Genomic DNA, 66,314 nt, shown 5'->3' on the forward strand with positions numbered 1-66,314 from the left:
AGATGTGAGAGGAAACCCATGAAGCCCTGCTGTGGGTCAGCAGAGACAGGGATGTTCAGACTTGTCCAGACTGATCAAGCATGGGAGAGGAGATCTTGACACCAACAGCCAGGCTCCTTCAGCCACCACCCTGTCCTGAAAGTCCCCAGGTCTGAAGAACCATCTGAGCAGAAAAGCACTCTTTCTTTCCAGGCATTCCTCTAGTCAGCTCTGAGTGAAAGCTAAAATGCTAACATTGCTTAAGGAAACAAGGCTCTTGGTGTCTGCATCCAGGCCTGTTTGCCTTTTGTTTGTGTCTCTTCCCTAAACTTTTTTGAGCTCACCGGACAATTTAGATCTAAAAAAGACAAGCCAGAAGTCTTACAGTCATTAAGTTCCTACACATTTCCTGAAAATAGGGTGTGGGTGGAAGAGAAAGACCTCATTAATGCTGCCTGTGAGGGAAAGGCTGGTGAACAAACTCCCACCTCTTTAGAAATCAGATTGTACTCAAAGGAGAGAAAGCAAGTGGTTATGAAAATCCCAAGTGTGGGGAAAGCTTGAGGTCTGCAGAGGACCCAAACAGAAAGATCAACACCACAGAAACACAAACATTCCTTCTTCTTATCTTTTGACATTCAGTCTTACCATTGGGGGTAATCCGATCTATTTAGTTTCAGGACCTGAAAAGAGAAGGGACCAGATGTGTTTGTGCTTGGAGTCTAAGTGTACACATCTGTGAGCCCACATAAGCTTCATGCAGGAAGGAAACACTCCTCAGATAACACATGAAGCTGTCATGTATTTTTAACTGCCCTGAGACTGGGGAATTGCCATCTGTAATTGCTGATAGTAGATGACCATTGATAAAATTGATGGAGCCCTGGTTGTCAAGTGGACTGCATTGCACAGGCAGGGCAACAGCTGACAAGGAAGGAAAAGAAGAGTTTGGTTACCACAAAACAACTTAAAACTAGGGTGAAAGCTTTATAATCAAAGTTGTGGTTGTGGTTCACATATTAGATGAATATCCTGCTTCCGAGTGGAGATGCATCCAGCTGACTCTTTGATAAAATTATCTATTTAATCAAATTCAGAATCAAATAGCAGCCATCTTCTTCACTGTTAATATGGGGGGGAGGGGTTTTTATATATATGTTAGCATGTTGTATTCTATGTGGTCTCTGACTGGATCTCCACCAAGTGCAAGGACTCAGTCCTTCACTTTTCTTGGCAGAAAATATCCTACAGTTTTCCTGAAGTTCAAGCCTCAGTTCTCATCCCTACAGCACTCTGACTATATAATAATCTTCAAGTTGTCACTAAGGAGCTACGGCAATTGCTTGAAGACAGTAAGCCAAAGCAGCTTTTCAAACATCTACTTTTTTTTCCTATATTCTTTTAATCTTAATAATCACAGAGACAACATATAAAAAGATTGAAATATTTTAAATAAGGCAGAGGATATTTTAATTTATTTAATCACAAGATTTTCCAAATGTGACCATTTAAAAAAACATTTCCACTGCAAATACATGAAAAATAAAATGCATTACATAGAATGATTTCAGCTTCTGACATTTTATTTCCATATCTGATTTATTTTATGGGAGTGTTCTGTCCATTTTGCTTTATCCCATGATGTTGTTAGATGAATTAACTTTATGCTCAGATGAAACCACCTCCCTAATAAGTTTGTTTAGCCTTTTGGATGCAGCACTGAAATAGGCACATCCAAGCTAGTCACAAATGAAGATTGCTCTGAGTGGAACTCACTTATGGCCAAAGGCCAATTTCTCACAGTTTTCAGGGGTGGCAAGTTGATAAATCTGGAATGACAGCCAGTTGCCAGGAGGTCAGTTTTCTGAAAGTTGCATGGGACTTCAGTTTTGCAAAAGGACAAAAAGCTAAGGAACTCAAGGAGCCCAGTTTGATTCATAAGAGAGAAACCCTTTTCAGAACCTTCTTCCCCTACAGGGGACCTGGGTTCTGTTCTCTGCACCAGTTCCCATGAGAAGGTCCTAGCGACTGATTAAAAATGTATTCTGGATTCACAAAGTCATAGATTGGTTGAGTTTGGAAGGCAGATCATCCTGCAGCACAGGCCTGACCTGTGCTCAGAGCTGAGTCAACAAAGGACAGTTGCCCACGGCTGTGTCCAGTCAGGTTTTGAATGTCTCCAAGGAGTTTTGCCTAGGGGCACTTTTTCCTTGACGTTCAACAGCAGAAGAATAGGTGCACTATACAAACTATATCAAAAAATTTGGTAAAAGCAACCATCTCTCCCTAAAACATCACCTCTCTTATTAGACCAGAATGGTCTTTACTAGTACTACTGCTATTGCTACTATAAAATTTCGATTTCCTATTTTGGACTTTAAGAGTAGGTTTTACAGATACTTTACCAGTATTTAAAACCTCCTGCCTCTTACCTCTGCATACTTGAACAGATTGCCTCATATATTCTGTAAAACTATTATTAATCACATTTATTACCTGAAGATTTAAGCCTTCACTTGAGAGATCCATATAGAGAGTGAGAAGGTGCTTTTGGAGAGGCACGTTTCTGAGCTGTGTACTTCTTCCATTAATCAAGGCACCAAAGGAAAGATCTCCACCGACACAGCTACACCAGTTCTCAGCAGGCAACAATCTCTCCTTAATGTCTGTAAAGCATTTCTTATTTAACAATATCAGCTAATTAAATAATCAGAGAAGCATATGTCTATGGAGAATTAGAGAAGTATATGCCTATGAAGACTGTTCAGTCCCAGGCACAAGTGTGAGAATGTGGTTTTTTTCTTCTAATTAGCATTGAAGCTAAATTCCTCCTTAACTCTTTATCTTACTGCTCATTTGAATTTCTCAGAAGCATTCATTTTGACTCTAAGAAAAGCTGTGATTCAAATCCTTGCAGCTTTGCTGATGTGCAGATTACATCTCCTTGTGGAGCAAAGCGTTCCCCAGGACGGCTCTGCTTAGCAGGATGCAGGGTTTGGTATTTGTGTGAATCAATCCAGACCACTTCAGGGTCACTTTTAGCAAAGGAAAGCCTGCCTGTTAAGACCAGATAAGAGTGAGGTCATTGATTTATTTTTTCCTCATTATCTGGCAAGGTTTCAGTTGAAGCCTAAACTCATTATCTCTGTGGAAATACAAACACAACTTGGTCCCTTCAAGCAAGTTAATTTAGTTTGAAAACAGTTAGGGAGTTACCTTCTGAATTCAATTAGCTAATAACTCCTGATGGGTAAAGGTCACAGAAGAGCAAGGCACTGTGCTGTTTTAAGTTAAATGCAGTTCTAAGTAATATCAGAGCAGCACTTCTCCCCTTCTTACTGAGTCATGGCTGCAGCTTCTGGCCACCATCCCCAAATTCTCTGTCAATAAGAGAGAAAAATTTATGCAAGAAGGGATCACCTTCAGGGATGAGAACAGCAGCAGAACCTTTGAGCCACAGCTCCTTCAGTGTCTTCCCTTTATATTGGAAGTAGATCAGCAGCAAAAAGACCTCGTCCCTTTCAACCACACTCAATAAAGCCCCCTTACTCACCAACGTGAATCAAAATAACGTGTACATTAAAATCCAAATCCCTCTCTGCAACAAGACGCAGTCAAATGCAGTATTCACTTTCTATTCCCAGCTGCAGAGATGGTTCTTACAAGGACTGATGCTGTAGGAGAGCCTGTGTTTCTGCAAAAGATACGACACTTGTGGATCACTCATGGGCCACCAGCTGCAAGAGGCTGTTTCAGGCTAGGCTGGGAAAACACTTCGAGCTTAACATCCAAGTTAGAAAATAATACTGTGATAGAAACACTGACAGGCTTGATCACAGTATAATAACTGTTGGTATTAACTACCATAATAGAGGGGAAGTAAATGGTGGAAGGGCGGCACATTTTAATTGTTCTCTCAAGGAAACACCAGGCTCTGAACTACCCTGGAAATCACAAGCTACAAGCAGTTCCCTCTTAGAGCAACAATTTTTCATTTTATAATGTGAAAGCAAATTTCTTGCCAGTATTACCTCAGGTCATTAGCTATATTGTAATTCTTGTGTTTTTCCAAACTGATTTCCCCCTTAATTTGATTTTGAGCAGCTGATTAAATTTGTCCTCCTTGAAGAAACAGACATTCAATTTAACTCTAGTTCAACATTCTCCTGGTATCAAAATACAGTTCTCATGGTCACACTTCTAGCTACAGAGTAATTTTGTCACCGCTTTAAAGGGACATTCTCTAACCAATGACAGTATGTTGGCTTGCTCCTGTACATCCATCAGATGTGCTCAGAAAGCAGAACAATAAACTGTACAATGCAAAAAAACCTACAAATCATTGAACTACAGGATGAAGGAAAACCCAGTGCAGCACAGGTATTAATTTTACTTACTTATCCTACAAGGAACCAAATTTGATACCCAGAAGCCTGGGTGTCTCTGGTTCATTACTGAAGTCACCAAGGCTCTCACCTTCTCAGGCAGCTGGATCACTGAGACCTTCCAAATACGTTCTCTTTCAAGACTTCGAGTGGACATCCGGGCTGGGTCTAAATTTTTTTAATGGGGATCAAGCCTTGGGACCCTGTGAATCTCTGAGCTATTTCATGTGCAAAAACATAAAAAACATTAAACAGAAACATTATGCAGAAGAATTCTGTTGGATCAGATCAAAGGTCCACTTAGTCCAGTATTCCACTGCTGACAGGAGCCAGCAGAAGATACCAAGAGAAACAACTTTTAAAAGGGGTAACCATGCAGTCATTTCTCCACTCTCTCCTCCCCACATCCAGAGCCTGCCACGCAGACAGCTCCTCGGGCACAAATGTCATCTTGTTGCCTAATAGTCCCTGATAGATTTCTTTTTCCATTAATTCACCTGATTGGTTTTGAGCCCATCTAACCTCCTGGCACCCAGCAGAATACTGTAAGACTGGTTCCAGTTTAATCACACACCACAAGGACCAAGTCTGCTGTTGTTTGCTTAAGCCACTACCCAGTAATTCCACCTGATGTCCCTTGTTCTTGTTCTGGGAGAAAGGCAAACAACCATTTGCTACTTATTTTCTCTGTGCCACTCATGATTTTAAACACCGCTATCGCATGCCTTTCCACCTTCCCTTTTCCCATCTAAGGAGTCTATTTAATCAATCTCAATTCAGAAGCTGTTCTTTGTTTGTGAAAACACTTGTCAGGTTTCTCTGTCCCCTTCGAACACTGCCATAGCTTTTCTTAGACGTGGAGATCAGAACAGCGCACAGTAATCAAGAGGTGAAGGCACAGCAAAATAATTATTTTGTTTGCTGTGTCTTCCCTAGCAATTTCAGACAATCCATTTGCTTTTGAGCATTGCTCTGCCCTCAGCCAACATTTTTAGAATTACTGACAGCTAATTTGAACTCTCTTCCCTGAGTCACAATAGGTAGTTTAAAGTCCATTTCAGCATCGTACAGTCAGGTTTATTTTTTCCCATGTGCGTTATCTCGTGGTTATTGGCACCAAATGTAGGCTGCCATTTTACTGCAGCACCACTCACCACATTTTTAAAAGTAGATTTTTATTCTTCCTACCCTGAATAACTCAGTCAAAGAAGCATCCAGCACTATTTAGGACATTTTCCAGACCACTTATGCATACACCACACATCACAGAACTCAGTGCAGATCCCTCTGGGATTCCACTTGTTATCTCCCACTGAAATACCTGACTGTTTATTCCTACTCCTCACGTCATTTCCAGCAGGGAACTTTCCTTTCATCCTGCTACTGTTTTGCTTCTTTAGGATCTTCTGACTGAGGAGCTTATCAAAAGCTTTAGAAAAATCTGAGCACACTGTACTGACCAAATCACCCTAATCTACACTCATGTCAGTGCTTCAGACAAAGAGCAGTGGATTTCTCTCAGACACGATTTCTCTTGACAAAAGCCACATTGACATGTTTCCAAAGTCCTTTTTAAATACAGGTGTCAAACTGCTATTTTCCTTTTCTGTGGTACAGTGGAGGTGTACTGTGCGGTGGAGGTGCAGGAGTTTCTGTTCCGCTACTGAAAGCTGGATGAATCTGAGTGTGCAGTGGTTGCAATGACCAAAAGTCCCTCCAGCCCTAATCATGCAAACAAGACCCTGCTTGCTCTTCTGAACAATGCCAAGCACTGCCTCTTCTCCAGGGATTCCCTGTTTAGTGCCGTCAACTCACAGTCACTCATGTTGCTTTACAGCAGCAGAATCCCTCCCCATCATGACTCTTTCTCCACTAACACTCCTATTTTATTCTGCAGCTGCTCAGTTCTGTGAATTACTCCCACACCTTTAGTGCCCTACACACCCCCACAGAATAACCTTTCCCTCAGCAGCCAGACCTCTCCTGCAGCCAGGCTGCACCTTCCTTGTGAACTCAGGCCTTTCTGGAGCTCACAGAGGGGGGCAGGATCTGCTCTCACAGGGGAGAGGCCCCTGCCTTTCACCCCACGTTCAGCCATCACTGAAGAACATTACATGATAGAACGAACTTTTAAGAAGGTTTAACAAAACTCCAAATTAAAATTCTCATGGGTTGCCCAGTGAGGAAAATTTTGAACCCACAGAACTATACCGGTGCTGCCTTTTACAATCACGGATTAATCACCTTAGTGTTATGGCTACTCATGTAAAGCCTGAGGCATTAATGAAATTAATGCAAGTGACAGAGTTTCTCTAATAACACTCAGCTATTTGACAACAGATCTGGTAGTTATTTCAAACCGTTGTGGTTATTCCAAATAAAATTTAACTATGCAAACACACTTGGTTTCTAATTTTACCTGGTTTTATGTTAATAGGCTTATTCTTATTTTATTCTTATCCCTTTTCAGATTTTTCATTTAATGCCTTGGAAAACATAAATGTGCACATTTCAGTGGCAATTTAGCTTTTCAGAATATATCACAAGTTCTTAGAGCTGTATACATAAAATAAGTAAAAAATCCACCAGGATCTTAGGGACTGCTTTGCATGTATGAGGTGCTACCTGTAAAAGAATTCAATCAGAAAATTCATTACAAAACGTGAGAAATGGCCCAGAACCTCCAGTCTAGTGTATGCTGAAACTTATGAAGCGGTGTTAAGGGAAAATTGTTTCCAGAAGGCATCAGATAAGATAGCAAAGATAAAGACTTCCAAACAAGGAATTGGAAATCAGACACACAGTGATGCCCAAAATACGCCTTTTTAATTCCAGGTACAAATGCTCTAGTTAACAGGTAGATCTGTATTCACTCATGTGAAGCGAGACCAGGGATTAAAAATGTTCCTGTCTCTGAAAACAGGTATTATGAAGTATTTTAATAGTAATGGAGTATTCTCAACTGTGGAGGGGCAACCTTTCAGTGGAAGAAAAAGAATTAATTTGAGTTTTTTCATTGACACACTTAGGTGTCTGTGTGCGTACATCTAGAGGCCATGTGAGCTCACAGAGCATTGTAAAAACACAGGCCCTGAGCTTCTCAGTCTTTTTGATATTGAAAGGTGAAACAGGTAAGATGGCACTACTTTCCTGTTGTGAAACACCCTCAAATGTCTCCTTTCACATTAAATGTCTTTTGAGTAGGACCACTTATGTCCCTGGGGCCACAGTAAGTACCACTAGGCAGCAACCGGTATCATTTACTGCAAAATTTGTGTACAAAAAATCAGCACTCCAGAAGCCAGAAGGACACATGTATAACAAAGATTTCAGTACTTAGCACTCATAAAGAAAGGAAAATTCAGAAACGTTAGATCCCAAACCTAACCACATTAGGACAATCACTGCACAGAAACAGAGCTTGAATGAACAGTTTCCAACTAATTAAAACCTAATAACCATGGCAATGTTTCCAGCTCTGCATGCTTCACTAAATGTTTCATTTTTTCCACTAACTTTCATTTCATATATTTTAGTAATATTCATGTCTCTTGATGCATTACTGATGCTCAGACTCAGTTCAGTTCTCCCAAGTCTTTATTCCACACTAATTTCCTCAGGTGCCTGAGTCAACCTTTCAGAGATGATGTTCCTCCAAACCAAGCCTGGTCTAGCTGTTTTGAGGTATTTAACCAGGACAGCAGGGTCTGCTGGGCAGAGTGGGAGCAGAGTAATGCCAGACTCCTCCTGGTGATGCCTGTAACCTCATTTTCTCCAACCAGGCTCTGAAAACAGCCCTGACCCTGCTGCATCTCTCAGAAGCAGTTTTCTGCTGGGGAAGGGAGGGCAGAAGGAGCTGCTGGCCTCTCCCTCAGCCAGCCCACAGCAGGACAAGCCTGCAGGCACAGCAGAGCAGCTGTACAGACCCCACACACCGCCCTTACACAAACCTCATGTAAGAACCACAAAAAAATCTGACCCATGGCAAAAGTGTCCTCCACACTTCTGCTTTCAGCCACCCAAAGGCTGGGCACAGTTGTTCAGGAACATCACAGTATTTGCTTGTTTCCCCAAAGTCTTTCCTTCAAACATCTCACAATTACATGGAAGTTCATCTTTCATTTAAAACAACAGCAGTCTGGAGCCTCCATGGAAACCCAGACATGTGAATCCTACATACATACCAGGAACCAGACAGATCTAAAGATCTCCAGGTCTCTTACTGCTACTGCTTTCCATCTTCCAACCTCTTAGCATCTGAGTTTAACAACACTGCACAAAAGCTCAAGGCATAGGGCTCACCATTTCTTCCTTCCAGGCTTGGGGCTGTTATCTAGCTCACTCTGGAGAGTGAGGAAAGAGGGAGCACTTGGCTGGTCTGCCCAGCAAAGCTCACGCTCTTCCATTGTGGAGCACTGCTGTCACCAACAGCAGGCTTCACACCACAAATGTTCAGGCTAAAAGCAAAATCTTTATAGCTTCTGAAAAACAGACAGCCCCTGTAGCTACAGACAGGACAGACTTGTTTTCTCTGAATGGCTGCAGAAGGATTTAGTGCATTTATTGACCAGGCTATACCTTCTGTCACCTGGAGCCTTCTGCTTCCTCTTTATTTACAATTTTTCAAAGAAACCCCTCTGTGAGGCAGGACATACTGGTGACAGTCTATCCCTCCCTCCACAATAACAATCCCACAGCAGCTCTCCTGCCATTATCAGAAGCACCCAGGAGCACCGAGATGCGAATGGGAATGAACTGAAGCATGAAGTGGCTTGGGATTATAATGAACTACTGACCCTTAACAAACAATTTGGTAAATATAAACAGTGGTTTGCTGTGGTGACCTACTCAAGCATGTCCAGGCAGCAGGTACAGCAAGCAGGGGACTCTCAAGGTGCACTGTTGCTGCCTGGGGAGGAGCAGAGCACAAAGCCCATGGCACAGCCAAGCCTTTCAGTATCAATGCCAACTTGCCGCAACAGTTTCTGGATGGCTTTCTAGTAAGAAAACTGACCAAATGGGTAATAAAAATGAAATTATCAAGATTATGCCAGGTATTTTTAATGAGGCATTTTTAAAATCAACTATTTCTTGCTAAACACTAAGAGGCTCCAGTCTGTTTGTTACGTGGCTGCAGACTCATCAGGACAAAAAGCATCATGGCAGGCCTTTGAGAAATGGCAGCAAATGTTGCAGACAACCTCGAAGTCTGCTTTCCTACAGGATGATCAGGAGATACAGAATCTGACTTCTTGGGTTGTTTGGTTTTTTTTAATGCTGCTTGTTTCATTTCCATTAAAAAAACCATCTGGCAGAAACTTTATCTCAGAAATCAACACCCAGGTCTAAGAGAGGAGCTCTGCTCCATGAGCTATTCTGTGTTATCAGCTTTCTTAACTGGCAACTTCAGCTCAGTCAATAGTTACTCATAGCAACTACTTCAAAGTGTAGGCCTGAGGAATAATCCCTTGCAACAGCTACTTGTGCAAAAGATCAACACATCATTCTATATATCTCAGCAATACTTACCATCCTCAAAATCTTAGAAAGTTTTTAAATCTTTTTTAAAATAGGGGGCATTATTCAGCAGCAACTCCCACACAGTGAATGACAGAGATGACACAAATTTTGACAAGACAGCTGCAGTTCTGGAGTGGTTCAGACATATTCATCCCTGTGTCCAGGGACAGACTTTGGGTCATGCCTGGAACGGCACAGGGAGCATTAACTGTGCTCATGCAGAAGTACTATTTTATTTTCAGATTACATGATGGTGTGAACCAACCCAGTCCCATTTTCATCACTTCAGACTGCATACTGAAGAAAACAGTAGTAGTAGTCTGGTTCTCACTCTTGTATTATGATTTAAGTGTGCAAGTTGCACACTGTGCTTTATTTTAGGCTTCAAGTGCAGCAGAAAAAAGAAAAGCAGCTGCACCCGACTGTAGCAAGTACCAGTATTTTCTAAATATTTTCGTCCATATTTTGATTCTGTAATGGTGAATGAGATTGTAAGGCATAAATTCATAAATGCTTTGCACATAGGTAGTATACTTCAAGTGTACTACCTATAATACCTACAGTATCTTAAAATCCCTATGCTTTCACTTAAGAATTAGTAAACTTGCAAACTTTTCCAAACTTCTAAGAATGATGCCTTTCCTAAAAAAGAGTAAGCAGGCAATAATAAATAAAACTCATAGCTATGTACCATGGGCTTTTTTTCCTTTAATCATGGGAAAACAACAACACTAGATTTCAAGATTAGTTGTGGTAGATCAAATATTGACTCTTGCACAAAGGCCACCTGGAAAACTGACAAATCAAAGCAGAAAAAGAGCTTTGACTCTAACGGGAGTTTACTATTAACCCAAAGTAATTTACAGTTTACTACACAACTTATATACTAAATTAGACTATTGGAGTGACCTATAGGAGACTTAAGACATACACCTATGGTCTGGGGAACACAATACTGGGTCCATTTCCCCTCCAATTACTAAGAAATTTTGCTTTGCAAGGAAACCTCTAGGTCTTTGCATTAGACCAAGTGGGCAAGCTGAAATAGTTGAACCTCTGAAATATGTGCAAAATTGAGTTGGGATGGGTGAGGATGTTACCATAAAAAAGGTAAAGTCTTCATTTATTTACAGCAGTTCTACATGGAGCACAGAGATTTCTGAAAGAGGAGAGAAGAAGCAGGGCCTGTGCACTCCACTCAGATTAGTTAGAGATGATAGCTTTCCGGAGTGCTACCTAAACTCCCAGAAAACTGTGCGTAGCTAGCAAAACTGGAAGCAGAAACAAAAATCCACTAGTGATTTCAGCATTCTATAGTGACCAGGTTAAAACTCATTTTCTGTTACAAATTTTCACCTCTTTCACCAGGATTTTTATGGTTGGGGTTTTTTTTTCCATCCTTTTTAAGAGACTACTGTGGTATCACCAGCATCTTCACTCTCAGAGTTTACCCAATAGTGTAAACTTTTTACTGAAAAAATTATATAAGCCTGATTGTTGTAAAAAGTTCACAGGAACTGGGGTTGTTTATGAGGATTGAATACAGATTTCAACTTGCATTTCCTACACCTGTGAATCTTGTCTTTTTAAGAAGCAAATACCAGATCCCCAGATTTCAGGAAATTTCAGACACTTTGAGAACAGAGGACTCCAATTCTTTCAATCCGTATAACAAGCATCGTACTGCCATCTAGTGAGCAACGTAAAAGCTACTGACACATCAACGTGCATGAATATTTCTCATTACAAGCCATTTTTCTCTTTCATAAGTACAAAAAGAAGAGAAAAGCAAATTTAGGTATAAAACAGTGCTAGAAAACAGATAATATAAAAAGCTTTTCAAGATAAAAGTGAAGAGGCACAGACAGGCCAGCATAAGGAGAAGAGCTGGAAGGTTTTTAAGACCATGTTATCCCACTATCCTGGGAATGCAGCCTTCTCTCCTACACAGATCATGGGATCACCCATGCTTCAGACAGTAGGATCTATTTTTTGACAACAGCTAAACATTCCATTTGCCTTCAGTGCCCAAATGCAAGGCACATAGCACACCCATAAGCCTGAGCAAGGCTTTAGTGGTTACCCACAGAAGAGGCATCCCCCAGCTGTCACCAATAAACACTGGCAACACCTGTCTCTGTTCTGGTTTGAGAGAATATGGAATTCGGTTGCCAGAGGGTTTCTTTCCATCCATGAGGCTGTGATTCAGACACCTGCAAGGGCAGGACACAGCTTTGTTTTTTGTCTGAGCAGAGAGGTGACAAATCTTCCGCTTTTCCCAAAGGCTGACTGAGCCCAAGGCTTGGACCAGAGTGCTCTAGGCTCAGTTCAGATCTGAGAAGGCAGATCCAAGGGTGGGATCCCGAGGGCAGGAGCCTGTGAACCCCCGTGAATGTCCCTGATGGAGATCGCTACACTTGACACAGTGGGGTTACTGCTCTGTGGGTAGAGGTCTCTCTTGGTCAGCACCACCAGACAAAGCTGGCTAGGTGATTTTGGGTAGCAAGCTCCGGGCTGTGATGGTCTCAGGACACAGCAGCAGCGTGCTGCCAAGGGCACATCCAAGACAGCCAGCATTGGTTTTCCAGTGCTGTCCTTCACAGTTCACTGACTTGCAGAGAACAGCATATGTCTAACAGGTGCTGTTCAGCACTGACTTTCTCAGTCCTCACTTGTCAGTACAACTGTCCAAAAATTGTGCTAGTGCACAAAGATGTTTTAGGCACTTTCTTTGAATACATGCTTGTTAAAGGAAAAAAAAAAAAAAAAAAGGAGAGCATAAACACACTTGTAACCCACCCCCAGGTGATAGCCAAAGGAAAACTGATGAGGCCCTGCAAGGACTACATGACTTATCAACTCAAGAAGGTGGTTTCACAATGTTTGTTTATATTCACAAACTTGTAGATTCTGTCAGCACCTACAGAGACAGAAGAAAGCTTGGAACAGGAGCTTTAGAAACCATACTCCCCCCTCACCCGGTGACTAGCAGTACCAACCACCCTTTTTTGCCATGCTCAGTCAAACACATCAGTAACGTGCTCTGTCCTTTTCCTATCACACAGGCCCTGCAGGGTTTCTGACACCAATGACATAAGAAGCAGAGTCAGAGGAGAAAGGGAAAGAAATGAAGCAGAACTTTTCTATGGCAGGTGGGTTTGCAGAGGAAAAACATGAATTCCTCTCCAAACACTAATGCATTCCCCAGAGGTAGGCTGCAGGAATGAACATATCTATGATGCTTCTATAGTACAACGTGGCAGATTTTACAAGGTCTATGTTTATATTTATTCAGCCATACTGCTTCCACAAGCTGACAACACAAGCAGCAGTCAGGAGTCAGGATGCAGCTCCTATTAAAGCAAATGGCACCATGCAGCACTCCTCAGTCAGATACACTTTTTCTTCAAGCCCCCTTTGCAGTAAGCACACACAGAGCTGACCCCACCAGTCTGGCCTTAGTAAGAGTGAAAGAGAAGAAGTCTTCTCTAATTGGTAATTTTAATTATGGTCATTCTGTTCCAGTCCAATCCCTCTCACAAAACAGATGCTTTCTACCCTCCTTTCTCCGGCAAAGTTTCCTACGCTATAGATTTTTTGTCATGCATGACGAGCAATATATTTGTTAAAATGTCCCTGTAAACCATGAGGAGGATAAAACCAATTGCTAGTTTCACCAGCACAATATTGAACATCTGCTCCATCTGTTCCAGGAAATGGTGACAGGTATCTTGCTACAATATATTACACTAATTTTTCCAAGATATTTTTATGTTCGGTCATTTAAATTGCAGTGAGGTATTTTATTACCACACAGAACCTCCATAACCACTTCTAAACTGCTTAGTAGCCTAAATCACTCCCTGCTTACAGAACTTTAGTGCCACCATCAAGCCCTTTGCCAAAACTGACCCATCTTTGTGGGCCTGGATATGGCAGGACATGAGGAATGCTGCCTGCAGCACAGTGGGGGAAAGGAAGGATTTAAGAAATTTCCCTTTACATAATGGTAAGCCCTACCAGCTTCAGAAGAGCTGTATCACAAGATGAATGTAGCAGTGTTTCTCTTATCACACTTTAACAGCATTGCTTAATATCACCAATTTAAACACAAAAATCAGCATTCAGTTCAAGTATTTCATCACTGGGGAAAAAAAAAGAAGACTGCCCATCTCCATTTAGACACTGAAGAGTGATATACATTTGGACTTCATCCTGGATTCCATTTATGAAATTTTTCTTTCTGTAATCACTTGCAGAAGTCTTGAGAGTACAGCATCACCCAGGAAGTCTTTCTTGGTGCTCTTTTCAACTCTGTTCCATGCCTATATAGACTTAATCACATGTGAAGCTCAAATTAGCCCTATTAAACTAACATTCTATTCTGCAGATAAAACTCGTTTTTGTCCTTCAGCATTTTCTCCACTCACAAGAGGCCTGCTTTTTTTCTATTTTTACTGCATTGATTTTACTGGTTTTCTCTCTCATTTAGAGGTATGCCAGAATATCTTTCAACTGAGGGATGTTAACATTATGCAAAGCGCATACCTTGCAACTGCTCTTTTTTTTTCAACTTCTCTGTATGTCTACCTCTCAAATCACTGCCATTTCCTACAGCTCAAAACACCACCACAAAGAGAAGAGCAGGGCCAACCAAAATAACTTTCTCTGTGAACTCACAGAGGCCATCACTGTCACTTTTCTTATGAGCAGTGAGATTGAGGAAAGCTTGGTATTAAATTCGGTGCTACTAGAGTTGGATCATGTAAGACAGTAATCTCTCAACACATTTTAGCAAGCTTAAATGTAAAACTTGTCTGATTCCAAGATCAGTGGGAGTACAAAGATTGTTTAAGTGGTTTTTTCCACCACAGCCACAGTGCTTAACATGAGCAAACAGGTTTTCTTCATCCTCCTTTTAATGACACGACCTTGATAGGGGTGGGGTGTCAAACTCTAACAGCAGCAAAGAAAGGAACAGGTTTTATCCTGCTTTCAACACTTTGGGAGGTATAATCAGAGAATGGCCACCACCAACTCCCTGTGAAAAAAAACAGGACAAGGGGATCTCATGTGTCATCAAGTCCATTTCCCCTGTAGGCAAACATTTAATACAACTTTTTTATAACTCCACGCATGCTGATCAAGCCCAGTAAATATGCAGGTGTTTTGCTCCCGTACTCATCAGAGGGCCTTACCCTTCTGATCCTCAGTAATCATCAATCCCTGCCTTCAGGTGGGCAAACATATCCAAATAAGATTATTACTGTGGCAGTAAGGATATGAACAGCATGACCCTAACTTGTAGAACCTAGACTGGAACTTGAATGCCAATACCAGAAGAGATGGGAAAGGAGACCCTTCTGGAGAGAAGTCAGAGCTTTGGGAGAAAGGAACACTAAAATCATAGGCTAAGAAGTACAAGCATGACTGCAAGATCTTGTTTCTCCCACTCCTGTGAATTTAATTAATTTTGTGAAATATCTTTTTAAAGATTGAAATCTGCTGCAGGAAACCACAAAAATAGTAAGATTTTTTCAAGACGCAACATATAATCACAAGTGCCTTGCTAATCCTTTTCTTCTTTTACAGAGCCTTTCTTCTTCGAAAATGACCCTCAACTCAGCATTTTCTTTTGCCTCTGCTCTTTACATGCCTGTTCTGTATCATTTAAAAAAAAAAAAGGAGAGAAATTGTACTGTCCATTCTGACACAGGTACCACACTGTCCTGAAGGTACATTTATCACAAATCATCTGCAGAGACAGGGTGCACTGCAGACATTCCTGACACTGTCAGTCTGGAGTAAAACTTTTACTGGACCACCAGTTTTCCCAGAGAATGGCATCCACAGTGCTCAAAACACAAAAAGTCAACACTTTTGATAAGGGACAGCTCCAGCTCTCTCACACCTTAATTTTTAAGGGCCCTGGGTACAATTTAATTGATACACTTGACAGATGACCTAACCTGTCCCAGTCCAATAGGTATGCCTAGTTCAACCAGAAATTGTGCTGCAAAGCCTTACCAACTGCTTGTCACAGCCTAGTTACTGTCTCCAAAATCTTGTTATTAAATGCACTATGGAATTACATTCTATCTATCCTTATCTGTGATAAATATGTAATTGTTTTGTGATATGAACCACAATCTACTCAGCACTGGGAAAAATGATCTCTCACAAGGCAAACTTGAACCAAGGCATCTGGGTCACAGAGATGATCACAGCGTTGGAGCATCTCTTCTGTAAGCGTTGAAGTTGTTCAGCCTGGAGAAGGCTCTGGGGAGACCTTAGAGCAGCCTTCCAGTACCTAATGGGGGCTTATAAGAAGGATGGGGACAGACTTTTTAGTAGGGCCTGTTGTGATAAGACAAGGAGTAATGGTTTTAAACTACAAAACAGTACATTAAGACTAAATGTAAAGATGACATGTTTTACAGTAAGGGCAGCAAAACACTGGCACAGGTTGACCAGAGAGCTGGTGGATGCCCCAACCCTGGAAACATTCAAGGTCAGGCTGGATAAGGCCCTGAGCAACCTGATCCAGTTGAAAATGACCCTGCCATTGCAGGGGTATTAGAATAGACTATCTTTAAAGGTCCCTTCCAACCAAACCATTTTGTGATTTAATGAATTAAAGCACTTAGTATTTCATTTCTGTCAAACCACACTCTTACACATCCACCACGTGCACCACATGGAGCCCATTCAGCCTACCTGGCAACAATTCAAGATTTTGAGCCTGAGGCAGTGCCCTTTTTCGCATTTCCTGCATTCATGAGGCCAGAACGCACAAGCTGCACTTGGCATAGCTGGGTATGACCGCGAGTGATGCCCTGCCCACAGAACCCACGCTGCCACAGATAAGAGAGATGATAGCAGATGGGAAGCCTCTCACGCTGATAGTTTCCTTCTGCAATCACACGCTCCGGATACGTGCGCGCTCTCTCTCCACACACACGTGTATTCTTCCCCTCTTTGTCTACACACATACACAATTCCCGTCTCCCCCGAGGCCGAGCCCCGCCGGCACTGCCCGGGCTCAGCGCCCGGTCCCACGGAGGGAACAGGGCCCGGGGCGACTGTGCCGGGCTGGGGTTCCCGTGACGGGCGGGGGTCGCTGTGCCGGGCTGGGGCTCCTGTGCCGGACCCGGGGTGGCCGTGCCGTGCCCCGGGGTGGCCGTGCCGGGCCCGGGGGAAGCACACAGCTCCCCGCGCCCGCCTCCCCGAGCCCCGGCCAGGCCAGGCCATGCGGCGGGAGCGTGTGCGGACCAAGCTCCTCCCCGCCGCCGCCGCCGCCCCTCGCCGCGCCGCGGGGACGTGCAGTCTCTCGGCGGGACATGGAGGCGGCCGGCGGGGCCGGGGTCCGACGCCGGGCGCTGCTGCTGCTCCTGGTGGCGGCGGCGCTGGGAGGCGAAGCGGAGGCGGAGGAGCCGCGCCCGGCGCGGCAGCGCGGGGACGAGCAGTGCCATTACTACGCGGGCGGGCAGGTGTACCCCGGGGAGGCGGCTCGGCTGCCCGTCTCCGACCACTCGCTGCACCTCAGCCAGGCCAAGAGTAAGTGCCGGGCGGGGATGGGGCCGAGGCGGGGATGTGCCCGCAGTGCGCCTCCGGGCTGCGGGGCCGAGGGGGCGGCGGCAGCGCCACGTCAGGCGGAGCGCGCGGGGGCTCCCGATCCCCTCGCTTCCCTTCCCTTCCCTTCCCTTCCCTTCCCTTCCCTTCCCTTCCCTTCCCTTCCCTTCCCTTCCCTTCCCTTCCCTTCCCTTCCCCACGCCGGCTCTGCGTGCGGCCTCTGGGGAGGCCTCGGCAGGCAGGGGAGGCGCGGGCGGACCGGCCCCGCCAGCCCCTTCCAGACCTGCGTTTCCATCGTGGTCCCCGCCGCCGTCTCACGGGCGTCCAGCAAGGTCTCTGGTTGCAGAAATGGCGAACGAGTTCAGGGAAGCGCTTTAAGGCATACACAGGAATGTTTTGTGCTCACGCCGCGGTCAGAAACGATGAACGGGCACGTCTGTAACCCGCTGTCACCGCGCTGGGTTTGGCACTGGCTTTCGTGCCTCTGCTCTGTTGTGATTTAAAGGCTTTATATGACAGACCTGGGGGCAAACACCGTAAATCGCGCCGCAGTGAGATGTTCAGGGATACCTGCTCCCAAGTCCCATTCTGCAGGACAGAGAGTACAGAAAGATCACACAAAAATTATCTTCCCTGTGAGAATGTACAGCTTTAACATCTTTTTCCTTTACTGAGCCAGGGTGTACGTTCTGTTTTAAACGTTTGCAAGCAGATGTTAAAAAAAAAAAAAAAAAAAGCAGCCAAGGTATTTGTAACCAACATGGTTTGGGTTTTTTCTCCCTTTGCTATGTCAGTTATTACAGACGGGTGTTTATAACTGCAAAAACAATTACCTTAATTTAGAAGGGGGTCCAAACATGCAGTATTTTGTTTAATATCTTTTCCTTCTCCCTCCTAATCTGAAGGTCCTTGTTATACATCCTCACTGACTATATTCGGCTGCTGTGGGCTCTCCTAAGAACAGGAGAGCCAAACAATTCAGGCGCCATCCAGATAATATTTAAGATTCCACATATTTTTCTCAGAAGCTTTTCCCTAATTTCCTGGAGATGCATGTCAGTGTCCTTGACATGTATAGAGATCACCTGGTAACTCCAGCATACGCTATCTTTTGTCTCAGAATTCACATTGCTATGAAAATAGTACCTGGCAGATTAATTTTTAATATTTTAAATTCAAGGTTAATCTCTTCTGATAGGAATAGTAAATTTATTTCATGCATTTCAACTGGATATTTTTTTAAAGCACAGCTGTCTTCAATTTGCTTAGGAGCTGTAATTTAATAAACATATGTTGCATTTTTAGGCATTTGTCTCTAAACATGTTGTGGCGTGTATTTTTTGTGGACCAGAACTCCCATGGCTAAAAAGGAGCAATGTGAATTTGAACTATCTTATGCCTCTGGTTCACAACAGCTATTCCTAACAAAACAGTGTGGGTACCTGAAGTATTGAACAGCTTCCCCTTCGGTCTAGCAGGTGCCTTGAGCTGGCAGTGCACACATGGTTTGTTCAGGAGGCCCAGATAAGGTTTGTGTGGCCTTGATTATCAGTTGTTAGCAGGGCTCACGTACAAGCACAAGTTGGTCAAATTATTTACTTTCCATGTGTACTAAAACCTTAATTTCTTCATCATTGTGCACCCCCTGTTTAGAGCTGTAAAGCAGTTTCATTGTGGAACTGTGCTGCAGGTTGTTTTTCAAGCAAAAGGAAGAACAGCTGTCCTTGGACAGCTTGGTTTGAACACGGGCATCATATTCTGACTTTTAATTGAACATTCTTTGCATTTCAGTCTCCAAGCCAGCACCTTACTGGGAGGGAACAGCAGTCATTAATGGAGAGTTTAAAGAGCTGAAATTAACAGATTATGAAGGAAAATATCTTGTCTTCTTCTTCTATCCTCTGGACTTGTAAGTAAGAGCACTGTAGACATACCAAGACTGAGTGCAGCTACACTAGATTCGTAATTCATTAATTCTTCTCTTTTTTTGAGGTCTTGTATTTTTGTTTGGTAAGAATTTGGGAGAGAAGAAAGGAGTGACAGAAGAAAATGTATTATTTGCATTTGTTTTCTCGTCATGCATTGGTAAAATTGCAACACAGTCTTTGTCCTAATAACTGTGTCCACTAATTTGTGTCTCCACAAAAAAAAACCAACTTCGTAGTTCCCCAGTTAGGCAGCTTCTGTGTTCTGTTTCATGCTGTAAATCAGTGCTGCAAATAGAAGACAGCATCCTAACTATATTTTCTAGAGTGTGTCTATCCAAGACGTGGCATTTTCCCTTTAAGCTCATCCTGTAACATCCTAAGAGCATTTAACGTTAACCTCCTTTATTTAGAATGCAGTAACTTCACTGATTGAGTGGAAACATCTCTGCTTTCTAAGGCACAGTCACATTCTTTTCCACAAAATGAAGATGCATAACTGCTTTAATATTTTGACATGATTAGCTTTATCACTTCAGTTCTTCTGTAGTACAAAAAGTTGAAGACAAATTAGTTAAAACTTGCAGACATGCTCAGTAGCAACAAATTATACTATGATTCTCTGAAAAATTTGGCTTATCGTGCTTAAATTCAGACAGTTAATATTCATAAAACCTAAAAGAAAGTCACTGTAAAAACTCTGAATCCAGATTGTAAGATAATTGTAGATTTATAGTCTTCAGAAATAATCCATTTGTACCTAAGCTGGAGTCTGAGGGTGGAGGATTTGTCAGGCAGCATTTTGGTTAAATACTTGAAGAAGCAATAAAAATAAGCAAAAGCTGAAATAATTTATGATAAATCCACCATTTTAAGTTAAGCAGAGAATTTACTGGCTTTCTCATGAAATTTTGACTTCTATCTTGTCTTAAATTTTCTAGTACGTTTGTCTGTCCAACTGAGATAATCGCCTTCAGTGACCGAATTGAAGAATTCAGAGCAATAAATACCGAAGTAGTAGCATGTTCTGTGGACTCCAAATTCACTCACTTAGCATGGTATGTATCTTCCTGTTGTCTTTCACTAAACATTGTTCATGGTTCAATCTTAGCTGAAGAACGGTACTCCCCAGATTTTTAGCCTGTGTAGGTATATCATAACATGTGAAAGTGTGATGCTATTGACACAAATGTTTAAAATAAATTTTAACCCCAGTGTGTGAAAGTACCTTTATTTTTGAAGCTTGTTTGATGTGTATTGCTTGCAATATGTCATGTCTCAGTCCAAAAAAATAGTACAAATACAAAAAGAAAATACAAAACAATGAAACTATCAGTAAATGCTTCACATTGTCCCAGTTCATGAGCATGTTGGCATAAAGCAAATGTGACTGATAAGAAAGAGGTCATCATTAACAGATATGGACAAAACCTACGAAAGATCTACTGAACATTCTGTTCAAGCCACAAATACTGTTCATCTCCTTTGTGTGCAGAACAGAAAAAATGTCACTTGCAGTAAATCCTTCTGTCCATACTGATCCGGTTTGTGATTTCTGACTTGTGTAGGGACTATAAATCTGTATGAGAAATACATCTATATTTCCTTTCCTTCAAAGGATTAATACTCCCCGTAAGCAAGGAGGACTTGGACCAATGAAGATTCCCCTTCTTTCTGATCTGACACACCAGATTTCAAAGGATTATGGAGTGTATCTGGAAGATCAAGGACATACACTTAGGTATTTCACTGGATCGCAGTTCACTTGGGTTTTGGCTGGGGTAATTCTTAATGCTTTATATTTAAAGAAGCATTTGAAAATTTTCTTTGAGAGCAGATTTTACTTGGGGATTCATAGCAAGCAACAAATACTGAAGAACACCAAAAAATATAGTCCTAATGAGTCAGAAGAGGGGTCAAGGCAGGGCAAATATGCAGGATTCACCAGAACTACAGTTGCTCAGGGACCTCCCAAGTCCAAGTGGAGTCAAGACTAAGGTTACCTAAAGAGATATGTTTGCCAAAAACTGAATAGTGTCTTTTGGGATCCCTGTAATGCCATAGCATCTGCACATACCCTGGCAGGACCTGTCAAAGCTTAGTTTTATGTTCTGCAAAGAAGTACCCCTTTTTGGTTTCAGCTTTAGCTCAGCTCATGTCATGTGATACCCAGGTAAAGAATAGTAGGTTACTGGTGGTGGGTGCTGTATGGTGTTTGCAAAGATCAAATTCCTCCCATCCAGCAGACATAAAATAGTGCATAAAAACAATGCTATCATTAATTCTGTTTCCTAACACACACACACACTTTTTTTTCCCCACAGAGGCCTTTTCATTATTGACAATAAGAGAATCCTTCGACAGATCACAATGAATGACCTTCCTGTTGGGAGATCAGTGGATGAAACACTTCGTTTAGTCCAAGCATTCCAGTACACAGACAAACATGGAGAAGGTGCTCTTTTAGATATTGCCATATTGAAGATTGTTTTACTTAGCCTGGAAGCTGTATTTGTAGCTTTTTGGAGGAAAGATGCTCTGTAGCATTAAGGACTGGCCTCATGCAGTGACTGAAGTGGTTTGATTGCCCTGCTTAATTCTGTGGTCCCAGGTCCTTAGGCTGTTTCTAGAATAGTAATTTACATTTTGCTTCACATCCACGAGAATGAGAGCATAAAGCATTCCTTAGTGTGAATTTGGCATTGGGTACCATGTGTCACAAGCATAAATCTGTGCAAAATAAGAGGCTGTGAAGAATGAGGCCAAATATTTCAGTACAGTTTTACATACTAAAGTAATGGAGATGCAGGCCATCCTTGTCCTGTGCCATTCATTGAGGAGCTGTGACAAGTAATTGATTGTGTTTCATGTCAAGATACGTGGTGATACTGTGGAAATTATAGCACCATTTATACTTGTGCCTTCTTTGTAAGTGCTATGTGATCATCTTTCCCCAACAAAGAAGTTTTACTCTCTTCAGATCATTACTTTGTATCAAAAATTGTTATTCCTCCAGTTCAAGCATAGGGTGAACTTTTCACATTTCTTTAAATAATTTATTTGAAGATTTGTTCAAATATGAATACATGTTCAGCAGCTTAACTGCCAGTTCAACTCAATGTCACCAGGCATTCGAAAGTACCTTTATATGAAGATAGAACTCATTATTCTGCTGTGCTGTACAGACTTGAAAAGATAGATGCTGATACTTAGGCTATGCACATCTAAGGAAATTTATCCACATTTAGTTACAAAGCCATCTTACAGAATGTTGATTTGCAGTGTTTCCAGAATACCACATTTTTTCCTAGCTTTTATGTGAATGTTGAGGAGAGCCTCTGTAGATGCCTCATTGGTTTCTTTGCGCAGAGTAACAGTTCTCCACAATTCCTACTAGCATTTGAGTCATTTTGTCTGTCAGCATATCTTAAAGCAGTGTAATGTGGCATAACTACTTGGAACGAAACCTCAGAGGGAGAGCTCTGAACGGATGAGAGCTTTACTCCAGAATATGCAGCTGTACACGTGGTCCCAGGGCCCCCAGCCACACTGCGTGGTAAGCGCATGCTGTGATCCCTTTGCTCCTAAGCAAGGCTAAAAATAAAATCAGTCTCTTGTGGAATCTTTGAACTGATTTCTTTAGTAAAAAATTCCCCTAGTTTTGGTTTTAAAGAAAGAAAGGTAGGTCTCTGGGTAGTCACCTGAATTTTAGTAGAAAACTTCTGGTTTTACTAGAAGAGGTGTTCATTCTCAGACACTGCCTTGCCAATACTTCTTGTAGAAGGGCACAAGAATTAAACTAAGGTATAGGCATCCATCCAGAGATCTGCAGTTTTCAGGTAATATAAGTGGTAGGTTGTGTCAGGTATAAACTGTTAGGTCACCATTCCACGTGTAAAGAAAACTGCACATTTAATAGTTTCAGATATTGACATGTGACACTTACTTCATGGTGTTTTACTTCTTGGTCAGAAAGAGAATTTTAAGCACACAAAAAGTCAGTGTGTGTAAATATACTTCAGCTTTGTCCCCTTTTTTTTTTTTTCAGTTTGCCCTGCTGGTTGGAAACCTGGCAGTGAAACAGTAAGTCACTGTTTATATTAACATGCATGTACTACCAACAAGCACTCAGTCATCATTTCTACTAAAACCAAATCCAAAATCTTAGCAACTTTCAATGAGAACATATGATTAATCTCACATTATTAAAGTTACATCTTTTGGATTACTATTGATTTCATTAGGGGCTTGTTTCCATCACAGTAGACATGTTCCAATTGTTTCAAACTCCTGGTGTGTGAACAAAATTCACTTGATCACCAGTGAGTTTGTGATCAAGAACTTTCTTCCTGTTAACACCTGATGAGGGAAAGTAGGAAACTCCTGAGGTAGTTATATCTTCTTGGTTACTTGTCCATATAAATTCTTGGTGGAGTTCTTAGTGCAGATCCTGAGCACTACCCAAAAAAAGAAAGATAGAAATTGCCAGGCTGCTGTCGTATGTGCCAGAGCCAGTGCCATTATCAGCACTCCAGCAGGGAGCACTGTTTTGCTGTGCAATTGCCCTCCCTTCTTTGTTACTCCTGGGCTCCATGTGACTGCAGGCAGAGGAGCCAGAGTTCAGATAAACACCCATTGAACTTGTTTGTGTTCCCTGGCCCAGGGTGAAGCCTCAGCAGAATAATGAAACTTTCACCAGAGGTCTGAGCTGCCTCGCTCAGATGAGATCACTGTCATTTATTTGAGCATGTGGCTTCCTTCTGAACCATCTGGTGATGACAGAGCACTGTTGTTAATGAGCTGGCTCAACAAAAACCAGGTCCCAGAAGCCTCTAAGCAGAGTTAGTGAGCATTATACTTGATGGTAAAAAACAGTGGAATGTTAAACCATGTTTCCTTGCTGGATGAGAAAATGTCCCAGGATGACTGGAGGCTGGGAATCAATTTTTTCAAGCTGGCAGAGGAGTGTCATAGTGGGGAAAGCTGGATATTAAGATTGTAAAATGAAAGAGGGCTGGCTGGCCTAACATTTGTATTTTGGTACTGAAAACTTCTGCCCTCCATAACTAGGATTACCTAGATAACAATGGCATTAACATACTTTCTAAAAAACAGTCTTAAAATGCTGATAGTAACAGCTCCAATACTGCCAATTTAATAATCTAAAGCAATATATAAGCATTCTCCATCTCCTCTGTGCAAAAGATGCAGATAATAGCAGAGTAGATGAAAAAGCCTTTCTCAAAGATGTAGTCATGCCTTCTAAATGTGTTTGATTTAATTAGATCAAACCAGAGGAAGCCATGAGAGTGTGGTGGCCAAGGGAAGAACTGTAAGTAAATTCTAAACCTCTAGATTAAAGACATTAATTTATCAAAATACCTTGCTTTTGGGGCAAGCTGTCAAAATTCTTCCTTTGGTAGGCTGCACTCTCTCATGCCTCAATCAGTTGAATCTCTCTGCTACTGCTGTTACATACCTTTAGAGATGAACAGTAATCTAGTACCAAATCAACTGATAAATTACTCTTCAGTGTTGCTAGTGAGTTGGCAGTAGCATCCTACTATGAAATGCTGTGCTGTTCTGGCTTTATAGTTTGTTGTGTTTTCGTGGCTTTGGTTTTTGACTAACATTTCCATTTTCTTTCTTGCACAGATAATTCCAGATCCAGCTGGAAAACTGAAGTATTTTGATAAACTAAACTGAGGCTTGCATCTGTTGAACTAAATAGGTCACATTCAACTTGATTTTTGCCAATAAAATTTCATTAATTTTGGTACTTTCTTGAGTTTGATTAATATCTAACAGCAGTAAAACATTAAAGGGCTCATTTAAACAGAAGTCTAACCTGTGTGAAGCACAGGTACCTCATTAGTTATTAGAGCATATTCTTATGAAATACATGTTTTCTCTTTAGGGTTTGTTTAGATGCTCAGTCTTCCCCAAATTCACTTCTCTTAACATCTTGGGCTTAGATTCATGACTTTTGCTATTAATATATTTCTTAATTTCTGCAAAAATCTTGTGTGTTTTCCTTGAATGTAGAAACTACAGCTAGAAAAGGGCCACTTGGTTATGGTACATTTGTCTGTAGTCCAGAGGCAATAGCAGTAACCTCAAAGCCAGGAATAAGTTACAGTTGCTGAATTAAATTTCCAGTCTGTGTAAAGCTTGAAAACATCTTTCCAACTACTAAGAACATACCCTATACTATATAAATCAGTACATCTGCACTGAAAAAAACACAGCTCTGCTGGTTCATGTTGATTCAAGGGCTGAACCAGTAAATTTTTCTATGCTCGAATTTGTAGTGTATGTGCTGATAAGATTGATTCTCCTTCACACTTCCTGAGTTAGATCCCTGTCCCTACACTGTTAACAGATGGATGTGGTGGACAGTGTCCTGTGCCAATCCACTCATTAACTGTGGCTCCCACTTTTAAGGGAGTAGTTGTAGTCTTTCCCAAGTACTGGCATGTGATCATCGGAAACTTTGTGGCTGATGGACGTGGATTTCTTCTTCCAAGGGAAAAGAACGTTCCCATGTAAGACATACTTGTGTGCACTGGAGAACCCTTTCCTAAGGATGTCATCTTGCTTCTTCCTACCTCTTCCTCTTTTTGACATGGTATTGTAGAGTCTGTGCAACTGGAAAAACAGCAACTGAAACATATGTCAGCTTTTCACCAGTCTTGAAAAGGTGACCAGCACCTTCGTGCTCCAGTCTGTACCACTACATTATTACTCTCAGTTGGATCCCACATGCCTGAGAACTCAGTTCCCCTTCCCTCACCAGACCATACAATTCTCTGCCCTATATACAGACACTTCACTACAGTTCTGTAGAACCAGACCAGGAGTTGGATTTGCACTGTGAAGTTACATGATTTTGTGGACTTGGTTGAGTATTGAGCAGCTCTCTGTGTTAGTCACTGCAGACACAGAGCACTAGAGGCTGCTTCACTTCAGCTCTGATACAAGTAAGACCTACGCCCATGCCACAGGCAGAGGGAACCACAGCCAGAGCAAGCAGAGCTCTACTGAGCTTCCACCTCCCTGTCCCTGTGAGGTCTGGGGAAAGAAGGAGTCCCTCATCCCATCTAGATGGTAAGAGGCAGAACGGGCTCAATGCCAAACCCCAAAGGCTGCTAACGTGCTGATCCAGCCTGTGATGGCAAAGACCAGAGGACAGCATATAGAGAGGTGCTTTCTCACATGACTAGGATGTTAATCACCTTGAGTTTTACTCACCCTGAAGCACCAAGAGCAACACACAGAATGTTCAGATAACTCCAAGCCACTGCAGCGTGACAAATGTGGGCCCAGCTATTACACAGATACTCATCAGCAGCCCAAGGCACAAAACAAATACAACATTTGTGCCCCCTTTAGAAATGGTGCCTGTGCCCTGCTCCTCAGAGGCCTTGCCCACCTCTCCAGCCAGGTAGCTCTCAGTCACACCTGATGCTCTCCCAGCTGCAGGAACCTCAGTGGCACTGAGCCAGACAGTGACACCTGATACAGACACGGGTGAGGTACCAGCCACGTGTTGAACACACTCCACCCAGCCCAGGGCTCCTTGCAGAGCCCAGTGAGCAGTGAGTTACAGCAACAAAGGCACAGGGTGTAGCACTGGAGCACAGTCAGCACCACTACAGCAGCTGTCAAAAGCTGTAGAGACTGAGCCAAGAACAGAAAACAGCCTGAGAACACTTAGTGACTGAAGAAAACCGGGGCCATCTGCATGCTTTGTCCATTGCAAATTTAGGTCCCAGAGCATAGCTGCGCCAGCTTTCAAGGTTTTTATAAATGCACATTTATATTTTAAACATCCAGGAAGGGATGGGAGAAGGATTTTTTTTTAAATGCAGTTCAATGGGGATAAAAAGTATCAAGAGAAATAGGGAAGTAGTCCTTAAGCAGACTTGAGTTGTCATGAGATTGTACATGCTTGAGATGAACAAATGACAAAGCAGTCTGTTCTTCCAGTACTCTTTACCTGAGGTTTGAAATAGTGGAAAAATTAAATTTCATGGATCTCTGCTTTCCCAAACCCTGGGATATATTATGGGGCCTCTCTTGGAAGTGCATAAAATGTAGATGCTATTGTGAGCCTGTCTTCTCAACAGAAAGAGCAAAAATGCTCCTGCAAGGCAAGTAATGACTAATAACAAGACACAGTCTTCAACTTCCTCTGCTATTTTGGGCAAGCCTCCCACACCCTAATACTGCACCCTCAGCTGTTAAACTACATGTGGTGGTGAGGTCTGCAGCTGAAAGCCATCTCTCCAAGCAGGATGGATCTAGCTGAGACCTGGATGTCACTTCTAGAAGTATTGAAGAAGCATCAATTCAGATAATAACAATGGCATGGATTTTTGATGTTATTAGCTGACATAGCCCACTGCAGCCTTCCTGAGTTACACCCAGGAAGGTTCCTTGCCCACAGAAACCTCTTCCTCTGCAAACTCAAGTGTATCCAAAAAATAACCACCACATTGCTGGGAGCCTGTACTGGTATTACATTTACAGTTAGACTCAATGATCTGACAGGTATTTTCCAATCTATTACCTATATGTAGGGAAATGGGCAGTGATGGCAGGCTAGCACAGCTCTTTTGAGAGTGCTATGGAGGTCATACATAGTTCTGGAGACCAAGTTGCTCTGCAAATCTCTCTCAGTAATCTGGTCTCAGCTGAGCTGAAATGAGCTGATGCCAGTCAGAGCAAGCTCCGTGGTGTGATTTATCTCTAATGCAGATGGCACCTGTCTTCTCAACAGAAAAAGCAAAGAGCTGAGCAGTTACCACATAGTGATGCTGTAAGGACCAGAACCTCTACCAATCTTCTTTCTGAGTGCCCCAAGCACCAATCCCCAGAGTCCCATTCCCCTTCTCCAGAAATCTCCCATTTCTGCTATGTAACAGAAGGGAAGCAAGGACCAGCCAATGTCCAGCAGTGCCTCCAGCCTCATGGACTGGAGCCCCACAGGGCTGAGGATCTCTGCTGGCAGAGAAGTGCTCCAGTATATTTTCTGTGCAGGTCTGGTCATCCAACTACACCTTCCACAAAAGGAGTCCCCAAATTCTCTTTCATGAAAGCTGAACATTTACCCTTTTATTTTCCTATCAGCTTGCTCCTAACCCAAGAAGAAATGATCTCTCCCATGCCTAGTTAAGAACGCAGTCAGAGGAGAATCAGCAATCAAACCAGTGACACCAGACAAAGGTTGGACTGGACGTGCAGTAAAACCCATTGACCATGCCGTGAGCTTAGAGCAGGTTTCTGAACTAGAACTGTTGCTCAGTGGCCCACGTTGCACCAGCTCCTGCAAACTTCTTCCCAGAGTGCTGAACCCCAGAATATAGCTGCAAAGGAACAGTCTGTATTGGAAAAACGGCTACTAGAAGCTGTTACATGAAGTTTAAGTAAGTAATTTTACTATTTTTTTAACCACTGAAAAATGAGAACATTTGAAACAAAGCACTCTTTTGAGCACTTAATTCAGCCAGTCCCACAGAAATCTCCTTTTATATCACTATTAAGTGAGAGGGCAAGGGGAGGCAATCCTGCTCCTCCTCACTGTATTCCAAGACATGATGGGCACAGACATTTGCTTCCTGCTACAGAGCCACAGTAAATTAATTCTACAGATAAGTTTACTATAAATAAAAATATTTTCTAGCAATTCCTTTAGGCTTCTGTGGTAAGGGTTAGTCACCTACAGCAGTGACAGGTTGTATGTAAGTTGCAACATAAACCAAACATAAATTACTATCTTGAAATATTTTAATTCTAAATGTGAGATCTGAGAACATTTTTCTCACACATACAAAGGCACAAAGCAGCATGCATACCTCTGAACAAAGACACATGTAGCCTGTCACCAGAGAGGGTGACAGCTTGGAGTTACCTTCTCGGAGTAGAAAATGCATGAGTACATATACATAGCAATAAACAGAAAAGCATATATCTTTTACATATGTGTATATACACACACAAACACATTCTGCATGTCCGTACATACATTCTGTAACTACTGTCATTGTGCTATATGATTAAGTTATCACAAACTTTGAGAACACATCAATTTTTCTAGGCATCTTCATTTGTAGCATTCATTTTCTTCACTGTGTCCAGAGGTTCTGATGTCACACCTCCTTCCATAGTCTATTACCTCTTCTTCTCCTCTACAACCATTTCCCAAAGGCTGAATTTAGAAATTATGATAAATTCATCTTTAAATGCAGCTGAAAAGTCAGTAGAGGACAAACTTGATATCCCCTTAACTTACAAGTGTTAAAAAAAGAGCGATCCAGGTAGGACCACTGGGTCAGTGATAAAAACCTGCAGGAGTAATACATAGTTCTGAAATAGATCCTTTCATTTCCCGCCTTCCTATTTATTTTTTAACAGTCACTATTGATCCCTGCAGGGAGGGGGAAGAAGCTCAGACAGAATTTCAGTTCTTTATTTGTGTGGTCAGTCTAATAGAGTCAGTTTTAAAAAGGAAAAACCCAGGAAAAACAATGTTATCTCCACAGCATCACAACAATTAAAGAAAAATATTTTAACATCATAGATGTTAACATCAAGATTTTAACATAGAGCTGAGTCAGCACTGGAGTGTGGCTGAAGACAGAAACTCTATGGAAGGAACCAAGAGTTTACTATCAGGGCAATGCATGAATCTGTTCTGGATCAGGCCACACCCCTGTGCCTCCTCTGGAAAGCCATCCAACTCATCCATTAACAGCAGCTGAATCTTAGGAAGGAAAGGCTGATGTGTAACATGCCGATTATTACAGTGGTCAATTACAATTCCTCACAGGAACAGCAAAGAGCTTTTAGGAGTCATGAACCTCATGCCATCCTAGCACCAAAGGAAACTGGTCCTAATTGTGACTGTCTCAGGCTTTCTTACTCACAAATAAAAGCTCAACATGCTGCTTTATTTTATCAACCTGCTTCATGCATCTGTCCTGATTCACACAATTCCTATTTGCTGCATTCTCTTTTCAAAAGACTTTAAACCTCACATGGAAGCCAGAATCTGTTCTTGTGTATTTTAAGACATGACATTTCATCAATTTAACCACTGAGCCCAACTCCTCTTTGGCTGTCCTGATCAGTTAGGACATCAATCTTGACATGAAGGTACCAGAGATCCAGGTTTGTGCTTGTGACATACTCACTACTAAAAGCTGATGCCTCCCATCCACTCAGCTTCCTGGTTTCAAGAAATTGGAGATTATTAAAACTTTCTCCATTACATCAGAAGTGTTTCAGTATCAAGTACTCTGTTCCTGTTATTTATTTGCCGTATTATGTCCACCGTGGTGTCCCCTCTATGGTGGGGAAGTACTCTGACCTTCACAGGTAAACTTGACAACCTTCAGAGCTGTGCAGTACTCATACTGCACTACAGTCCACTAAGAGAACAGATAAATAATCCAGCTGAGGAGGAGACTGTCCTCTAGCTGTACCACCCCTCAGTGGGATAAAGATCCTTCCATCATTCAGCAGCTGACTTGGGAGTTGCTCAACACAGATTCTCAGGACCCCTAATTGCAGCACCAAACATCACCATAACCATTTGGGCAGCATTTTACCTTTTTTGTTCCCAATCCTTAGTAAACCAAAATGTTCTGTTCTACAATGCTATTTCCCAGTCCCACCCAGTCTCAACAATCAGACCTCTAGTGCCCAGGCCATGAGAAGTAATTCACTAAGGAACTCAGAGTTATATATTAAAACAAAAAACCAAACAACTTAGAAGAGGCTGGCAAGGACACAAACAGAACACCAGAAAATACCATCTGGCCGCCTCCTTTCATTGCAAAAATCAGTTTCCTTCCAAGGGAACATGAAACCATCCAAACAGAAGCTGCAATAACCTTGTAAAATCCACACTGATGGGAAACACCTGCTTTCCACTGTGCACACACTAGTAACTTCTGAGCCTCTGCTGCTGCTTAGATGCATGTGTCCTTGCAAAAAAAGAATTATGACCCTTAACCTAATTTACACAAGAATGTAGGTCAAATTGTTTCACTTCTGCTTATCTACTTATTGCACACCTTTTTCTGACAGAACTTCTATCCCTTATCAGGGAAACACAAAGGAGAGCTACTAAGGGAAAGGCAGCAGATGGTGACAAGACAGCAAAGGTTGTAATGAGATCTCTCAAAGCGGACAAAGAGAGTCTACCCAAAGCCTAACACTGTATTTTTTCAGCCTCTTTTCCTAGCACTGGCATGTAAAAGATTTCAACAAATTCTAATAGTAAAGAATAAAAAAAATCCAAATATATGCAAATACATAAAGAATACTAAAACAGCAGGGTTTGGTGTGGAGCTTGGGTTTGGTTGGTTTGGGGGTTGTTTGGTTTGGGGTGGTTGAGGGGCTTTTCTTTGAGTATTACAAGCACCTCTCCATTAGCCGCCTCTGGTGACAGCTTTTGCCAAGACAGCATGCTGCTACACTGCTGAGGCAGCACCCAGTGCCTGTCAGATTTCTTTCATGACTGCAGTAAAGTGTCGCTTCCCATCTAAATACAACATGGACTCTGAAATAAAGCGGACAAAAGAGAGAACCACATTAGGAACTTAGTATCAATAGTGGGCAACTACAACTACACAGATTGGCAAAAATAAGAAGCAATCCACACTGTCATCAAAGCATAAAATGTATGTGGTTTGCCATGAAATCCTGTTAAATTACTCAAATGCCAACAGTTCATCTATTAAAATGACCAGTGTTCCAAGAGAAAGAAATCCATCTTTTTTACAGAATTATGATGACAACATACTAATGGGATACTTGCCTCCATATGTCTTAGGTACAACTTGTGGGACCTCATTTTCTGATATAAATGTAAAATGGAAAATATTGGTAGTATGGTGCTCCCTGGTATTTGCATTGTAAACTTCACTGTGTACTCGAACCTGGATGTAGTTGTTTTCTGTGTAACAGACCTACACAGTTAAAACGAGAGTTACAGCTTGTAATTTACCACCAGTGCTGAAAACTGTAACAGACTTCATTATAGCGTTTAACAAGGAAAGTCACACACTCTCATAACACAGTTCATTATCAGTGACTAACACTGGTGACAGCAAAGGCAAGGTTTGCTCCTTTTCAAAAGGAAATCAATTCCTACCTGTCCAGAAAGCAGTAATAAGGATCCAACTTCAACTGGCTTCTGAAACATGATATCATCAACAGATACGATAAAGGGTCTGGAACCCCTGAGGAAGCAAACAAGAAATTTATTTTTAAGAATAAAAAGCATGTTTGAAGACATTTAAAATATCTACTTGTCAGCATTTTAATGAAGGGTTACTAGAGAATAAATCTCTTCCTTAAACAGAGGCTACAGGAAGTGTTAAGGAGTTACGTCATCACTGGAGGAAATCTCTCACACCAATGAAGTACACACTAAGGACACATTATTGCACCATTATGGTATTTTATGACTTACACTTGCTAGACAATCTTCATGCCATCATTGCTCAGGCCTCAGTTTTTCAAGGACTGACACAAACCACTGAACTTTACTATGCGTATTAACTTACATATAGACCTTTGCTGGGTGATGACTTCAGTCACACTTCCTAAGCTCAAGCAGTTAATAGAAGTTGAGAACCCATTCCTCTTGTGTACTGAATGCAAAGATGTAATATTTATTTGATAGAGTGAATATGTTATATGGTTAAAAAGTCCATCTCAATAGCTTGGTAAGAGAAAAGACAACAGAAAAATCAATGTATTTTCTATCTTGACAAGTAATGCTTAAAACTCAAACTTCAAGGAGCAAGGTGCAAATCTCTTTGTAAACATGACAGATGTTCCAAGTAGAGCAGCACTGTGCACTAATAGTGCATGATTCTACCAGACACCTAAGTTTTTTCAGCTCAGATTGTCATTAGGTTGGTTAGCTTGGGTTCCCAACCTCTGTGTATGTGCACAATGCTCTGGATTATATAAACATTGCAGATCTACAACTCACCCATAGCTGCAAGCAGTTGCCCATCCCAGTTCAAATGCCTTTCTCATGAGAAAGCCCCCAAAGATCCTATTGAAGATGTTCCGTTCCTGTACATAGAAACAAATACCAAATTCTTTTCAAAGCCTTATGTTGAAGTCTGCACTCCACAGTATTTAACAGAAGTCCCAACACCTGAATATATAAAAAGCACTACTGAAATATGTATGTAAAATTGAAAATGCCCAAGGCAACTTTACTTAATAGGAGCTCCATTATCCGACTAATCTGACAGCAAAGGTAACAACTCAAAACTGTATCAGCAACGAAAGGCCAAATGTTTTGCAAACACTTTGCAAAGGAATTTCTTTACACAGAATGGACAGTCTGGTAAAAAAACAAGATCATTAAAAATCATCCATTTTGCAGTGGTAATCCATACAAACAAAAAACTGGTGAAAGAAACTAGGCTCTAAATACATTGCAAGGATTGCAGAAGCCAAGTAAAATAATGGTTTCATCTTACATGAAAATTCATAGAGTCACAGAATGGATTGGGTTGGAAGGGATCTTAAAGATACCTTATTCCAACCTCCCTGCCATGAGCAGGGACACCTTGCACTAGACCAGGTTGCTAAGAGCCCCACTCAGTCTGAATGTTTCCAGGGATGGGGCACCCACAAATTCTCTGGGCAACCTGTTCCAGAGCCTTACCACAATCACAGTAAAAAACTTCTTCCTAATACCTATTCTAAACCTCTTCCCTTTCAGTTTAAAGCCATTACCCCTTGTCCTGTCACTATCCTTGTAAAAATTCCCTCTTAAAGTTACTTCTCAAGTAACTTTCTGTAATTCATTAATATTTCTCAAAATACCTCAGGATGGCAAATCTGCAGGGCTTTTAGCTTTGCATCTTCCATCCACACTGAATTGGGTGGTAATTTACGACTCTTGAAACTCACTGTCCTTTGGAAGAGACAATAAACTTTACAGTCCACAGAATTAGCAGAATTCAGCAAGCCAAAAAAGCATAAATAGGAAATGCAGACACACACTAAAAAAAAAACAACCACAAAATCATAGAACACCATAATAAAACCCAAAACAGAAATGGTATCACTAAACACTGTTCCAGCTGACCTTGAAGCCTTATCTAAAGCTGTCCTTTGATTTGTTACTGCAATAAACCTATGCTCCTGATATTTCAAAAACTTCTGCTAATGTTCAAGTTTATGTGAATGAAGAGGCTTGAGAAAGGTACATGAAAGAAAAGATGAATCACAATCACAAAGTGATCACTTTGTCAGAAAAGCTTTGCTCTGTTTTTTGTCATAACAGGAAATAAAAGCACACAGTGAGCTAATAGAATAATTCAACATCAAACATGCAGACAGTTTTTGAAGTTTTCAAACCCAGATGGAATGCATACAAAGTACAACTGCTAATTTTAAGGGAAAGCATGTCTGCCTCTGGTAAACAGACTTAAATTAACAACTGTATAGGCTAATAAGTTAAAATGATAAATTATCACAAATACAACATTGCACTAATGTAATTAGACATTGTTCTATCACTGTTGGCATCAGATGACTTCACACCAATCTCAAGTGTAAGAAAAATATGCTAACAACTCCCTCAAATAATGTTGTCAGGTATTGTATTTAAAACACACTGCAAGGTTATTTGGTCAAAAGGCAGCCAGTTCCTGCCCTCACAGGTTTTTTAATTAGATATCATGGCAGAAAACTGATTGTGCAAGTCATGACCATTCCATTCTCTTATTTGGTCAAACATCATTAACCTTTTTCCTCAAAATTATTCCTAACAGCTTGTTTAGAACAACAGAAGATTCTTCTAAGAACTGCGTATGTCACAATAAAGTTTGTACCTGCATTTCAAATAAACTGCCACAGAATTTAAGTGTGCATTTATTCCAGACTACCCTCTTATGAGCACCCACTCAAAAGGCACTTTTCTCTTTGATAACATGACAGTTCTCCTTCACCCCTCCCCTTCTTGCCTTGTGTCCAATGTATTAAGGAATATATCATGGACAATGTTTCTTTCTTCTGCAGTGGGAGCCATTTTCAGTAAGGAAGCAGTGCTGAAATCAATCCTCCTCATCTTGTTCACTGAATATTAAAAAAAACCCATAGTATTAGAGTTCAAAGAAAACACAAATAATGGCTCTCAAGATTTTAACCTCGAATCAGCTGTCTTTCCATTTTTCCTTTTCCCCCTGAAACTTAAATCCTATAACTTCATGGTCCTATAGATCCAAACAGAAATTTGGCTTTTAGAATTGACTGCATTGAAATAAAAATAAAGCAGAAATTCAGTAGTACCTCAGGAATGTGATGAAAAACTTCTATATGTATTTTATGACACCCACACACTGTTCCTACAGAAAACTTGAGTACTCCCCTCAAATACAGAACATATCTAACAAGAAACCCTACAGAACAATCAGCTTCAGGTTTTGCCAATGGTACAAGAACTTTACTTCCTCCCAGCTAATAAGTTGCAACTGAGGCAGATGTGCATACTACCAGGAAATACAACATACATTCCCCTTGCTTGAAGATTTCTTCCTCCTCAGGGCTCTCAGGAATGAGTGGATTAACAAACGCTGGCCTATGGACAGGAAGTTTTTTTTAAGTAACCAACTTCACAAGAATTTCTCCTGTAAATACATTATAACAGTCTTCCATTTTTACTCACATACACAGAACAAGATGAATGACATACTTCAGGTTATATGATAGAAATAAACATGGCCTCCAACAGAGTATCACATTAGCTTTAATTCTGAACAGGCAGCTATGTGATCCAACCACTACCTAGTGCAATCAGGAAAGAGAAAGTGACACATCCATGGTTCTTAAGAAGCTAAAATTGTACCCATAAATTATAATGAAGACTGTTCAAGAAGAAAGCTGTTCTGAAACTCAGCAAATGAAAACATGATGATTTACGATAGTCTACACCAAAACTTGATTGGTACCACTCCTCCTGGTAATAGAAGGAGCACGGTGCCGTAGCTAGCAAGTGTTTTTATAATCTATGTGTTCCCTTGACAGCCTTATCTACAGCCAAAAGCTGTTTACCACGTGCACCACTTATCAAAGAAGATTATGACGTGCCTTGAGCACAAATTTCTGTTTGTTTTACTGCACGAGTAAGTTTACTTTAACCTAATTATATAACATTATCTTCACAAGTAAAGACAAATGCTTATTTTCAAGAGTCGCTCCTCCCCTTAATTTCTAATTATTATTTTTCTACTTTCGATATTTATACAAATGCTGAGAACAACATACATATATGTACATATACACACATGCACACACATACAGACCTGCTGAACAACTCATTTCTACTCCAGGCCTTTACTTGGGCTGCCAACAACAGGCAGAGAGGATCTTTTCTCTTCGAACAAGCTGCTCTTTCCTGGTTTGCTAAACCTCTGGGTTTTGGAGACCCACCAGCTCCTTCTCCATCACAGAGCTCATGTCCCCTCTCCTCAGCTCAGCACACATCTACATCAGATCTCCTGACCAAGCTCCAAGCTGCTGAGATGCAAGTTTGCTGTGATCCCAAAGCCACACAACCATGTTTCTGTGGGGCAACAGCCAACCTAACATATTCTGTACCTCTCTGAAGAGTTTTGACCCCACATAAATACCCTTCTTATATGGACAGAATGCTTCCAAAACACAGCCAGTCAGTGGCCACCTAGTTTGTACAACAGCCACTGGAGTTGGCACCTAGCTGCACAAGTCCATGTAGGCTTGTCCTCAGTCAATCAGCTACTGAAGAATTAATCAAATTTGATGCAATTATTTCAAAAAATTAGTCTTTAAAATGGGAACCATAATATAATTGGATTTCTTAATGTACACTATGTTCACTGGTTCTAGAAAAAAATCTGAAGAAAACCAACCTAGAAACTACTTCTAATTTATCAGGACTGCATAATTCTATCATGTAAAACCCCTTCATTAAACACAACCTTCTTTGGTAAGTACAAGCAATTATTTAAACCAATTAGAAACAGAGAATTGTTTATTACTTTGGCAGACTATACAGGAAAGAGATAAGAATTACAGCCAATTTTTCTGATGCTGGAGTCATAAATCTAAACTGCAACTGAGCAGCCTTTTATTCTAATGACCAAGGAATTATAGAGAAAGTAAAACCAGAAAAATAACAAAATAAGTGTCTGGGGGTTTTTTAAGTTCTGCGTAATACTTACCAGTTCCATTGTAGTTACACAAGCAAGTTTTAACCTGAGTTATACTGATGACACCTATTGTCTATTAGGGAATTAATGGTATTGTTCACTCAAAGTCTACTTAACCACTGAAACTCAATCATTAACTACTAGAATGCAGGTGGGTTTCTGGCAGACTCGTTCACTTCTTCTCATTCACTTCTGTGTTCATTCGGACCAGTCACTCAAACACAGAGAAAAATCTGTTAAAATAAAGGGTCAGATCCCAAGACTACCAGCAATTCCTGGTATGATGACTGCTAAAATCAAGTCTGAAGCTTGTCACAGGAAAGTTAACACTTGCCAGCAGAAAGCATCAACTATGTGGTTTATTGATGACCTACATTATATGACTCCTACCCATACAGAGCAAGCTGCCATGTTTGCCACTTTCAGTACAGCAGAAGTTAGGAAACTTTTCCTGTCCTACAAATTACCGTGTATTCTCTGGGTCCCGGGCCACCATGACAAAGGTTGCATCTAACACAGGGCTGTAATCACCATCATGTAGCTAAAAGAGACAGGAAAAATATATTACTGAACTCTAAAATTGTAAATGTGCTTAGCAAACTGTTTAGTTGACATGAACTATTCAATCACACTGTTAATTCTGCTTACTTTCACATTCTGTCATTCCTTCCAACACCTCTTGCAATAGGTCAAAGAAAAGGAAATAGTTAAAACTTTCCTTTCAGAAATTCTACAATGTAAACATTTTCCAGGTTGTTAAAAACGTTGAGCTGGGAGGGGAGGAAATCAACATAGGCATTGTAAAAGGACCTGCTTAACCTTTACTGTGAGAAATGCCATAGCATTTTTTTTAATACCAAATTGCCACTAAGGCCAGCACTGTAAGGAGTTCAGACAAAAAAGGTGTAACATTATCTTCTACATCAGAGACTTTACTTCAGGAGAGCAACTGAATAAAAAAAATTTACCCATTTACCTGAATTATCACAGAATCATAGAATCACAGCATGATTTGTGTTAGAAGGAAGCTTAAAGACATCCAGTTCAAACACCCCTGCCATGGGCAGGGACACCTTCCAAGATCAGGTGGTTCAAAGCCTCTTCCAACCCAGCCTTGAACACTTCCAGGGATGGGGCATCTCTGCTTCTCTGGGCAACCTGTTCCCGTACCTCACCGTCCTCACAGCAAATAATTTCTTCCCACAATCTCATCTAAACCCATTCTCTCAGTCTGAAGCCATTCCCCCCTTGTCCCATCACTATATGCTCTTGTAAATTCCCCCTGAAGCACCTCATGCCTGTCGTAAGATGGAGAGAGGTCACAAGAACCAACCTGCAGCATGTGCATCTTCACTTCCATAGAGGTCTTCCCAACCCAAGAAACGTTGCCTGTGAATTTGATGTCACAATCCGGATGTATAATCTTCTGGCACAAATCTACAAGACAAACACTAGGGGTTACTGGAGACATCACTCACAACTGTCCTAGAATGGCCAGATTCTCTAGGGCCTTTATGTGATCTGAAAGTGGCAACACACACAAAGACAACCCAAAAAAGACAGTTGTTGCAAGGGACCACACTGCTTGTCTGCAGTTTCTGCCCCTGCAGACTTCTGACGCCAGAACGGGAGTAGGAAGCAGGGACACAGGTGGACAGCAGACTCAAGGAAGTGCTCAGCAGAACAGGCAACACAGGCAAGATCCACCAGGATAAACACGGTGCAATAATGAAGCTAGGAACCTGCATGCCAAAATAAAACTAAGCACAAAAGTGCAGGAACCATGGAAGTCGTATTTTGAAGGGAAGTGACATATGAATGCTGAAAAGCATCTACAAAACCCCCTTCCCATCTCCTGTCAACAAAAGCCACAAAACTTCAAAGCTAAAATAAGATGAAGTGAACAAAACAGGAGTGAAGAAGGTATCCTCAATAACAACCATGGGAAGGCAGTAGCTGGTGAAAGAGTAAGACAAGCAGATTCAACTATTTTTATTTACTAAATTGCCACTTACTGATTTTATCCACCAGAGCTGTGACTATGGATAAAGGAGACCTTGGCTGCATTTCCTGCTTGGTGTGAGTGTAGCAAATAAGAACTGTGAAGAGACCAGAAATGGAGTCAGCTCTTTAATAAAAACATAAGTGGAACAGATCAAAGTCATCTTTGCAAAGCGTTAAGAAGTACCTGGAAAACACAAACTAAAGTATCCTACTACAGGAGAGCACACCTTCCACATTTTCATGTATGTAACACATGGGATTGCTATAAAGAAAATAGCAGCAGATGTCTCAGTTTTATGCATATTTACTTACTACAAAGATAAATTTAACTAAGCATTTGAAACCAGCTCATCACTTGACTTTCAATCCCACAATCTCTTCGCTCTACCTCTGCAGCTCCCTGTCTCAGACTCTTCCTACATTCTATTTTGATTTCATGAAGGCTGTCCAAAGATATATGCTACCTGAGGACTTTTTAAATACTGATTCCTTTCAAGAGGTGGAGATTAAATAAACTGTGCCTTACAGGCATGAAAACATAGTCAGAGGTATTTATCACATTGCAATTACTACTAGCTAAACCATACTTAAACTAATTAGGTTTGCTCATAAGAGCACATCCAAGTAAACAGACTCCTTGGAGTAATTCAAGGCTGCAAAGATATATTTTTTTCTAGTGCTCATGTAATTTTCACTCAACACAGATTTTCATTTTCAAAAGTATCTGTCTTCTACTTAGTGAGATAAGAGAGAAAGAATCCCCGTATGGGCCATTCACTTCAGAGTTGGACTTGATGATCTTTGTGGGTCCCTTCCAAACCAGAATATTCTGTGTTCTGGAAGATCTCTATCCTTCCAAGTAATCTAAGATGCTTTTTCCCTATGTTTACTGAAGTCACAATTCTAAAACCTGTTAAGCTTATCAACTTACATCATTATGACTACCCCCAATATTGTCTAATTGGGACAGAATCTGGATTAACCCAAAACCAATACATCCCCAGTGGAACTGACTGGAGCCCAGTATGACTGCAAACAAGGCAAAGAGATTCTGTGCTTTCACAGGAAAAAAGTAAAATCTTCACAGATTTCTGGGCAAAATAAACAAGGTACAGAATGAAAAGCAGGCTCATGTCATGTTAACAATGGAGGGTAGCCAATAGTTTGAAGTCTCCTTTTCTAATTCAGGACAGATACTGAAGCCAGTATCTTCCGCCTCCCAGGAAGAAATATCAGTCATGCAGCTATTTTGTCTATCCTCAATAGACATGCATTCATTTCTTTCTTTGCCTTCCTCAATTTTGTCCATCTGGACTCTCAGAAGGAACAGAAAAAAACTGTTTGATTCACAACTTTCCCTTAATAAGCACTTAATTCCTTGTCAAAAACCTCCATCAAAAAGCTCCCAACCAGCTACAGAACTTGGATGAAGGAGGAAATCACCTGGTGATGTTTTAAGATAAAAGTATCTCCCAGCTCTATTAACAACCTCACACTTGTAATAAAGAAGTCAAAGATCTTGAACTTTTCAAGATCACAAATAAATAAAAGGAGAAAAAAATTAAGAAAGTTAACTCATGAAACAACTGAGTTGGTTTTACTCTTAACAATAATTTGCAGAACCCAAGAATATACACCAATTGTTTTTAATTTGTTCTCAGCGGATACATTACATTATTTTCAGATTATACTCTCTTGTCCCCAAAGGCATGATTAAAATATTTGCATCTTATTATCTGTTGGGGCTTGTGTCAGTTTTTCTTGAGGTTTTTTTTCAAGATTAAAAAAAAATAGTAAGTTTTCATTTTCAAGATGCACTTAACAGATTTTCTCTAAGTTCACATTCAATGGAAATTCATAATGTAGAATCACTTTTCAGTAAATTACTTTTGTAGCTGGTCCTTTAAAAATCTGACAGAGGTAGGAAGCTGAACAATTTTGCTTCCACCTGTTCTTTATCATCCTTCCTTCTCTTTCAGTACCTGTGGGATATGCCCAGCCATTGCCCTGGAGGGATGTCTGCTGAGATAAGAGATTTCGCAATCGCCCAGCAGGACTCCCTGGAAAGGACTTTTGAGTCATGGTGAGGGAAAGTAGACCCACAATCCTTTGGGAGACCCTATGCAGATCTTTCCGTAACCCATTGGTCTGTCCCAGACCCTCTGTAACCCATTGGTCCCCTTGCTGATCCCCTGTATCCCTATAAAAGACCAGTTCATCTCTGTAGGAGGAGAGCTCGTCACTGGCCTTCCCTTCGCCGGAGGGAACCCCCAATAAAGCTCCCTTCGTGCGGAACCAGCCATACGGGTCTGCTCGTCTCTCTCTCTGGTCTGGTTTGGCCTTAGAGGCAGCCCTGCAGAGCTGAGCTGAAATCACGAGCTGATAATCACTAAAGAGCTGATAGCTTCTGCAAGGGCTCCTCTGCCAGCAGCTGAGAGGAAGACACCGGACCTCGGGCAGGCGATTCCTTTCGGGACCATCTCCCCGGACTGGTCATCTCTTCCTGGGTCGCAGCCACGGACCCCACCACCAGCTGTAATAAGTACCGGTGTCTTCTTTTTTTCCTTCCCTTCTGCAATAGCACAATTATGGCTTTCCCTCCAAGGTCATACTGTGCCACACCAAACAGTGCTCAGCAGTAGTCAAATTCACTTTGTGCAGCCTTTACAAGGGCATAGGTACATACCTCCTAAACTGTCAAGATCTTCAAGTATCCTTCCAAACCTGCAATATAGGGGTTTGACAATTAAACATCTATTCACATAGCAAACAGAAGTTAACAGTTTCCTGTACATGTAACATGGTTGCTTTGTTACCTTACACTGTTCTGTACATTCAGGTACTTTTCTCTTATTTCAGGCTGACTTCCTAGAGGTAGAATAACTTCCAAGTAGCTATCCTTCATTCTCCTAGGAGGGAGATCTTCCTGCCGTTTTGCCAGTAAAGTATGAAGAGCTTTTCTTTCTTGCATTGCTTGCACATGATCCCTGGTAAGAAAAAAACCATTATTCTGAAGTACAACAACAGAACCACAGCCCTAGCTAAAAGATGTCACATTGGTGATTGTCAAAGTTACAACCAAAATGTAGCAGAAAGTGAGCGTGCCTTGAATAAAAAGTGAAACGCACAAAATGAGAGGTGCTAAGCAAGACTACTGCAGAAATCTTTGAAATAGTTAGTACACAAGTGGTAAGCACACACTTCACACTAATGAGATTAACAAAATGCATCTAATTCTGAATGTTACCAAAATGGTTCCCCTTGAAAAAAACAGATCAGACGTAACTAAAACGATGAGGTTTGGTGCATATTCATGTCTTCCATAGCTACAGTATCACAAATCATCTCACAATGCTGATTTTAAAGGACTGACCATCAATTTACAATCTCTCCCAAGAAGTAAAGTAGATGTACAGTGTTGGCTAACACTATCAACAAGAGAACTAATCTGCTAAGACTTGCCACCATCCACAGGTGAGCTCCCCCTCTGCAGCATCAGTTCTAACAGCAAGCTAAAAGACAAAGAAAACTAACCTACTTCTCTTTCTCTCTTCCCACCCAGACATCTTAAAATTATACAGGAAAGTTACAGAAAGAAACAACACAGAAAAGGGAGAACTATTCCTTCAGAGCTGCTTTTCTGGCACCACCAAGTCAGAGGGGTTGCAACTCTCACAATGGAGAAGGGGCCAACTTATTGTCACTTCTTTCCAATCTACCAAATTGATTCCTTGCACAGGTATCTATAAGATGTAACAGTCTTGCCCAATATTTCCCTTAGGTGTTCCACCAAAGTTCCCTCCCCTTAGAAGTGCAACCTGACTGAATAAAGCAAGTATTTCCTAACATCTCTAGAATCAATACCCATCTATCAGAAACCTAGGGGTTAAACATGCAACAGTTCTGGTATAAAGCCATAGAGTATGCAAAACTATGGATCCATTTCATAGAGCATGAGAATGCATGAAACACTAAGCAACCAAACTTAATGTTAAATTTCTGGATGTGTGCCATTCCTTCAGTTGTGCATGCTGCATTGCTGAGATCTCAGTGACACTGTGTTTAACAAAACCAATTAAAAAAAAAAAAAAAAAGAAAACAACAGAAAACCTTTTCACCAAAAAGAAATTTTGTCTTAAATTTTGACTTTGTGTGAATTCTGGGTATTAGCCATTTAAAATGAAAGCTTACTTGGCTTGAGTATTACTTCCGAAAATAAAGCTTCAACATATTTATATTCCCTCTTTTCTGTTTAACAAATTTCAGGGAAATATGAATAATCCATGATCAAAACCAGTAAAAGTCAAGCAGAAAACTTCTGTTAGTTTCATCTGTTTGTTTGAAACATGAGATGTGGTTTACCTCATCTGGGTAATGTGACTGCTATGGAGTTCAGAGGAAACAGAAAGATAACAACCTCCTCCAGAGGGTTAACATTTGAAGTTATGCCACTGCATAGAAATGGAATATACTAGATGACTAAAGAAAGATGCAATGTCCAAGATGATGCATCTTCATGCTTTTTAAAAATGTTTTTTCCAAGGTCTTTCAGTGAAAGGCTTAAAAAGAAATTAATCAGAAAGTAAATCAGAAATTTGTCTATAAAGAAACCTAACAATAACTATATTCAACTATATTCTGTTTTCACCAGTTCCATCCTGGGTCCTCTGAGGTCAGCAGCAGAATTCTTCTTGACTTCCACTTCAGAATGTGCTCTTCAATATGCAGAAGTATTGGGCTCAATGTAGTAACATTTGTCAACAGACAAATACTGTTACACACTGCAGTACTAGTTTAACAGTAACAATAAGTCATCTAAGTATTAACTTACACCTGCCCTAAACATTCTGAGAGATGTTTACATCTTTCTGAAATGGCCACAATGCCATCTAGACTATATTTAACAATGAACAGATTAACAGTTTTAACTACAACTGAAGTACAAAACCAGAATAAACATATAAGCAAGATATATCTTTTTAATAACAAATGAGTACAAAATGCCACTGGCTTTTACAAGAGACACCACAAACCAAAGTCTCCTTTTAGCAAAATTAATGGCTGAAGATGTTCCTCCAACATGCATCCCTCCTCTCTCCCAGCATTCCACATATATGTACATCAGTCCTTCCCTAGCTCCCTTTTCAGGACCCCTAAGCTGTTCTTTCAAATATTTCCCCTTCAGTCATTCTGTGGCCTAACTCACTTAAATCCCCAGCTGTTCATTCTCCACATGGATCAACTCTATTACTCCATTTTTAAAGTGGGCTCTCAAAAAAAATCCATGTCCTCCAAACCTCTCTGTACTAAATTGGTCATTCTCAAGCACTCCCATCTGTGGTCTCCCTGGCATTACTTCTTCATGGTAGCTGAAGGATTCAGTACTCTGCAAACCATTTCTGCTGTATTTTGTACAGCACAAGAGAAGTACCTATCTAAGAAAAACACTGCTGTGGTGATCCTGGCGTCAGTCTGCTCTCCCTCCAGGACAGGAACAGTGGGGATTAAAAAAAAAAAAAAAAAGAGATGGAAGAACAGACTTGACCAGAGCACTCTAAAATCTCAATTTTCAAATGGTATTTCCATATGACATTGTTCCTCCTCAGCCGTTCTGGGGTGTGGGAAAGGCTTTTTCATAAACAATTTCTAGAGCCCTTTCTAGCTGACTGGATGAAAAGTTCAAGCCCCCTCATGCTTAGATACTACTCTTACTAAGCAAAAATCAGCTTCCCAGATTCAGGCATTCTTGTTAGCATGCCTACAGTTGTGTTCAGATAAACTGAGTCAGAAGACCTGGACACATCAGACACTCCACCCAGGCAAGCCTCTCTTCATTTCCCTATCACTGCACAAAGTGGGAAAGAAGAGCTCAGCAAACACAGCCAAAATTAACAGTAAACATGGCACCAACCAAACTGCAATACATAATTCCTCCAGACTGCTATACCGACTTTTCCAGACTGTAACAGTAGAGTGTTACAGTCAACTCTGGCTTATTCAATGTAATGGAGGGGGAGGAAAGTAACTTGAATAAAGCCAAACCAGCAATTATTTAAAGTATATGTCAATTAATCAAAAATTAAGTTAGAGCAGAAAAAGGAAATGCTCAAAATGCTCCTGATTAAAGAGATTCTGATCCCAAGCTGACAATTTTCCAAAGTGACATGGGTGCCATTTGGAATGCAGCCTGCTACACAGTGAGCAAGCTCAGCTGCCTCTGAATCCAGCGCAGGATAAATCCACCACATGGGCAATCCACCTAGAGATAACTCAAGAGGTAACAGCAACACAGCATTGTCAGCCAGACTCTACAGCTCGTAACTCCCGTTGGATTTAACGCTAGTGGGACAATCTTGTAAGCACCAAGATGAGGTATTTTGTTTCTGACAGAAAAATCTTAGAAGTTTGTGATCCACAAAGTACCAATTCAGAAGCCTTGTTTCAATTACCTTTTCGTGGGATCTTTTTCTTCCCCCGGCCAGCAAGCTAACTATCGGTAACTTCCACTACCACAACCCTGAGATCCACCTTGGTTTCACAAATGAAGTCAAATATATGTAATGCACACTGTACCTCCAGTTGGTAGATGCTCCCACTATATCCCTCAATTGCCTCCGCACTGGAAAAAAAAAATCAAAGCAAATCAAGCTTAGTTCTGCAAGTGATAAACATGAGGTTGTGTTAAAGGCACAATCCTCATCCCAGAACAGGAAAATTAAGCAAATTCATGCAAATAGCAGCCCAGAAACAAAAGTTTGGCCAAATTCACTGCTGCTGTTAGTAGGCATATCACAGGAATGGGTTGAGTAACACAATGCCACAGCTTATTGCATATGGTCAACAAAGAGTATTTGTTAGTGCAATCAGTCACCTCCAGTGCTAATTAACAGCTGAAAGACAGCATGGATCAAGATTAGATTGGGGAATTTTGATGTGAAAATATTACAGCCTAAACACAAACTGTGGAGATAACACAAATCAGAAAGTCATAAAAGAACTTAAAAGGGAACAGTGCAGCTGGGAAACAGGGAATGAGGAGAATACCAATTAAATAATCCCACCCACAAAGGCGGGCAGTATCAGCAGGCTGGTTCTTGCGAGCAGCTTTTCATAGCCCAAATTTTTAGCAGTCTGAAAGAACACAGTGTTAAGACACTGAAGACAGGTCTATAAAATTTATTCTGGCCCTGTTCGCACCCTCAGACTTAATACTAGTTCTGCACAGGTTTCTCCTAAATTTCAAGAATAATCTGCATAAGCATCTTTTCTACTCTTTCTCAGATGAGATTATTAAGTGTTCTAAGGTCCCATCAAATCTACCAAACTACCCCATGGCTGTTAGGCATGTGAATGTTGGCTATTTGGAAACACCTGAAAACAAGTAGCAACAATTCCCAAGCTCAGAATTGAAGTTGAGAATTGTATAGAATTGTATTGTGTTGTATCCTTGCTTATTTACAAAGATTTTTTTTATACAAAGAAGTTCAAATATTAGGACAAAATAGGGATATATCAAGGAAGAGCAACCAAAAATTATCCAGAATTTCATGGTGAAATTGAAAGAGGCTGCTGGTGAGTCACAAGCTGATCCTTTATCAGGCTTGGCATTTTTCAAGCTAAATGCCTGGTCAGAGTATTCACAGTGATCAGCAAGCTGCCCTATAAACCCTGGAGCGAGTCTAGCTGATTCCTAGGATTTAAAACACATTCCACTCTCTCAGTCAGATCTACTCAGCTCTGCTCCCCTCCTCCTCAGTCACATCAGCATCTGCCCAAGTTCCCCACACCACCACCACTGCTATACCCCAAACCTCCCCTTCCCTGTTCCTTCTTCTGCAGCACCCTCAGCCCCTGTCCCTACACTCCCAGCCTATTTCTATTCTGCCTGCCTGCTAGAAAAGCACCAGCCTGAGCCAGAGGCAGGCAAGGGATTTACTGGCAGCCAGCACATGGATCCCAGTGACTCACCAACAGACAGCAAACAGCAGGCTCTGTGGCTGACCCCAACTCTAGCTCTGGCACCCTAACAAACCTCTGATTTGGAAGCCAATTTTCAAAAAGTTTCTGGAAATATGTTTCTCTTGGAGACTGGTGGCTCATCTATTTTGGCTGACATCAAACAACAAAAGGTTCTGGAAGAAGAGGAGGACAAGAAAATAGGCAGGTAGAGACAAAATAAAATAGATTACTTAGGCCTCGTTTCTTTACAAAATTAGGCTAAACACATGTTTTGAAATTAGAAGACTTCTACAACTAATTCTAAGAACAAAAAAAAATTTCAGTGAAAGAACCTGATTGAAAATCTTGAGAGTTGATTTATTTTGGAAACAGGGAAGGTCTGATTCCTTTTTCCTTAAGCAGCAGGCTTGCTTACAGAATAGGTATTACTTTCTTGTTACTCATATTCCAGCTGTGAAGCTACCATAGCATGCATTTGATCAATACAGTGTCAGCAGAAACACTGTTATAGCTTCTAGAATGCAAAACCTCAATTTTTCAACAGTGTGCAGACTGTGCTGGGATGGAGGGGGAATAAACAGCACTTTCTGTTCGTTTGCACTAAGTTCATTTTCCTTTTCAACTCTACAGGTAAAAAGCTCTGAAAAAAAATCTCGGGTCCAAACCTGCAAAAATGTATATAAGCTGTTAGTCCCATTTAACACATCTGATTTCGATTTTAGGTATAAAAATAAGTATTTTTCAGGCTTAGAACACACAGAATTTTTATCTTAATAACAAAAGGGACAAAGTGTGAAGTGTTTCTAAAATGTTGTCAAGCAAAATCTAGTCCATTTTACAGCTCATAAGTATATAATTTTTCTCTTTTCTTCCTCCCTGCAAAGACTATATTGCTCTTCTAGATATTAGAAGTTTACTTAAGTAACAACAGAAATTTAAGTAAGAAAATTAAGCACGAAAATCTATAAGCTATTTCTCTTATTTGAAAAATATCCTAAATATGCAAAACAGTTATAGCAAATGGGACTTCTCCATCATTATCGTGTTGCATATTTCACAGTATCTCCTAAACTGTGATCAATGGATCATCAATGCCAGAGCAGCAGACCCTGAGTTTATTTGCACTGTGCTGTGGAAAAAGACACGAAGAGGGCAGCTGAACAAGATCACTGCATTCATCTCTACCAGTCAGATCCATGCCCCTTATGCTGGTGCCTCCCCAGCTGCATCCAGGTTCAGAGAGACCACCAGCTTTGGTACAGAGCTTGGTCTGGACTTAGGTGAAAGATACAGATTCAAATGCCTAAAATGAAGCCAAGTACTGCAGGAGCTGCTGCTGTGAGAGATTTTGTATCCACAAGCCTCTTGGGAACGTATTATCCAGCACTGCAGACAGAGTATGCTGACAGAGATTTAGTGCAACAACACTGCCACAATTAATACCAGGGCCATTCACCAAAGGGAGAGGGGCTTTAAGCAAGTCAACAGAGGATAATAATGGCACTTCATTTTTCATCAAAAAGTAAGGAAAAACGGTAGCTGAGTAAGTTTAGTGTTATAGCAAATATTTTAATATGTACAAATTACCACAACACACCATTATTCACATGAATGGGTGACTGTCCTGTGGAGTACAAAACACAGGTTAGATTAACAATGAAAAGAAACAATGCATTTTACATCTTATAGGAGTCACTTGATTATTCTACCTTCTTCAGTTCCATTTAGGCACACGTTCCTTAATTTTAGTAACTGCAAGCAACCTATCCTTGCCTGAATTACAGTCAGTGTCTTCTTGGTTTCAACTCAGTTTGTCCTTTCCTTTCAAGCCAGCTTTCCAGTTCCTTGTCTACCAACTCTGTGTGGTATCTGCTTGCAGTGTAATCCCAAACAGTTTTCCAAACTTAGGGCTACCAGGTACTGTTGACAAACACTGTTAACTTTAGAAAGAGTATCTGGAGCACTTTTCAAGAAATGGGATGAGAGTTTTTCAGAGGAAAATTCCGAAGTCCTGTTTTGTGTAGCCTTTGGGAGAACCATGGAAGAAGTGAAGGCATTCACAACTGGAACCCAGTTGTGAAAAGGAAGCATGTGAAAAGCTAGTAAGAAAAAGTATTTGGTGTTTTGTGAAAGCATGGATACCAAATTGAAGGAACATAGTTTACATATCAGCAAAACTCTGAATTTTAACCATTTTGAAACAGAATCTCAAATGCTTACAGTTATTGCAGTCCACAAAATATTAGTACTCCTTGGGAGTACCAGGATGACCTCACTGTTTCACTATTTTTATTGGTCTTCTAGGTGGTATCATTATCAAATATCCAAATAAACAAGCAGGGCAAGTTGCAAGTATGCAACATTCTGTATCCTTGCTTCTGTCCTTTGACGTCCTAATTTACCATTTATTAATAACAATGAAAGTAAGTTCTCTAACAACAAGTAACCCGCATTTTCTCTTTTACTGGATGACCAGTAACTACTGGTGACTTCCATTTAGAGAACAAAGTAAAAAATAAGATCTCAGAAATAAGTAGTACTCCATGAAGGAATTATTTGTACCTGGTTCCAGCCTTCTTCCTCCTGCCCTTTTCTCAGTACAAGGGATTAGAAAGCAAGAAAACATTTTTTAAAGCTTCTGAAACGGGAGCATTATGGTTTATTACTATTAGAGCACTGAAACAATCTTTCAACACAAAGTTCTATTGACAAGAGCAATTTCACGAGGCAATGCTGCTGATCCGATTAAAAGATTTCTGCAAGTTTACAAAATTAACAGGATTGAAACATTAAAAGTTCTGTAAGACTTTAATTCCACTCAGCTCCCCATTTCTTGGCCATTCTCTCCAGTCTCATTGCACCTGCCTGTACTATACTGACTTTCTATCAAGAGCAGCAGTTATCCTGCCAGAAAAGAACCAAGCTCCTCCAAGGCTGAAGAACCACAGGAGCCTCTAAATGTGAATTTCAATGATTATGCATATTTGTGCCATTCACTTCCAAACAACTGTGATTTTCTGCTGCTTCCTAAACACTTACACCATGAGCTAACAGACAAGGGTATGTTCATTATCCAAACCATATTAATACATGAAGGGACACCACCTGAAGAATAAACTCCCTAGTAACATCATTAAATCTTCTGGATTACAGCCATTTACTTTACCTTCAGACATGTCAGGAAGCCCTGGGGAGCCACTGATCCCAGAAGTGAGTGTCCTAGCCAGAACAGAAGGAAGCTTCCTCATGATGCACAACCTATAGGCAGAGGAGAAGAATTTAGCGTTATTAAAAATAATCCCATGGAAATAATTTAGGATTTAATTTGGAATTATGCTGATGACTTCAGAAACACCAGTCCTTATTTTCAGCTTGATTTTTAGAACTAGATACAATCAGTACAACAGTTCCAAGACAGTTGAAATTCCAACTGACACCTATTCTTACCTAAAAGCAGGAAAGAAGAATGTTTCACTGATGCCCTGAGCCAACCAATTTAGACCAAACACCAGTTTCTGCCCTGTAGCACCTTAATGCAGATCGGGTCCATGTGCCTCTAGGAAATCATCTATGACCCAAACCACACACTTCTGCACTTGGCTGGTTCACACAGCAGCAGAAGGAGGAATATCCCAAGGATTTCACAAGGTCTCACAAGCAGCCACATTCAGCTAAGCCTGGTCTTCTCCTCCATGGCTTAGTACTGCAGCAACTCAAAAAAGCTTAAAGTGCAGGATATAATCCTCTTAGCCATTAAGCAAGAAGGGACAACCATGAAACCCTTCAGAGAATGTAATCCACCCACAGTTCACCAAGTGTTCTACCAGGTACTAGCCAGCACTACTCCTCGAGGCAAGCATAACTGTGGTAACGCAAAAACACGCAGAGGGTGTGTAAAACCCCTTCTGATAGTTCACAGCATCATCCTGACAAGGAATATAGATTGCTAGTCCCTTAATTTTCTTCCTCTGGGACTGGAGTTCCACCTCAAAAAAGGAAAGGTGGCAAGTCCTCAGGCACCAACAGAAAGGCAGGGCCATTTACACATCTCTCTCTCCTTCATCTCCACATATGTATCATGTACACACAAGCTTTCCCTGTCTGCAGATACCCCTGGAGGCGTTAAGAGAGTAAAAGGGAACACACCCACACAAAAAAAAAAAAAAAACAAAACCAAAAAAAAAAAACCTCAGAAGGCATCAGAGTTCCGTATGCACCAGGAATGACGTGAATGACGAGAGTGAAACGCCTCTGTGATTGCTGCAGCCTCTGGGCTCGGTGTGTCACGGCACAGCCAGCAAACGCCTTCCGCTCCAACCGCACCCCACAGGGCCCCCTCACGCCCACAGCCCCGGACGGGCCCGGGCGCCGCGCCCAAAGCCGCGCTGCCCGCGGCGCTGCTCAGGTATCGGGGTGCCCCGCCCCGACCGCGCCCCGAGCCCCTCACGGCGGAGCGCGGCGCGGCTGCGGGGCGAGGGTTGGGGCACGGCCTCCCCTCCTCTGCCCGGGCTCGGACCCGGCCCCGCCGGAGGCACCGTCTCTCCCGGCCGCCATTCCCCACCCGGGCCGAAGGACGTGGGGGCCGCCTTACCGGGTGGGCAGCATGGTGCTCGGCGGGGCTGTCAGAGCGGGGCCGCGCCTGTCCCAACCACACAGTCCTCCCACAGCAGCGACTCGCGGCGCACAGAGCGGGCTCCGGGCCGCCCGCAGCTGAGAGCCCTCGCCCTGCCCACCCCTGGATCCCCGGGTGGCACCGCTCGGCCTCGGCCTGCTCCGTCTCTCTGTGCCCGCGCAGTTTGGCCTCTCCCCGAGGCGGAGGCTGGAGCAGGACAGCGTTAGTAGTCGGGCGGGCCCGGCCGAGCGGGCGGGCCCTGCCGGGACGTGCTTTTAATAGGCATCGTGATCTTTTCTTTTTAATGCTCCGTTTTTTCACTGTACCGTGAGGAAGGCGGGCTGGCGGCGCTCAGCTGGGCGCTGTGCCCGGAGCCCTGAGCCGCGCCCCGAGCCGTCACACGGCCGTGGGGAAACACGGTCTCCTGCCCCGGCCCGTCCCTGGGTGGCACTGCTAGGGAAGGTAACTGAGAGCCTCGGAATTTTCTGATCATAAGATCTTGAAGAGTGATGCTATCACTCTCTACAATTCCCTGAAAGGAGAGTGTAGCCAGGTGGGGTCAGCCTCTTCTCCCACCCAACCAGAGACAGGACGAGAGGACAATCTTAAACTGCGCCTGGGGAGGTTTAGGTTGGACATTACATAGGAGGAATTTCTTCACAGAAAGGGTGCTTAGACATTGAAATGGACTGCCCAGAGAGGTGCTGGAGTCACCGTCCCTGGAAATGTTTAAGGAAAGAGTGGATGTGGCACTCAGTAGCATGGCCTAGTGACATGGTGTTCAGTCACAGGTTGGACTCTATGATCTCAGAGGTCTTTTCCAACCTTATTCTGTGATTCTGTGAAAATACAGCTGTGTTAAACAAGCTGTGTGCTTTCCACAGTCAAATAATCAACGAGTTCAATTAATCGGAATTTTTTTATTCCTGGGAGCTGAAGAAACTTAGAGCAGAGATGACATGGGCCCTGTGTGGCAGAGGGGCAGCCCCGGCTCTGCACCAAGACACCACAGAGCCCATAAGGACCAGAGCACCTACTGTAACCATGTCTGTACCTCCTGGGGACTGGGATATATACACGTGTCCAGGTGCAGCCCATGACTTCCACACCAACCAGAATGTCTGTGGTTCTCACTGGCCATTTCAACTTGCCAGCAAAACAGTGCACAGAGAAGGTACAAGTTACCAATGAAGTTGTTAAGCACCCCTTGCTGAAGACTTAGCAAAGACACCAGCAAGATTGGATGAGGATATGAGAAAACACATCTGACAAACAGAAGGTACATTCACCAGAGTATTCATTACTTGTAAGGGTAACACCTGAAAACTAGATGGTCTTTAAAGTCCCTTCCAACTGAAACCATTCTGTGATTCCATGAAAGAGCTGAGGGCGCTATTGCAAAGCTTCTCGCTCATCTGGTCATGGAAAAAAAAATGTGGAAACCTGGTATGCATGTGTGCTGAAGGTTCAAAAATCAAGGCACCATGAAAAGAATCACTTCTGGACACTGCGGAAGACTGTGCCAAAGCCAAAACTGTAACTGTGACAAATAACAAAAACATCTCTCATTGTGCAAACCCCATTAGTTATAAGGAAAAATTTAGATTTCGTAGATTTCTTTTTAAAGCCTGAGATATTTCCCTCTGACAATGCAGGGTCAGAGCCAAAGGGACTTCTACTGTATCCAGATACAATACTTCTACTGTATCCAAAACTGAGGCCTGGCTGGATTTTTTCCCAACATTTATTTCTATAACTTTTACACCCCAAATCATTTGCACACATGATATAGATGATTTGTGGATTCAGGCAGATAATTAGTTATGTCTAAATCCCAAATTCATTAAACTGCATAATTACAAATGACAGAAAGAAAGTATTAGCCTACAGGAATAGGGTTCTAATGACCTAAAATATGTTTTCAAAGATAATAAAGAAAAATTATGGTCATTTTATTGCCAGCATATGGAAATTCATATTATGTGAAACTGTTAATTTTGCATTTGCCCTGAATTCTGAGCAGTGCTCATGCAGTATTTATTTCGTATTTGTACTATTCTGACAGATAGTAATATTTTTTCTCTGTACAGCCGAGTGTTGATAAACTGTAATTTTAAGTGGCTTGAAAAAGATATCAGAAGCAACTGTGAACTCATAAATATCAATGCAAGGTCTAAGTACTAGGAAGAAAATATTCAGTTGAAAATTTTAAGAGAATCCCAGATGTCCAAAATCATCAAAAAATTACAGGTCAATACTGAGTATTAACTGCATTTTCTGTATTTTGCTCCAGAGATTTGACAGGACATACAACTTGGATTTAAATACTTGGAAATATTTAATAGCACAATCAAAAATCATTAACTCACTACATTTTAATGTGGAATAAGGAGTTTTTCTCTTATTTATTACAAACAGAGAACCTCTGAGGCATGAAAGAGGCATTCATACAGGAATGCAAGGAATCTTCCCAGCGAAGGAGGAAATCAAAAATTAAAACAGGAAGAGAGTTTGATTATCTGAACAGTAAAGAAAGAAAACTGGTGCCCACTTTGAGCCTTTCTGTCCATCCTCCAAGGAAAGAGAGCATTAGAAAATTTAGATGCAAATAAAAACATGGTTTTGATACAAGTGCAGATAAGGTCCCATAACTCTCTGAATAAATTGTTAAGTTGCATTGCCATGAAAGGATCTGGGGGAACTGTCTTGGCTATTTCCTGTATCTTCAGACTAGAAAAGACCTCTGTCTCTGGGCAGGATGTGGGGAAAACTGCCTCAGTCACTACTGAGCTCCATGTGCTTTTATTACCAGCTGTTTATAAAAGTTCCTGTTTATAAAAGTTCCTGTTGCATGCTAAAAAAGAAACTGCTGCTTGCTGTTTTGCACAAATTTTTCTGTTTCTCTTATGAGTAATATTTAGGGAGAAGATACAGTAATAATAATAGGAATGATGCATATTTTAGACAGTTCTAACCATTTTACCTTCTCAAAGACCAAAGTCCAACCCTCCTGGTAGAAATGCAGATGGATTCACAGTCAGCAGGTTCCGCATGGAAGAAGCTGTTGGCTGGTACAGGAGTGAGCTAATCCACACTTCAGTGCATGTTTCATTATAACAGATTATTTCAACCTTGGTTTACCTTAAAAATGTTTGCTAACTACCTGCCAGCACACATATTTGCACAATTTGAAAAAAAACCTTGATCCTTTTCAGGAGACTTGCCACTACACATTCCTTGGAGAGGAGGGCAGATCAACAGGCTGTGACCACTGAAGGATAAAATCCAAGCCCTGTGCAGGTCATTAGAGATTTCATCATTGGCCTCAGCTGTGTCAAGATGACATGAAACCTGCTCAAAGACCAACAGACCTGAGACAAAAAGAAGAAGCTGTAAAACACATGCCCCATCAGTCTGATTAATTCACAAACTGAGTTCTTTTAGAACCTTTTTGTAAAATATTCTCACCATTCTTAATAAACTACTTATTCTGGAAAAAATATCCCTAGTAATACATAACTAAATAGTTGTACTATAGTCTCTGAGATCTAGATAAGAAATTTTTAGTTTTCCTCTTTTTTTCCCTGAATTCTCTCTATTTCCTGTTGTTTCATAAAACTTTTTTTGACACTTCATGAAATTTTTTAGTATTTTTTTCCTTCTGCCTTGTGAATTTGAATGCTAAATCTGATGAACTGTATTAACTGGGGCAACACAATATCAGCATATTTCTGAGCAAGTTAAAGCAGGATTTTCAAAAACAGTCAAGGGAGAAAATGTTTGGGTCTTTTTTGCTGAGACTTCAATTTCTAAATCATGTGACTTTTCTGACTTGAGAAGAAAGAAACCAGGCACTTTTTGTTCTTACACAGCAGTAGGTTTCCTGATAGTGTGACTTCCTCTTTGTGAAATGCGAAACAAAGAGAGTTGAGACAACACAAAGGCTATTGTCTTTCACAGAGACAGTATTCCCCATTTCTGATCTCAGTCTAATCATCTCTAGGGAATGAAAAAATCTGTATTCATTAAAGGTATGTAGTTAGACTGAGTCTAACTAACTCTGGTAGTTTTTTCAGATTCAGTCTCCCTACCAAATGCCCTGTCCTGAGTGATTTCCAGACTCACAACCCATGAAATAAATTTTAACTTTTCTACTACTAGCCACTGGCTGTTGCTTAGTGATTTGGAAATGCATCTGTTCTTTGGGCATCTCTATTCTTGCTCCAGTAGAGGGTAAACTGAGCCAGTTAGGGTGTTTGCATAAATCCTAAATTACTCTTCCAGGCCTTCAGGCACTTTCCACTGCGTGCTAACACCAGCCACCTGAACACACATTTTATACACCTTTATTTATACAATCCTCTTGCAGTATCATGTTCTGTGCTGGACCCTCTGTCTAAGGCCAGCATTGTAGCTTCTTGGATACACTGAAAAATGGGGGGTGTATTGTGAAAGTCAGCAGCATGACTTAGTGCCTTCCCATATCCCAAACCATTTTTAAAACAATTCAGACTAAGAAAGATTTAAGATTAAGAGCTTCTTTACAATATCTAAGAATGGACATGATAGTGGCCCATCTAATAGAAGAGGGTGAAAAGAAAACCACGCATATGGCAAAGACTTGTACTTCTCTGGGTGGCCCAGCTGGGAGGTCCATGGACCGACGACATGCTCATCTAGATCATGACCCAGCTCGTTCCTCAGCATACAGCAGTATTTCTAGGTAATACCCAGAGGAAGCACAGGGCTGAGGATAACTCCTCCATCCTCTCGTACTCTAAAGTCATGTTTTTTGAGTCTACCCAGATGGAATTTTCCTCATCACACCCACCTCTCTCCTCAGTGACAGCCATACCTCCATCGGGATGGCATCGCATCCTCTCTTAGGCAGACTACTACCAGATCCCCCTGCTTTAAATCTACTCCTTTGTGCTTCTCCCAGCACAATCCCTTTTCCTCCAGTCAGGCGGGTTACGGTGCGTGTGCCAGACTGGGAAATGTCCCAACCCCACGGTTAAACTTCAGTGATTTGACCCTATTTCCTTAAGGACGTTCCTGTCCGGGGGCGTACCTTGGTGCTAGACACGGTCCCCCGCGCCCGGCCTTGGATACGGATCACTGCTCCGTGTTTCCCGCAAATACTGCGGCTTTTTTTCTCTCTCCCCACCGCGGTGCACGAGGTGCCCCCAATGCCGCCCCGCGCTCTGCGGCAAGGGCGGCGCCACGGCTCCTAACACAGTACCCGCGCAGGGAGAGCCCCGAGCCGAGGGCAATGTAGGGCCCGGTTCTCGGGGTCCCGCGGCAGTCGGTGCCGGGAGAGGCGGTGCCGGGGGTCCCTGTGGGGGGGTCCCTGAGGGCCGCTCCCTGAGGGCCGCTCCCTCCGCCCCCGCGCAGGGAGAGCGGGCGGGGTCTCGCCCCGCAGAGCCGCCCCACTCCGCCAGGGGGCGCCCCGCGCGGGAGGGGGAGGGAGAGTCACGAGACGGCCGCAGCTGTTGCTGGCAGGCCCGGGCAGGATTCCGGGGAGGGGCGCGGCCATTGGCTGAGGGCGAGCACGAGGGGCGCTCCCATTGGCTGGTGGGCGGGGAGGCGGGGCGAGAACGTCTATAAATGAGGCGGCCGAGGCAAGTGAGCCGCACTTTCCGAGCTGGGGAAGCCGCGGTAGCGAGCCGGGACCGCCAGTAGCCGAACGCCGCCGGGACATGCTCGCAGCCTGACTGACCGCAGGTGGCCGCCGCGCCCGGGACACGAATGAAGAAGCAGCTTCTCCTCCTGTTCACACACCGGGGACTCGTCAGCCGAGGGGGCCGCAGGGGGAAGCGTCGCCGAAAATGGCCTCGTTCAGTATCCGCGCCGCGCGTCCCGAGGACTGTCCCGACCTGCTGCGACTGATCAAGGTGCGGGCGGGGTGCGGGGGATCAGCGCTGCCGGAGCAAAACAAGCTGTTGCGCAAGGGCGGGGGGGCGGAGAGCGGCTGCTCACAATCTCCTTCTCTTCCAGGAACTGGCGAAATACGAGGACATGGAGGACCAAGTGGTCCTAACTGAGAAAGGTACGGAGGCTGCAAGAGCTCACCCGGTTGGCGGCTGAGTGACAGCGCCTGTGGCTCAGCTGCGCGTGTATTCTGCTTTTCCAGAGCTGCTTGAGGATGGTTTTGGCGAGCACCCTTTTTACCATTGTCTGGTTGCAGAAGTGCCGAAAGACCAGTGGTCGTCTGAAGGTGAGACTTCCTGATACTTATTTTTGGACGCTAAGTACACAGAAGCATCATTTGCTTAATATTAATGATTGTAGATAAGGTTCCACCAGTGGACTGGGGTAGGAGGAGTAGATTAACTGCTAAAATTCAGTAATGTACACTGATACTCTGCTGAAGTGGTTGCTAATCCTGGAAGCATGGGAGATCAGGTATAACATAATGTGCTTGACTCCAATTAATTAAATGGCTTTTCTTATTTGACCCTGACTTACCTTTATGTAATTCTATTGAATCACATTTTTTTCTTTAATTTGTCCCCAATCTTCAGGTTACAGTCTCTAGCTTCGCCATGTACATGGCCCTTCTGTGTACATGGATGGGCGGGGAGGTAACTAAAAGATCCGTTACACAATAAAGTAGATGATCATAATATGAGGTAAGGTCTACAGGGACAAGTGCTATTCCCAAACCTTTACCAAAGACGCAGTAGATGACAGAAACCTGTTTGCACACTTCTCTTACAGTATGTGCAGTGTTTCGGCAGATGTAGTTAAAATACTCAGGGTTTATGTTTGAGTGGGCTGTTGTTGGAAGAGTTGGTTTTTCTTCTCTCTTGAGCCACAGAGTTATAATTGAAGCTGTAGCTTTGCTTCCCTTGACTTCATGGTGTTGAAGGTAAAGAAAACAGCGTGATGCTCTCAGTGGAAGCGTAAGTGGAAGTGCTTGAAACGCTGCTGTAAAGGTGGCCTGTAAATAGGCCTTCTGGCACAGTAGTTACTGAGGAATGTACACAGAAAGATCAGTGTTCCTCAGGGTTTGACAGACTATTCCTAAGGAAGCAGAGCTGGGGCAATCATCCAGATTGTGAGCTGCTGTGTGAAGTTCTTACTTGTATTCCAGACTGGAAATTAATCAGTAATTAATCAGGTGTGCATTATTTTGTGGAAAAAAAGCTGTGTTAACACTTACTATGATTTTGAGGATTTCAGGGTATGGACAGGGCAATCTTTTTTTACTAGGTTGATACAAATTTGTCAGAACTTGTATTTTCAATTGTGTGTTTACTTGCAAGCTTCATTTTTAATTGTAACCTAGTATCAAATGTCTGCATGTACCAGAGAATCTGTATGTTTAAACATGCATGTAAGACTTAATATTTTTGCCTTTTAAATTCTGACTAGCTGAAGTTACACCGTTTGTTTCAGAAACATGTGTCGTGGGCTTTGCCATGTATTACTTCACTTATGATCCATGGATTGGAAAACTGCTGTACCTTGAAGATTTTTATGTGATGGCTGAGTACAGAGGTACCTATTGCAGAATTAGATGAGTTGCTACCCATAGGGCTTCTGTAGATTTAAAACTTAAGTTTCTTGTTTTTTGGTTTTTTTAGGACTTGGTATTGGGTCAGAGATTCTGAAGAACTTGAGTCAGGTATGTCAAAGTGCTAAGTCTAAACAAGAATTAAAGGAGGTGGCAGGACTCTAGATGGCTTAAAACATTGCCTGGAGTCTGGTAGACTTTGAGAAATGCTGCAGTGGCTGCTGGAATGAACTCAGTGACTTGTGGTGATACACAGCTGCTGAGTAATGTGGCTGGTTGTCCCTGGGGCTGTCTTGGGGGCTGTGACCGTGTGGTGTTGGCTTTGCAGGTGGCTGTGAAGTGCCGCTGCAGCAGCATGCACTTCCTTGTTGCGGAGTGGAACGAACCCTCCATCAGGTTCTACAAGAGAAGGGGCGCCTCGGATCTGTCCACTGAGGAGGGCTGGAGGCTCTTCAAGATTGACAAAGAGTACCTCTTGAAGATGGCAGCAGAAGAGTGAGAGATTATTCCAGCAAATAATTTTTCTGTGAATATATGTGCTCTCTGAATAAACTCCTTGCTTTCTGTGTATGTACAGTCTGTAGTGGAATAAAGTAGTGTGGATGCTAATAATGACAGTGCAGGTGTGGTCATAGAGTAATTGGTACTGTGATCTGGAGTTGAGGCATCTGTGAAGTTCAGTATGTGCTTGTGTGCATCCTTTACCAGTGTGGGCTTGTAATCCTTGTATATGGAAACTTCATTCTTGTAAGTGTCATTGAAATGTGTACAATGTACACACTGGTAGGGTTTGTTTTAATTATTGCCTTTTATAAAAATAAAATAGTGTTTTCACTTCATGGCCATAGTTTTGACTTTTAATTTTCACATAAAGTTTTCTGTCAAATAATACATAAATTAATAAAAGACTCTATTTACTTCAACCTTCTCACAAGTGAAATGATTTACCATGGTCCCAGTGCACTTGTGTGCCTGTGGGACGTGGCAAGGTTCTGAGCACCTGAGTATTTGAAAGGGTTTGATATCAACCCCTGCTTCCTGTGTGGTGCGGGGCATCCTGGCTTGTGACATACATTTTTAGGTACAGTTGGAGTCCCTAAATTAGGTTTCTGCTCTCTGGACAGCTGTTCCAGAAAGTCTGGAGCTTGGGACTTCCAGTTACCTGCAGAGCACCTCAGTTGGAAGGGCATAGCCTTGAAGGGAAAGATGCATCCTGGTGCGATTTCAAAGCCTAAGTAACAAAAAGTGGGTTTGACTGGTCGTGCGGAATGAAAGTATATTTACAAACTACACAAAAAGCTCTATTATGTGATTCTTAAAGCACCAAACTTGAGTGCTTCTGGTGGCTTATATTTCTGTACCTGATATCAGGTCTGGTTCAGCATTTCTGCTGAGCTTCAGTGGCTGTGTTGAGCTGTAAGAGGGGAAACCATCCCTGTGTGTTTACACCTTTGCACAGCAGTAGGTGAAAACAATGCTGCTCATCAATTTCTAGTTGTCTTTGAAACAAATTAACAACTTCACAGTACTGTATTTGCCCTTCTCATAAGTTGATGGTGAAAGTGGATGTATGCAAGCTTTCTGCTGCTCTCCTCTTGCTCTCTGGTAACCCTGCAATAAAAGGCTTTTTTTGGCCAGCACTGCTTTCACTTCAAAGGAAGGGAAGAGACTTAGCTGCATTGTAACATAAACTGGTTTAATTAAACAAGGTTTTAATCCTGCTGGTCACTGCATAAATCATGGATCGCATGGAAGATGTTTCCTCATCCTAGAGAGTAGTGGGAAGTGGCTGCTTCAGCAGTGGGAAATGCTGAACTGATTTTAAGATTAAGGTATCACTACCTAGGGCAAAGAGAGAGCTGTGTGTGAAACTATTCTTATTTTCTGTTTTGTTTTTAGCTGATGTGTAGTCAGCAGTGTGTCAGCTCTGCCCAGGTATGAGGTTTGGTTGTCAGCTGTTGCTTCAAGAGTGAGAGCACTAATGAAAAATACAGGAGCTCTTGGAAGAGAGCAGAAGGTAGCTCTTCCTTGGGGGTGTTGGTGGACAAGGAGCTCAACAGTGTCTTGGCACTGTGCACTCACAGCCCAGAAAACCAACCCTGAGGACTGCATCCAAAGCACCATGGGCAGCAGGCCAGGGAGGGGACTCTGCCCCTCTGCTCCACTCTGGTGAGACCCACCCAGAGTGCTGCATCCGGCCCTGGGGTCCCCAACATCTGAAGGATGTGGATCTGCTGGAGTGAGTCCAGAGGAGGCCATGATGATGATCAGAGGGCTGGAACACCCCTCTCATGAACACAGACTCAGAGAGTTGTAGCTGCTCAGCCTGGAGAAGAACAGGCTCCAGGGAGACCTAGCAGCTTTCCAGTACCTAAAGGGGCTACGGAAAGCTGGAGAGGGACTTTTCTCAGGGGTAAGAGGGCTTTAAGCCCTCTTAGGCTTAAGAAGGAGAAGGAGAAGAGGTTTAGACTGGCTCATAAGAAGAAAGCTTTACTGTGAGGATGGTGAGGCACTGGAACTGGTTGCCCAGAGTTGTGAATGTCTCATTGCTGGATGCATTCAAGGCAAGGCTGGATGGGGCTTTGAGCAACGTGGTCTACTGGGTGGCATCCCTGACCATGGAGGAGGTTGGAACAAGATAGTCTGTGAGGTCCCTTCCAACCCAAACCATTCTATGATTCTGTGATATGGTTCCAGTGCTTATCTGGTCTAACTCCAGCTGGACTGAGAATGGAATCTGTCACAAAAATTACTTTGATTGAGCAGGTCAGGTTCTGCATAAGAAACATCCCTTTCCAGGACCGCCCCTGTGCAGCACCTCAGAAGCTGGGGCAGCATTCATACCACACACAGGAGCCTGAGGTTCAAATCCCTCTTCTATTCAAGGGGAGTGGAAACATGTTTCTCACTTGGCCAAAGATTAAATGCCGGGCTACAAACCTCCCTACCCTTGCTGAGCCTGTACTCTTCTGGAATTCAGCAGGCCAAAGGAAGTGAGAACAAGCCTACCCAAGGAACCAGCTCAAGAGCTGGTGATGGAGGCAGAATGGGAAAGAGGAGATGGTCTCCAGCAGCTCTCACTGAGCATCAGGGTGGTGTATCTTCTCCTCGGTAAAGATGTAGTAACTTCACTGGTTACTCTGTGAGCTACATTAACCTACTCATCTCATACCCACTGCATCTCAGTCCTAGTGCAATCTGTTTGGAAGTTATTTTAAGCTGGTGCTTCTGGCTCCATGTATCAGACCAGAAGGTGATTGCTAGTAGAGCAGTTTAAGAGTGTTTTTATTTTGAAATTAACAGTTCATTAGATATCTAGGGCAGGCCTGCTTAAATCTCAGGCCCCAGACTTCTGGAGCACAATAAAGCTATCAAAGCTGCATGACTGAATGGAACAAGCTAACTAATTAGGCATTATAATTAGGAAAGTAAGCGGCTTAGTCAAATTTTCAATCAATTTAAAATTGTTTATCATATCTTGTTCATCTTCTGCCAATGTGGCTTACCATTGCATTTTCTAAAATTCTGATGGAATGGATTCTCAGGGAGTCACAGAAAACAAGTGAGGCAGTGCTAAATGAGAAGACTTTTCTAGCCAGTGGGGATAATTTTAAACATTCACATGTAAAAGGACATACAGGGACCAACTGTTCAGATGTGACTCTCGCTGAGATCCTACTAAGAGGCAGGGTTTTTAAAGCCAGCAGAAATATTCTCACAGTTTTGGTAAGACACTCTCCAACAGTGATGTGGTAATGCCATGGGTCAAGAAAAGACCAATTTTAAATCCCCTCAGTAACTTTTTCTCAAGCTACGGGAGGACCAAAGCGACTCTGGAACTAAATTGAGACATACAGCAGAGTGTTTTCTGTGGCTTTAGATGCTGGAGAAACCTCACCTGGCATGACTTTCCTCGGTTCCAGGACCACAATCACACCGCCAAGCTGAGTGCCAGTATACGGATGGGGGCTGAGCAATACCAGCTGGCTGTGAGCTGGTCACTGGTGTCCCACCAGTGGGAGCCCATCACAGCAGAGGCACAGGGCTGGCGTGTGGCCTGCAGGTCAGCCAGCGCTGCCCTGTTCCCCTGCTTTAGCGAGCCTGCCTCCGGGGAAGAGTTAGGGAGCGAGTGTTACCAGCGCTGATAACATCTCCAGGGAGCTGAGGTGCAAAGCTCCTCCTCGCTCTCCCCCTCAAACTCATGCCCCGGGAAGTTCTCCTCAGGCTGAGGCAGCCGGCGAACATTTCGCAATGGCAGAGTTTCCTCACTCCCATCGGGAGGGGACAGAAGGGTGGCCTTGGACAAACTTGCGGCCGGAGGATGCGTCAGCACCGTCCCCGGCTGCGAGCAGAGGGAGCGCCGGGCTCGCCGCCCCCTCTCCGCTGGGCCTTTTCCTGTTCACAGGCTCCTGCACAATGATCCGAGCCGTAGCCATAGCGACGGCATGGAAGGAGGCTTTTTTTGTCTACATAAGTTAAAACAAAATATATGTGAGGAAAACAACCCTTCCCCCTCCCCTCTTCTTGTAAAGAGCCTTCGCTGTCCATATAATTCAAAAAGCCAGTGCAAACTTTTCCTCCGAAAAAGCATGTGGGGGCTTTACTGCATTCCTGCAGGCGGTGTTTTGTCTTGGGAGAAGAGTCGCCGTCCTGGAGCCTGGCCCGCGGGAAGCGGAGGTGTCAGCTCAGGGAAAGCACCACCTCCGTACGGAGAGGGACTCGGGAAAGCTCGGCGTAATTCCCCGCCAGGCAGCGCTGCCCCGGGCTGGAGGCCAGCCCAGGGCTGTGAGTCGTGCCTCCTTATCTTTGAGCTGACCAGAAGCTTTACTTCCTTCGGCTTGCACAAGCTTCCCCCTCACAGCGCTCGCCTCCCGGGGCTCTCCCTCCGCATCCCTCGGGGGAGCAAAAGCTGAGCGGGAGCGCTCACAGGGACCGACGGACGGCAGCGCCGAGGGATGAAACCTGCCGGCTTTAAATCATTCACCTCACGCAACAGACTCGGCTGTGCCCGGTTGTTTTGCTTGCCTGGGCAGGATTGCTTAAATGGGTTTTTTTCCCTTTCCCTTTCCTTTTTTTTTTTTTTTTAATTTTTTTTTTTTTTAACTCAGGTTTCAGAGAAGTGGCTGCAATTTAAAGGAAGGCCTCAGCTCCTGTCTGAAACCAAGCAGCAAAGCAGCACCGTGCCTGCTGCTAATGTTTAATCTCACTGCAAACTCAAAGCAGGCTCTAACTTCACCATCCAGGAGAGATTCCCTCCCAGGACTCTTTTTTCTCCCCCCAAGGCTTGGCTAAGTTTTGTTTGCTGTCCGGCTGGTTTTTGGTAAATACAACCTTGATGGAGGGCTTAAGAACCCATCAGGAGCTCAGACTTGTCCCCACAAGGAGCTTGTGGAGGAGAGGGTGTACGGTTGAAGACAGTGGATGTGGGCTCTGGGGCGGGAGCACGGCCCAACACCAGCGCAGCACTGGGAGATGCACCTCTCCCGACCTGAGCTCTGACTTTTTCTGCAATCAGAAACACTCTGTGTTTGATAACAGAATAAAGCACAGGTACACACCTCAGCTGAAAATAGTGAGTGAGGAGGAGAAAATTCCATCTTCAAACCAGTTTTGGTTTCATTTCACAGATTTACTCCAGCCCAAAGCAAGAGACAAAAAGCCCCAAGGGATAATTAGCTTGAGAGGATGGAAAACAAACACCCTGTTCAGAAAACCGGCTCTCAGGTAAATAGTTTTGTTTATTTGTGTTTTGAACTTTGCATATTTTGATTGTTGATATAGCAGGTGTCAGATGGTCACATCCACTCAAAGGGAAAAGGAACCTCCGTTTTTTGAACTGTTTCCCTTCTCCACTGAAACAGACTAAAAATAATGTGCTTTGGTAAGACGAAACCAGGTGCCCATCCGCTCCTGGAAGTTTGCTGTCCAGTATGATGAGGTGGTTTTACATCTTCCAAATCACCTCCCAGGAACCCACTGTGAAGGGATGGGACATGAATCCCTGAAATTCCTACTAGAAACCTTTCTCCACACAGGGAAAAAACATGAGAGACACGGTAGTTTTCCACATGAAAGCCCATCAGTGTTTCCAAGTAACTGGATATTGCAGTGTTATTTTTGAAACACACTGATAAAACTGCAGGGTGAGATTTTGCAAAGCTGGTTACTATAATTGGACGCCCAGATACCACTGTGAAGGTACCTTTGAACAGTCTTTCTTTATTGCTTTCATGATGAGCAAACTCCAGTCTGGGCTCCCTGTGATCTCCCTGAACTTCCAGATTTGGCCCACTTGAGTTACTGACACACAAACACCACCACACACCTTGTGCAGGAGGAAACAAGACTTGCAGTTTTGGTTTGTTGTCTTGTGCCTTTTGCAATCAGTTTACATGATAGGATTTGGGTTTCTGCCCCAGCCAGCTTCCTGCCACGCCTAGGACAAATGTACAAGAACATTTTCAACCACTGCCTCAAATGTTTTTTAGCTACATTTGCAGGTACATGGGAGTTAACATAGAGGGATGGATCAAACTCTGCATTCACCACTCCTGGAGGTCATAACCTCTGTACAGAGGTGTAGCTTTGCCACTGGGGCAGAAAATGTAA

At 42.5% G+C, this 66,314-nt stretch overlaps 3 protein-coding genes across 4 annotated transcripts; 2 read left to right on the forward strand and 1 right to left on the reverse strand.

Annotated features, from left to right (window-relative positions):
* The first annotated feature begins 17,181 nt into the window (after nt 1-17,181).
* Nucleotides 17,182-25,160, forward strand: PRDX4 (peroxiredoxin 4). Of its 2 annotated transcripts, XM_082279200.1 has the most exons (8): nt 17,202-17,441; nt 19,248-19,365; nt 20,323-20,439; nt 21,000-21,122; nt 21,706-21,836; nt 23,430-23,464; nt 24,667-24,713; nt 25,037-25,146. In XM_082279200.1, exons 1-8 carry the CDS (start codon nt 17,225-17,227, stop codon nt 25,038-25,040), a joined length of 792 nt encoding a protein of 263 aa, XP_082135326.1. In that variant the 5' UTR covers nt 17,202-17,224; the 3' UTR covers nt 25,041-25,146. The 2 variants fall into 2 exon arrangements, with proteins under 2 accessions (XP_082135327.1, XP_082135326.1); XM_082279201.1 differs by lacking the exon at nt 24,667-24,713 and having other exon boundaries at nt 17,182-17,441; nt 25,037-25,160.
* A 4,138-nt stretch (nt 25,161-29,298) lies between these two features.
* ACOT9 (acyl-CoA thioesterase 9) lies at nt 29,299-52,434 on the reverse strand. Its single transcript, XM_082277997.1, has 16 exons — nt 52,166-52,434; nt 50,741-50,832; nt 49,172-49,198; nt 46,189-46,234; nt 42,432-42,602; nt 42,302-42,339; nt 39,627-39,710; nt 38,945-39,048; nt 38,079-38,152; nt 35,935-36,002; nt 35,389-35,500; nt 34,244-34,334; nt 33,393-33,478; nt 32,544-32,631; nt 32,208-32,358; nt 29,299-31,949 (listed from the first exon to the last, which is right to left on the reverse strand). Exons 1-16 carry the CDS (start codon nt 52,177-52,179, stop codon nt 31,891-31,893), a joined length of 1,305 nt encoding a protein of 434 aa, XP_082134123.1. The 5' UTR covers nt 52,180-52,434; the 3' UTR covers nt 29,299-31,890.
* A 5,400-nt stretch (nt 52,435-57,834) lies between these two features.
* Nucleotides 57,835-60,544, forward strand: SAT1 (spermidine/spermine N1-acetyltransferase 1). Its single transcript, XM_082278104.1, has 6 exons — nt 57,835-58,080; nt 58,184-58,235; nt 58,320-58,403; nt 59,588-59,689; nt 59,776-59,816; nt 60,034-60,544. Exons 1-6 carry the CDS (start codon nt 58,015-58,017, stop codon nt 60,202-60,204), a joined length of 516 nt encoding a protein of 171 aa, XP_082134230.1. The 5' UTR covers nt 57,835-58,014; the 3' UTR covers nt 60,205-60,544.
* The last annotated feature ends 5,770 nt before the right edge of the window (nt 60,545-66,314 follow it).

The sequence above is a fragment of the Coloeus monedula genome, assembly GCF_965178545.1.
Source record: "Coloeus monedula genome assembly, chromosome: 3".
Classification (NCBI taxonomy): Eukaryota; Metazoa; Chordata; class Aves; order Passeriformes; family Corvidae; genus Coloeus; species Coloeus monedula.

Bases quoted from the DNA above. Each gene is read 5' to 3' on its own strand.
- PRDX4 (XM_082279201.1), top strand. From the start codon at position 17,225: ATGGAGGCGGCCGGCGGGGCCGGGGTCCGACGCCGGGCGCTGCTGCTG. The intron at 21,837-23,429 runs GTGCTCTTTTAG...TTTTTTTTTCAG, and splicing joins CACAGACAAACATGGAGAAG to TTTGCCCTGCTGGTTGGAAA. The intron at 23,465-25,036 runs GTAAGTCACTGT...TTTCTTGCACAG, and splicing joins GGAAACCTGGCAGTGAAACA to ATAATTCCAGATCCAGCTGG.
- ACOT9 (XM_082277997.1), bottom strand. The intron at 35,501-35,934 runs GTATGTTGTATT...TTTAATATTCAG, and splicing joins AATCTTCAAGCAAGGGGAAT to TGAACAAGATGAGGAGGATT. The intron at 33,479-34,243 runs GTATTTTGAGAA...TTCTATGTACAG, and splicing joins TGCAGATTTGCCATCCTGAG to GAACGGAACATCTTCAATAG.
- SAT1 (XM_082278104.1), top strand. From the start codon at position 58,015: ATGGCCTCGTTCAGTATCCGCGCCGCGCGTCCCGAGGACTGTCCCGAC. The intron at 59,690-59,775 runs GTACCTATTGCA...TGGTTTTTTTAG, and splicing joins TGTGATGGCTGAGTACAGAG to GACTTGGTATTGGGTCAGAG. The intron at 59,817-60,033 runs GTATGTCAAAGT...TTGGCTTTGCAG, and splicing joins TTCTGAAGAACTTGAGTCAG to GTGGCTGTGAAGTGCCGCTG.